This window comes from Arachis stenosperma, chromosome 3, assembly GCF_014773155.1.
Source record: "Arachis stenosperma cultivar V10309 chromosome 3, arast.V10309.gnm1.PFL2, whole genome shotgun sequence".
Lineage (NCBI taxonomy): Eukaryota > Viridiplantae > Streptophyta > Magnoliopsida > Fabales > Fabaceae > Arachis > Arachis stenosperma.
The window spans coordinates 47964260-48036348 of record NC_080379.1 but is presented as its reverse complement, the minus strand read 5'-3'; the positions used below and the strand labels follow the sequence as shown (position 1 = coordinate 48036348).

At 34.3% G+C, this 72089-nt stretch overlaps 3 protein-coding genes and 1 non-coding gene across 5 annotated transcripts; 1 reads left to right on the top strand and 3 right to left on the bottom strand.

Moving 5' to 3' along the window:
• Positions 1–14412: 14412 nt before the first annotated feature.
• On the top strand, positions 14413–20964 carry LOC130968989 (casein kinase 1-like protein 1). The gene is made up of 15 exons (XM_057894530.1): positions 14413–14997; positions 15090–15187; positions 15332–15372; positions 16755–16824; positions 16944–17092; positions 17359–17454; positions 17540–17610; positions 18647–18708; positions 18813–18876; positions 18959–19043; positions 19125–19251; positions 19387–19469; positions 19553–19619; positions 19955–20094; positions 20259–20964. The coding sequence occupies exons 2-15, from the start codon at positions 15112–15114 to the stop codon at positions 20544–20546; spliced, it is 1419 nt and encodes a 472-aa protein (XP_057750513.1). The 5' UTR covers positions 14413–14997; positions 15090–15111; the 3' UTR covers positions 20547–20964.
• Positions 20965–39543: 18579 nt separating this feature from the next.
• On the bottom strand, positions 39544–47603 carry LOC130968939 (diacylglycerol O-acyltransferase 1A-like). Of its 2 annotated transcripts, XR_009081754.1 has the most exons (17): positions 47126–47603; positions 46336–46416; positions 46095–46168; positions 45915–45990; positions 45665–45732; positions 45069–45192; positions 44467–44565; positions 43326–43427; positions 43105–43241; positions 42332–42413; positions 42192–42212; positions 41883–41945; positions 41190–41237; positions 40630–40692; positions 40415–40468; positions 40095–40320; positions 39544–39914 (listed from the first exon to the last, which is right to left on the bottom strand). XR_009081754.1 is itself a non-coding variant. In XM_057894458.1 (16 exons), the coding sequence occupies exons 1-16, from the start codon at positions 47507–47509 to the stop codon at positions 40216–40218; spliced, it is 1581 nt and encodes a 526-aa protein (XP_057750441.1). In that variant the 5' UTR covers positions 47510–47603; the 3' UTR covers positions 39545–40215. The 2 variants fall into 2 exon arrangements, 1 of the variants encoding a protein (XP_057750441.1); XM_057894458.1 differs by having other exon boundaries at positions 39545–40320.
• A 5523-nt stretch (positions 47604–53126) lies between these two features.
• Positions 53127–56636, bottom strand: LOC130966062 (secreted RxLR effector protein 78-like). Its single transcript, XM_057890823.1, has 2 exons — positions 56601–56636; positions 53127–53456 (listed from the first exon to the last, which is right to left on the bottom strand). Exons 1-2 carry the CDS (start codon positions 56634–56636, stop codon positions 53127–53129), a joined length of 366 nt encoding a protein of 121 aa, XP_057746806.1.
• Positions 56637–65170: 8534 nt separating this feature from the next.
• LOC130970974 (small nucleolar RNA R71) lies at positions 65171–65274 on the bottom strand. The gene has a single exon (XR_009082215.1). It is a non-coding gene; the product is annotated as a small nucleolar RNA R71 (small nucleolar RNA).
• Positions 65275–72089: the final 6815 nt, after the last annotated feature.

The window sequence follows — 72089 nt, the reverse complement described above, 5'->3', positions numbered from 1 at the left end:
GTGGAATAGGGTTGGCATAATCAAACTACTTTTCAAAAGAAATAGCAAACAAGAACTTCAAGATAAACTATGAAAGAACAAGTCACATGACTCCAACAGAATTTCAAGAAACATAACTGAGTAACCTCGAGAAATAGTTTCTATCGTTCCCAAAACCCACGATAAACGTTACCTATTATTCGTATCTCGTCTATGATAACCCATTAGTGCTTCCATATACATAATCCACAAGTTTTAAGCCAGCCAAACTTAATACCAGGAAGTATGCAATGCAAGGCTAACAACATTAATCAATAGACCGTCATGTGCATAAAACTCTAATTCTCGTTATTTGAACAAGACTACTACATTACAGATGCTCGGAATATACAATTGACGCATAGTCAGTCCATTTCTCATGTTCTGCAAGAAAGACTGCTCTGATACCACAAATGTAACACCCTCAGTATCAGAATATCATGCTTCTAGCTGCGCCACTCTGATAGCTTGGATATTACGACGACTCTAATCATATTTAATATTAAAATTGCAGCCTGTTTAAAACTTAAAATGTGTAATCTTTCAATACAAACTTTTTAGGTTAAAAAACATAAATACGTACATACATACTAGATACAATACTTAAAATTATATATATACATAGTAATAACTTACAAACATTCATATCACAAATTCCTATCCCTCTCAAAAAATTGGTAAAGATAAAGGCCAGGGAAAAATAATAATAACTAATATAATACAAAGATATCAAAAAAACCTAAAATGAAATAAACTCCTCTAAAACTTCGTCGCCCATATCCTGAAAAGAAAAAACCTGTAGGGGAGTGAGAACATCATCTTCGCTGGTTCTCACTATAGGGTTACAGAAATTTCTATAATAAGATATGTAAAATAAAACTATTTTTAAAGCACAATAATCATTGCTCGTCTTATGTGCCTTTTCAAAAACCAAAGGTTCACTTTCAAAAATCAAAAAATCCTTTTTAAAGAGAACTTGGTTAATTCCTCAAAATTCAAAATCATTTTTCCTTTTTTGTAAAATCTTAAAATTTTTTCTAGGTTCATTAAGTCTATGCTGAACAAGTTTGATTTTTCATACCTTACTAGACCATAAACATAAAGGAGGTTACCTAAACTGTATAAATGATCATCCTGTTCCAAGCATATCTTCATTAAGTCTATGCTAAACCAGTCAGATATTTTATACAGAACTAGACCTCAAACACATACCAGCCACGGCCTCAGGCCCATCACATAATCAAACACGGCCTCAGGTCCAAACAACTCAATCAACATCTAAATCACCACAATCCAAACAATTTTAGTCACAAAATCAAGTAAAGAGATTCAAACACAATCAAAGTAATTACATCAAGTATAGCAATTAACAGTTAAATATAATTATTCACATAGACAAACCAATTACAATACGCACAGCCAAACAATGTCACATAGATGCATATAATGAATGTCTGTCCTACTGGCTGTGATATCACATTGTCGGTTCAACTAGCAACCCGATACATTCCCATGGGAACGTCGCCTTTCGGTCATGAATAAACGGGAACCCCCCATGGATATAGTGTCGGGCACACTACCCACGGATATAGTGCCGGGCAAACTCTTATGATTTGAAAGGATGTGAGTGGGATAATCTGCCTCCGACCTCACAAAACCCACGGATATAGTACCGAGCACACTCTTGTGATAGAAAAATTTGCCACGCCAGGGATATAGTGTCCTGCACACTCTTGCGATAGAAAATCTGCCACGCCAAGGATATAGTGCCTTGCACACTCTCTATATCCAACAAGTTCATCGTTCCTTACCAAGTTCCAAACTCGTCATCAGTTTCCAATTTCTCAAATCAATTTTCTTTAAAACCAGAATCCATTTATTTGACAACATTTTTCGAAAACTCCAAACACTTCAAAATCATATCAATTGTAAATCTCTTCTAAAATTCATCAAAAATCATTCATTCTAAATCAGAATTTGGTGATAAAATTCCTCAGTAGAGTCTCAAGGCTTTAGGGAAGAATAACCTATCTCATTTTCTTAAATTCATTGAAAATCTCTAAAACCTTAGCTTCTTGATTTGAATAAATAAAAATAGAATTTAAACCAAAACCAAGTTATTTAAACCGAAAACCAAATTTTCAATCTCATTCTTAAATCTGAAGTTTTTCCAAAGGCTCGAAAATTGTTTTAGTTTTGCTAAATCAGAATTTAAAGAATACTTTAAACTTTTCCTAAAACGTTGTAAAGTGAGATTTGTCAATCGAAATTCAAGTTCTTTCAAAGCCACTAAAACTCCTCCAAATGTGCTTATTTAAATCAAATTTCAAAACATAAGTATTTTTATCTTTAAATCGACTTTAAAATATAATTCTTTTCTTAAATAAATTACACTCAAAATATAATAATTTCTTAATAAAATAAATTCAAACTTAATTCTTTTATCAATAATTCAATTCAAAGCATAATTCATTATTTCCTAACTAACGTTTTAAACAAGTCTCCGTTTTTATAGAAATTTCGGCAGCACCCCCCCCCCCCAAAACTTGGACTTTGCCATCCTTTTCGGGTTCAAACCAAACCAATCATTAACCCTTTCCAATGGGTTCAAAACCAAATCAGTTTCCAACAAAATAAAATTCATACTTTCAAATATTAAAATCATTTCAAAATCAAACCAATTTCAGCAACCTCCATTTTAACAAAATCAGGCAATAATTCAATCAATAAACAAGCATATTCATCCAAGACAAACCAGACAATTCATAAAACTTACATAATCACTAAAAATACTTTTTGCACATCCATATCAATTTATAACAATTTCAATTACAAAAGTAAGTTTTTAGAAAAAGCCCCTACCTTGATAAGCGAACCCGTAAACCAAACGCATCACAGAAAAACTTTTCTCTCAGTTCGAGGTTAGTGGAAGCCGCAACCTCAGCTCAAACCATTTTTGCAGTAACCACAACAACATTAAAGTGATATGCAACATTTAGAGCACGACCCTACATTACCAGAACCTCAAAGTTTATAACCAAACATAACAGAAAACTCTTATATGCTAGCGATGAGGGTTTCAGAACAGAGATACATACTGCAACAAGGAAGAACAGCTAAACTGAATGGTAGCGACTCTTAGTAGAGGTGACAGTAGCGGGTGGTGACTTTAATGGTGACGTACAACAGAAAACTCGCGGTGACCATAAACCTAGCACAAACAACCTCATCAACATGCTCACGGTAATAATGGACGTAACAAACAGGGAGATTTAGAAGCAAAGTTAGAGCTTACCAAGCAAACATAGGCTTTAGTGACGGTTTTTGGCGACAGCAGCGACGGCATAGAGCTCTGGCGACACAGCAGCAATGCGAGCGTAACGACGGCGAGCCCAGCGACGCGGCGGCGACGACAGCTCTACGACGGCTCCCTCTTACGCGTCCTCTGTTTGCGACTCCAATGGCTGCAGCAACAGGCATAAACATCGGCAGACTGGTCGGTGAGGGTGGCTTCCGTCCAGTAGCGATGGTGCGACGCAAACGACCTCCCTCTCCCCACAAACTCTCTCTCTCCCCACAGGTCTGCTTCGACGGCAGCTCTAGTGGCGACAGCGACGAGGCTCGGCAACAGTGACGCGATGGTGGCGGCACGAACAGCTCTTCCCCCTCCACTGGCGCCCTCTCCCCTTTTGGATCTCCGTTCTCCCTTCCCCCTTTCTTTCTTTCTCCTGCGGCTCCCCTAACCTTTCTTCCCTTTTCTTCTTTCTTTCCTTCATTCTTTTTCTTTCTTTCTTTCTTTTGACCATAGGTATGTGGCTAGGTTTGGGTTGGGAAGTTTGTGTGTGGGAGTGTTGTGTTGTGTTAGGGTTAGGGTTTCAATTTGGAAATTTTGAATTTAATTAGAATAGGATAATTTTAATAAAATTAGGGTGGCCCGTTTATTTTTTTTACATTCTTTTCAAAAAAGTAATACTGTTAGCCGATATTTCTCCCGATCTGACCCGAAAATCCGACCCATCAACTAAAAAATATATTATTTTTAAAAGATTTTTTTTTATCTAAAAGTGGTATTTTTTGTCAAAATATTTTTCAAAAAATAAAATAAAATGATAAACGAGCTGCCCCATTTAACCCATCGGACTGACCATAAACGGTCTGGACTAGAAAATTTTAGCCCGCGAATAAAGCGGGTTTAAACGGGCCTACCCATTTAACCTACGGGCTTAGTGGGACGGACTTAAATGGACTGGCTAGCCCATTTGACAGCCCTATTTCCGGGTTACCCCACATGCCTAGGATAGCATTCTTGCTAGCTTTGAATATAATCTCTTTCTCAGTCAAGATTTTTCCAACCAAATTTAGACAATTTAGAACATATCCTATACTCTTGCTAGGTTGAATGCTGATAATTTTACCCTTAATGGGTTCTATTCCATAGTTGGCCATGATTTAAAATGTGTGTTTAACTAGGATTTATATTTTAGAACTGATGAAGGTGTTGGTGTTGTATGGTGATTCTATTGAGTTGTGTTTGACAAGATGGATACTTCTTTTTTCTCTAACAACATACAAATTTATGTACTATTGGTAGGTGTGATTATTTAAAGAATCTAAGAGATGAAAGAGGGTGAGGGTGTATGTGCTGAGTATGTTCAAGGTAGTGACGCAAAAGTTTGAATACCACAAACTAACCGGCAAGTACACCAGGTCGTACCAAGTAATAACTCAGGTGAGTAAGTATCGATCTCATGAGGATTAATAGATTAAGCAACAATAGTTGGGTGATTAGGCTAGTTAGACAAGCTAAAGTGAGTGGTTTTAAGTTCAAATAGCATAAAACACTAAATCAAAAAGGGCAAGAAAACAAACAGTGAATGATTGGTGAAAATAATATGAGAAAATAGTTAAGGCTTTGGAGATGTTTAAATTTTCGGATTAACAATTCTTGTCAACTACTTTGATCATGCAAAGATCTAATTCAAAGCAAACCTTAAGTGATTAAACCTTAATTCCTTAGTAATTTAATCTCTTCTAAACCAATCAACCGCCAATTCCTTGGTTACTTAATTTAAATTAGAAGGTTAAGTCTGATTCTAGTTTATGAGTCGCACAAATCCTAAGTACCCAAAAATGAGGCGATTATATGTCACGTATCGCATTAAATCTAGATAATTAGAGAGTTGTAAGAAATTAATTTCAAGCTGTAATTCTAGTGATATAAATTCTTCAAAATCCAACAAGAATTCAAATAAAAAAAGAGTTATCTTCCAATATACTCTAATTCCTAGGATGAAAAACGAAATTAATCCTTGAATCTAAATCAATGCATTGGTTAAGAGTAGAATGACAATAGTATTAATCCATTAAAATAAATAGAGCTTCTAACCTTAACAATTAACGTTTAGTTGCTCATGACTCAGAGAAAAGCCTAGAGTTATAAAAAGTGTAAAAGTGCAGAATGAGGCCGAAGAAGCGAAAAGAACCAGAAGGGCTGAATCTTTTCTCCTTTTATAGCTAATCCTAATCGATACAAAATTAAAATTCTAAAACCTAATGATATCTTTTCTTAATTCAAAAATTAATTTTAAAAACTAAAGAGCCTTTCGTGGAACTTAATGACACGGGCCTGGCGCTAAACGCCGAGTAGTGGCATTTAGCGCCACTAAGCAAAATGTCTTTCACACTTTTCAAGGCACCTGGCACTAAACGTCGAGTAGTGGCATTTAGCGCCACCTTTGTTGAGTTGTTACACGCTTTACGAGGCCTTCGATGCTAAACACCTGAATTTTAGCAACAATTTGATCCATTTTCTTCTGCACGAACTCTGTCAAACTCGTCCAAATTATTACCTGTAATCAACAAGATGGCAATACAACTCAAAGTAGCATTCATGATGGTCTAAAACACTAAAATCTCATAATAATTCATCGAATCCACATCTAAATTACTAGAAAAAGATAGGAAAGATGATCACGCATCACAATACCAAACTTAAATTGTTACTTGTCCTGAAGCAACTGAAAACAATGGATACCTGAGATATAGGTTTTCCTAAGAGTCAAGTTTTCAATTAAGCACCTGTCTATCTTCTGGATGGGGTTTATGACACTGTGATTATGAATAGTTTTAGCATCTCACTGTTCCTTGGAAACTCAGGAACGCCAATATCATTCAAAACTAGAATTTGGATAATGTCATGAATTCTCTCTCTTTTAACATCCAATTAATCCTTGAACACGGCATTCTCTTTTCTTTTCTTTGGTACTTTGTACCTTGAGCCTAGTCGTGACTCTAAATATTTTGTCTCAAGCTTTACTTGACACAAAAATACCACAAACACTTAATTGGGGAACCCTTTGAGCACTGATTTTTCTATTAATTCTTTCTAGTCAAAGGTGCTTAGAGCCTTTAGCTTCTCTTTATTTGTACTTGGCTTTGACTTTAGGTGCTCTATCTCAAAAGTTTCTTGACACATTCACGCCACAAGCCTATAGCTAAGAAAATAACTCTTTGAGCTTTGATTATCTTTTTTAACCTTCCTAGCCATTGATGCTCAGAGTTTTGGGTCTTATTTTTTTATTTCTTTTTTTCTTGTTGTTTCTTTTGTTTCAGGGATCAACTTCTTGTCTAATTTTAGAGAATTCATAATATTGCTCTAAATTCCTATTCTTCATGAATTAACATCCTTTGTTCCAAGATCAAATACGCAATGTTCTTTTTCATGCATTCAAAATCACAAATAAATACCATCACATTTAATTAAATAGGACAATTCTAAATATAAACTCAACTGCTCATGTATTACACCATTTTTTTCTTCTTCTATTTTTTTAAATATATTTTAAGCTCAGTGAGCTATACATGAGACATCTTTTTAAAATAAAAATAAAAATAACTAAAATAAACTAAACAAATTGAAAACACTAAAGATCATGCAAAGGGTAGAAAAAATTAACAGAAAATAGGAAAATAACAAAATAAGAACGGAAAGGGAAACAAAATGAAAGGAAGCTCAACTACCTCAGTCATCCTGGTGGCCATCTCCATCCTCAGGTTTTGATCCTCTGTGAGAAAAGATTCACCTCCCTTTGGTGCTATTGATGATAAGGTAAACAGAGAGAACAGAGAGCTCGCTTGACCCAACAACAAACTTAAAAGTTTGTTTGTTCCCAAGCAAAAGAAAACTGAAAATGAATAGGGACATAAAAAAAAGCGCACGGATGAGGAATTGAAAAAGAAGAGGGAAGTGAGATAAGAAAAACAAAATAAATTTTTTTTTTCACGAGACCCTGGCGTTAAATGCCCAGGGCCTGTGCCAAACGCCACCAAGTCAGTAGCTAAATAAAAAATTGGAACACTCCTAGCGCTAAACACCAAATACCGGTGTTTAACGCTATTAAGACAGTAGCATATCCTTAAAGTAAGTAGCTTTATCTTGAAATACTTGCCTTTTGATGCCAAATGCTAGGTCACGGCGTTTAGCACAGAGGCACCTGAATTGAGACTCTTCCAAAATGTTCTGAACTCCTTTCTAATTGCACCTGTTCCTATTATAAACACTTTGTATGACTCAGATACATGTAAAAAGAAGGAAAACTAGGGACAACTAAATAAAATAACGAAAAATAAAAAACAAATAAAAATCAAAGGATACTAAATATTGGGTTACCTCCTAACAAGCACTTCTTTAACGTTACTAGCTTGACGGTTGATTGTTACTAAAGTGAAGGTTGATCATAATGCCCTTCCTTCTCACTGTGAATCTTCTCCATGTGTTCTCATGGAGTAACTCAATATACTCATGAGAAAGAATTTTGTTTACTGTATATGGCAATGAAGGATTGTGAGTCAGCACCACTTTCAACCCTGGTGAGAAAGCTTCAGTGGAGATCTTTTTGTTTCTCCATCCCCTGGGTACTTTTTTCTTACATGCCTCCTCCTTTCTTGATATTACATTCCCAACACCAAACTTAGATTTGATGTCAAAAAGATTTTGTTGATTGTCACTAAAGGAGGCTTGAGCTGTAGACACGGTTGTGCATCATCAGAGGATTCTTGAAGGTTCGGATCAATAAACTCAGTCTGCATGCACCTCTCCTCTTCACCTGACGAATGCATACTTTTGATGACATGAAAGACCAGTTGATCCTCATGCACTCTAAGCACTATTTCACCCTCTTCTACATCAATTAGAGCTCTCCCAGTAGCTAAAAATGGTCTTTCTAGGATTATGGAGGCGTTGTCATCCTCTCCCATGTCAAGAATAATAAAGTCGGTTGAGATGAAAAACTTATCTACTTTGACCAAGAGATTCTTCACTATTCCATGTGCATATTTCAAAGATTTGTCTACCATTTGTAATGCTATCCTTGTTGGTTGTGTCTCTTTGATTTGCAGCTTCTTCATCACAGACAAGGGCATTAAATTGATGCTTGCTCCTAGATCACACAAGACTTTTTCAAAGGTTGTGCTCCCGATGGTACATGGTATTTGAAAGCTTCCCGGATCCTGCATCTTTCTTGGCAAATTACTCTGAATGATGGTACTACATTCCTTGGTCATGATCACTGTCTCATCTTCTTTTAAAATCCTCTTCTTGGATAGCAATTCCTTCATGAATTTAACATAGAGAGGCATTTGCTCCAAGATCTCAGTGAAAGGAATGTTAATTTGTAACTTCTTGAAAACTTCCAAGAACTTTGAAAACTGCTTGTCCTTGATTTTCTTTTGAAGCCTCTGACGATAAGAAATTTTGGGCTTGTACTCAGGCACTGGAGACTTTACCTTGTACTATTCAACATCATCCAGAAAAGGGTTGTTAGGATGCCTTTTAGGGACGTGCTTCTCCTTGGCTTGTAACTCCTTCAGAGCTTCTTTTTCAACCGGCTCCTCAGTAATCTGTGTCTCCGTACCTACCACTTGTCCATTTACCAAGGTGATAGCCTTGCATTCCTCTCTTGGATTTGGAATTGTGTTACTAGGAAAGGTACTGGCGGACCTCTTTTCAATTTTAGTAACTTGTGTGGCTAATTGACCCATTTGAACCTCCAAGTTTCTAATTAAAACTCTGATTTTCTGCATAAAACTATTTGTATTCTTGAAAAGTTCAGCAACTAAGATTCCAAGTAAGGGTCTTCTGAGAAACAGAGGGTGGATTGTGTTGTTGAGGAGACTAAAACAGGCAGTTATTGTTGTTGGAATTATGCTAATTGAGATTGCCCTAATGAGAGTTGTTGTTGTTGTTGAAATTTGGTTGTCTCTGTGGTTGATTTCTCCATCTAAAATTTAAGTGATTCCTCCACCCCAGATTTTAAGTCTTAGAGAAAGGATCATTGTAGGGGGGTCTGGAGGAATTGTCCATGTAATTAACCTGTTCAGTGGAAAATTGACCATAATCAAAATTCTCACTTTGAAGGGTTCCACCACTCATGTCATAAGGAACATCTTGGGTATTAACAGCTGAAACTTGAAGTCCTTCCAAGTGTTGAGTGATAGCATTTATTTGTTGAGACTTGGTCTTATTCTGAGCAAGAATGGCATCTAAAGCATCTAGTTCCATGACTCTTTTTCTCGTGGTGGTTCTCTCAAAAAAGTATAAATATTGGTTATTGGAAACCATCTCAATCAACTCTAAAGTCTCTTAAGTGGTTTTCTTCATGTGAAGAGATCCTCCTGTAGGATTATCCAAAGAAGTCCCGGCGGTCTGAGTAATCCCATCATAAAAAATTTGAAATTGTATCCAATCTGAAAATATGTCTGGAGGGTACTTCTGAGCATACCCTTATATCTCTTCTAAGTTTCATAGAGAGATTCACCCTCTTGTTACCTGAAAGTCTGAACAGTAGTCCTTAGCTTGGTCAGTCTTTAAGGTGAAAAGAATTTAGTCAAGAATCTGTTGACCATATTGACCCATGTATCCAGGCTCACCTTGGGTTGTGTATCAAGCCATTGCTTGGCTCGATCCCGTATAACAAATGGAAAAAGAAACAACCGATAAACATCAGGATGGACTCTATTAGTCTTGACTGTATCACAAATCTGTAGGAAATTAGAGATAAACAAGTTTGGGTCTTCCTGCAGGAGTCTATGAAACTTACAATTTTGTTGCACCAAAGTGATAGGTTGAGACTTCAATTTAAAGTCATTAACAGCCGCAGGAGGCACAACAATGCTACTACCATAGAAAGTAGGATTTAGAGCAGTGTAAGAACCAAGAGATTTTCTAGGTTGCTCAGGAGAATTAGGAGCAACGACATTGTTGTTGTTAGGCTCCATAGTGATGTCTTCAATTTCCTTGTCAGAATCGTCCTTGAGACTTTCAGCAGATCTATAAGCTCTGGCCTGCTGTTGGCATCTTCTAACAGTCTTTTCAATCTCAGGATCGAAATTAAGAAGAGGTTCATTGTCTCTATTTCTACTCATAAACAAATAGAAAACAATAAAAAGTGGGAATCTCTACGTCAGAATGAAGAGAATTCTTAGTGAGGTAAACAGACAAAAGAAATAAAATTAACTAATTAAATAAAAAGAGGTGTGCAAAAATTAAAGAAAAAATTTTCAAAAAAAAGTAGCTAAGGAAATCAAAATTTACGAAAGAAAAATAAATAATTTTTTTCGAAAATTAAAAGAAAAATAAAAAAGTAATTAAAAAATTGAAATTAAGAAAGGAAAATTGAGAAATTTAAATGAAGAAAACGTCTAATCTAGGTAATCAAACAACGGGTAGTTGTCAATCATAATTAATCCTCGGCAACGGTGTCATAAACTGATACGGAATTTTGAATGCCACAAACTAACCGGCAAGTGCACCGGCTCGTACCAAATAATAACTCATGTGAGTGAGTGTCAATCTCATGAGAATTAATGGATTAAGTAACAATAGTTGAGTGATTAGGCTAGTTAGACAAGCTAAAGTGAGAGGTTTCAAGTTCAAATAACATAAAACAGTAAATCAGAGAGTGCAAGAAAGCAAACAGTGAATGGTTGGTAAAAATAATATGAGAAAATAGTTAAGACTTTGGAGATGTTTAAATTTTCGGATTAACAATTCTTATCAACTACTTTAATCATGCAAAGATCCAATTCATAGCAAACCTTAAGTAATTAAACACTAATTCCTTAGTAATTTAATCTCCTCTAACCCAATCAACCACTAATTCCTTGGTTACTTAATTTAAATTAGAAGGTTAAGTCCAATTCTAGTTTATGAGCCACACAAACCTTAAGTACCAAAAAATGAGGCGATTATATATCACGTATCGCGTTAAATCCAGATAATTAGAGAGTTGTGAGGAATTGATTTCAAGCTGTAATTCTAGTGATATAACTTTTCCAAGATTCAACAAGAATTCAAATAAAAAAAGAGTTATCTTCCAATATACTCTAATTCCTAGGATGTAGAACGAAATCAATCATTTGAATTTAAATATGTGCATTGATTAAGAGTAGAATGGCAATAGTATTAATCCATTAAAATAAATAGAGCTCCTAACCTTAATCACGGAAGTTTTGTTGCTCATGGCTTAGAGAAAAATCTAGAGTCGTAAAAAGTGTAAAAGTGTGGAATGAGGCCAATGAAGCGAAAAGAGCCCGAATGGCTGAATCTTTTCTCCTTTTATAGATAATCCTAATTGATACAAAATTAAAATTCTAAAACCTAATGATATATTTTCTTAATTAAAAAATTAATTTTAAAAACTAAAGAACCTTCCGTGGAACTTGATGACACGGGCCTAGTGGCGTTTAGCGCCACCAAACAGAATACTTTTCATACTTTTCAAGGCACCTGGTGCTAAACGCCGAGTAATGGCATTTAGAGCCACCTCTGTCGAGTTGTTGCATACTTTACGAGGCCTTCGACGCAAAATGCCAAGTTGTGCTGTTTAGCGCTAGCTTGATAGCAACAATTTGATCTCTTTTTTTCTGTACGAACTCTGTCAAATTAGTCCAAATTTTACATGTAATCAATAAGATGGTAATACAATTCAAAATAACATTCATGATGGTCTAAAATACCAAAATCTCATAATAATTCATCAAATCTACGTCTAAATTACTCAGAAAAGATAGAAAAGATGTTCACGCATAAGATAACTTATGCAGAATGAGATGAGGGAGGTTACTGTTATATTGGGTGAATAAGTTGATCACTAATGAAATAAGCCCGACACAAGCTCATGAGGGCATGACTTGTTGTAAAACTAGAGCTTCTCCTAGCAAGTTAGAACCACTGTTCTCTATTGCTCCCCAGTGGAAGAAAGTTTTCTCCTCGAGAGAGCCTTAGACGAAAGTAATAGCGTTTGTTAGAGTCACAGTGATGGACCTAGAAAAATTTTGTAGTAAGGGCAAAAATATAATAAAATTTAGGTATAGATATATTTTTTTTGGCTTCCTACAATACCCAACATGTTAAGAATTATTCCATTATGAATTTGAATTTCATTTAAGAGTTTGCAATTGGCTAATGAGTTACTACACATACAAGATGGAATTCGAACTCTCAACACTTACTTAAGCGGACGACGACTAAGTTGATCACTCGACCAACCCAAATTGGTTTAGATATATTTAAAATTTTAAATTATAACTATCTATATATATTGATAAAAACTAAAAATATACACGCAATCACTTATTATAACATTTAAAATAATAAAAAATAATTTCACACCCACAATATAATATTTAGAATAATAAAAACAATAATTATAATGACTTTCTTTTTATTTTTAATATGATAATATTATTTTTCTATATATTTTCTTAAAAAATATTTTATTTTTTATTATCTCATATTTAAGTATTTAATTGTTAGGTCTATTTATTATAATTTTTATAGTATAAATAAATTTTTTAACTAAAGTAATTACTATAATCAAGACTAAAATAATAAATATTAATACAGTATATTAATATATAGATAATATATTTTTTATCTTAAATAATCTTGTAAAAAATAACTAATAATTTAAGTTGTATTTAATTAAAAAATTAAATTTTAATTTAATTATCAACTAATTAACTAATATAATAAAATTAATTATCATTATTTTTTGAGTTTATTTATTTATTTTTTATTGTTATACTAACTCAAATTTAATAATATAATTATTATTATACTTAACAAAAAAATTAACATAAAATAAAAGAAAATTATTTATATTTTCTTTTGGAGTAAACATAATACATATATATATATATATATATATATATATATATATATATATATATATATATATAAGTATTATTTTTTTTTTATTTTGTGGAAACAAATTTCTCCTCTACATTGCATGTAGGTCCGTCCTTGGTTAGAGAGATAAAGATTGAAAGATTGAAATTGAGAGATAAAAATTCAGAGATAGAGATTGAAATAAATTTTAATATTTTGTTTAGTGTAAAATGGAAGATAAAAATTGAAATAAGAATAAAATTCTAATTTAATTTGTACAAAGAATAAATTAAAATTAATTAATTAAAATGAGGATATTTTAAATATAAAATATTATTAAAATTTTAGTCTTTATCTCTAAAAATTTCAATCTCATGTATTCTTATTTTTTAAAAATACTAAAATACTAAAATTTTAAAAACAAAAACAAAAATTTTAATATCACTGAACTAACAAATATGATATTAAATTTTAATTTTTTTTAATTTCTATCCGAAGAGTACCAACAAACACTACCAAGAAAAAATGTGTTGCTTTTAATCGAATGGCATAGCACGCGTTACTTCTATCGATATTACGAAGAGTAAACTAGACTTTATACTTAGCGTATGTATGCCTATTTTAGTTGGCAGTTGACAAAAAGCAATATTTTGTTAGTAAAATATTATTTTCTTATATTATATTATACTTATATTTAATATCTCTTTGATTTAATTTTTATTTTGTAATATTTATTTGATTTAATTTCTGTTTTATTTTTATCATATATTATACTTATGTTTAAAATATTAATATAAATAAATTATAATACATATAATTTAAAATAAATATATATTAGAAGATATATTTGTGTTTTAAAAAAATAACTTTGGAATGAACAAAAATTTTAATTCTGAATAAATTTAATCTGAATTAAATTATTGTAAACTCTCAAAATATTATACTCAAATAATTATAATCATAATATAATACTAATATAGAATTTTTAGTCATTTCAATTAGATTATAATTAAATTGATTAAATTTCTAAATCAATACATCTATAACTAAAAGAGTTTAATAATCATTTGGATTTTCAAAACCTTGGATAGCAATCATAAATTCATAATAATGTCAATATCAATAAAATTAGCAATAACATAACATAATGGATAAAAGTCACGTGATGAGTACCTGACCACACCACTGACACAGCCGCGAAACCTTCCTTCTCTTTCTCCCTCTCTCCCCATTTACCCACATTCACGTAACGCATCGCACATCGGCACATATGCTTCTCCATCCTTCGTTACGCTACAAATTCATTAGTTAATTACTTACTTAATTAATTAATAATATTATTCTACCAACCAAAAAAAAAAATTCAAAATCCTTGCATGAATGTTCATGCTTCCAATCCACTGTATCTTCTTCTTCATCATCGAAAAAGAAAAAGAACCAAAACCAAAAGCAAGCGCCCATAACAATAACATTAATGCAACTCAACACAGAGAAAAACAAAGAGAGAGAATAACCTAATTCCTCTCTTCTATCGTAATTACGAATCCCATTTTTTTTCTCCTATTTGTAATCACCATTTTATCTTATCTTCTTTGACCCCACACTAACATTGCCTAGATCTCACACCTAAGGGAGAAAAGAAAATTCAATTCATTCTTTTGTTTTTGGAAAACACTAATTATCTTAAATATTTGTGTTTTCATATTCTTCCGTTATTTCGAGTTCCTTTTTTTCTTTTTCTTTTTCTTTTTTTTTTTAAATCCGATCTGTGAATACTGGTTCCTGAAATTAGACGCTGGGATTAGCTTTAGGTTAGCTTAGGGTTCCAAAAGAAAACCTCAATTCTTCATTTTATTTATTTGTTTTTGCCTTTTTTAAGAATTCTTTTTTTTTTTTTGTAAAGAGTTTTTGTGTGTTGAACTTTAATGGAACCTCGCGTTGCGAATAAGTTTCGGCTTGGCAGGAAGATCGGTGCCGGTTCTTTCGGCGAGATTTATTTAGGTTCATATCTTTTTCTCTCTTTCATTTCTTTTTATTTTCTTAACTCATATTCGTAATTTCAGTATATATGTTGTTTCTGTTGTTGATGACGATGATACATTGATGATGTTGATGATCGTTTTTGTTATTTATTTATCTTTTCAGGTACTAATGTTCAAACTAACGAGGAAGTTGCAATTAAGCTTGTAAGTTATGCTACTTACCAATTGGTGTGTATATATATATATTGGATGAATTTGAGTAACTTTTTTTTTGTTGTTGTTTGTTTATTGGTCAGCTTTGTATTGTCAATTGACAATTTTTGAGCCATGAAAAATATAAAACTAGTTTTGGGAGAGACATGGTTTCATGTGAAGTCAGTTTCTTGCTGCTATGTATTGGGGGGTTTGTGAAATTTGGGTTTGGGACTAATTTGCTCTTGCTACCCTGCATTCTTAATGTCAATCATGAGGGAGCTTTTGTGCAACTGTAACGTGCCTGCTAGGTCACAGGTTTGAATCCTAGAAATAACCCTTTTGCTTGTGGAGGTATGTCTTCATATATCTACTTGCTGCGAACCCCAGCAGTTGGGAGCCTTATGCATTGGATCCAACCTTTTTTCTTGAAGTCATCGTCTGTGACTGCATCTATGCTGAGATTTTTGGGAAGGTGACAGGATGGACACTTAAAGGCATTTTTCTACTGCAGACCTTTTAATTTAAGCCTTCAATGAACAATTTAGGACCATCAGTATCTTTTTATCCTTCATAAGAGTTTAGCCTTCAACAACGGATGCTTCTAGTTTAAAACATTATTATGGTGGCAGTGAGAATTTTTCTGGTATGCACTATGCAGTAGGTTTATTAGTTATCAAGTGATTCAACTGCTAAAGCACAGCTAAAACGGTGTAGTGTGTTGTCCTGCTTGTTATAATTTAACATATCAGGACTACTTAGAGTCCATATTCAACTCATGTGGAAAAAGAGAGGACTACACATTCTACTAAAAAAAGGATAGGACTATGCTAAAATTTTTAATATAGTAATGAAGATGCTTTTTGTTGGTGCAACATTTGGAGCATGTGCTTATTATAAAAAAGATAACATATAGAGTGTTTGTTTATGAACATTGCATTATATTCAAACTAGGAAATTGACTTTTATTCTAGGGAAATAACTTTATTCTATATCTGCATATTACATGTGAAATAACTTTGGCATTTTAGTTTGGATCCATTAAGATCCCATGATTTGTATGTCTACACTTTCTGTCCCCTTGATAAGATCTAAATTTGGACAATCTTGAATGAGGAAATGATGTTAGGATGAAAGTGAGAGCAAAGGATTTGAACTAGATGGGAAGAATTGTATAGAGTCTTGGTTGGTGACAGAGTGTGATTCTTTTAGTAGTCTCTATTAAGGCATTTCCTCCTTTTCTTCTCTGTTCTGTAATCTGCACTACTCGTCTCTCACTTGAACTACGCTTGGCACTGTTGACATGTTTATGTTGAATATATATGAGTGCTGCCGATATGTTTCTCTTGGTCTTTTATATATGTTACTTGTTGCTCTATGCCCTTCTAAATCAGGAAAATGTCAACACAAGACATCCTCAGTTGCTGTATGAGTCCAAGTTGTACAGGATTCTCCAGGGAGGAAGTAAGGAATGCTGTCTTACATCTTTATTTCATTAGTGCATTTTTCTGAGCCTCTCTCTTTTATTAACTATTTTTACTTGTAATTTGTAAATGGTTCTAAAAAACATTTTGTCTTGGCAGCTGGTATTCCTAATATCAAATGGTTTGGAGTAGAGGGAGAATACAATGTTCTAGTGATGGATCTCCTTGGACCTAGTCTAGAAGATCTATTCAACTTCTGTAGTAGAAAGCTCTCGCTAAAGACAGTTCTCATGCTTGCTGATCAAATGGTAGGGCCCTATTTGGTGACAATGATTCTCCTATGTTTGAGTCAAGAAAACTTCATTGAACTATTTCATCCAAGTGATACAATAAGCAAATTATGCATCTAGGACTTCTAGATCCTATTTTTACATTGGTAACTAATGAGCTGATTGTAATTGCTAACCATTTAAATTCCTATAACATGGATGAGTGGTTGATATTTTGTTAAAATGCTGTATTGATAAATATTCTTATCAAATCCTATTTGTCCTTGTCTTTTGTTTTATGCCAGATCAACCGTGTTGAGTTTATTCATTCTAAATCATTTCTACATCGGGATCTCAAACCAGATAATTTCCTCATGGGATTGGGAAGGCGGGCTAACCAGGTAGCTTAATGTTGATTACATGTGGACTTTTAATGTAGTGCATGCTCAATTCTTAAAATCTTCGATGCACATTCATCTTATGTAGGTTTACTGTATTGATTTTGGATTGGCAAAGAAATACAGAGATAGTACAACTCACCAACACATTCCTTACAGGTAAGGATTCAGTTGGTTTTAGTGAATGTGATAGTAATATAGGTTACTGGTATTGTTAAGCCTTGATGACATGTGGAGTTTATATGATTTAATTTTAACTGCTAATTAATGGCACATGTAAATTGCCGGTTTTCATATATGATTCATCTTCGTATGAGGAAAAGATTAGGGCATGCATATAAATATGGATGTAAAAGCTGATTTGTTCAACTCTCAGCAAGAATTATGTTTTCTGCTATCTTGACTTTCCTATCAAATACAACCGCTGTCAAATTTGTTTGAATCACCAATGCAAACCCTCTTATGCCTTGTTATTATTACGCATTGTGAGTGAAAATTACAGGTCTTCCTTGGTAAGACCCTATAAAGAGAGCTAGAAATAGTCTATGACTACTGTATGGCTGTAAGCACCAACACACAATAAGTGTAAATAGTAATTTCAAATTAAGAATAAAACAAAATCAAGATTGGGTATGGCAGGTCTAAATGGCTCACCTGAAAGGGATCTACTCTGTATTTGTGTTTAACTTGACTATGAATCGTATCTGTTTCTGTTCTGAAAGGTAATGCTAAGCCTTTTTCCCCTTTTTGGCTAGGACCAGTACACATATGGTAAGAGTTGGTAATTAATCTCTGCTACTAAAGGGTACCCCCCCCCCCCCCCCCCACCACAAAAACAAAAAAAACCACACACAACAATAGAATGATTAGTTGGAATTCTGCGACCATAAAAAGTAGGTGCATGGCCTATGCTGGAAATATTATTCTTGCTTCATGAGCTGAATATCAGGTTTCTGAAGTTTGGATTGTATAATGTATGTATCCCTGTTCTTGCTTAAACAGTAAATTTGCATAGAAGCATTTATTTTGCATTTATAACATTGTTTGATTTTTTATTCTTAGAAGTAATTTATTAACCTGGTGGGGAGTGATTAGATTTAACATTGCTTTGTTACCTATACTAGACCAGGCTGGTACTGATGATATTGATGTATTGTGGTTGTGTCGTGTAATCTATTTGATCATTATACTGTAGGGAAAACAAGAATTTGACCGGAACAGCAAGATATGCTAGCATGAATACTCACCTTGGCATTGGTATGTATGGTCATTTTATTCTTCCATGGCATTTGTTTAATATGTGGCAAGGTTTTACCTAACAGACATTGTTGCTTGTTACTTCTTGGGTGATTGATGGATAGAGCAAAGTCGAAGAGATGATTTAGAATCTCTTGGTTTTGTCTTGATGTACTTCCTGAGAGGAAGGTGATTATTGTGCTCTGTCCTACCTTGTTATCTTTCAGTATTGTGTAGAAAGCCTTTCGCTTGATTTTCATTTTCTGTGTAGTCTCCCTTGGCAAGGACTTAGAGCAGGAACCAAGAAACAGAAGTATGAGAAAATCAGTGAAAAAAAAGTCACTACCTCAATAGAGGTGTGTTTACTTTTTACTAGCCTCCTTCAAAGCATGTCCATTATCTCGTGAATTGCTGTGATAGTTTATTGGTTATTCCAGGCCTTGTGTCGAGGTTATCCAACAGAATTTGCATCATACTTCCATTACTGCCGCTCTTTAAGGTTTGATGATAGGCCAGATTATGCTTACCTGAAGAGAATATTCCGTGACCTGTTTATTCGTGAAGGTTTGAAATTTTCATTTTGCAAGCATTACTTTTGTTATGCTTGTTATGTTTATCTTGAGGGTCTAATACAATTCGCCATTTCAATATAAGGACAATATTGTGTATTAATTTTCTTATATCTCGGCATTTTAACAGGATTTCAGTTTGATTATGTGTTTGACTGGACCATCTTGAAGTATCAGCAATCACAACTAGCCACTCCACCAGCGCGTGCTTCTGTAAGTAGTTTTTCTTTGTCATATTTTTCTTTGGGATATTTTTCATCATCAACAGATTAAACTTTGATATGCTGCTTTTTAAGGCTCCTAATGCTGGAACTAGTTCTGGAATGCCTCCGCCTGTGACCAGCACTGCTGATAGGCAGACAGGTAGCCTTTGAAATTCTCTTTAGGGTTTGAATGATCTCTCTGACTCTCACTTTTGTTTATGTTTCTTTTTGACATTCGATTTCAGATAGTATTTCATAAGTATTTGTCTTTTGTAACATATTCAGGTGATCAAATTTTTAGAAGCTAGACCTAGCTTACTGTTTACTGTTTTCAACTTACATAAATTTATTTAATTGTTCTCTAAAAATTGATATACTTTAGCTATCTCCTTATTATTAAGGGTTTTGAAATAGCTTCTCTGTCTTATTTCTCCAAGCTCAACTTATTTGCTTGCTTTCTGTTTTCTATTGGATTTGTGTGTTTGGGTCTCACAGGAGGGGAAGAAGGAAGACCCCCTGGCCTGGTTTCTGTGGATTCAAGGCGAATAATATCAGGGCCCATTTTAAATTCTGTAACTTCTTTAAAGCAGAAAAATGCGGTCATCCCTGATTCTGCTGTTAGTAAGGATGCTATGGTGAGTGTTTCACATTCATGGTTTCATTCGGATTACTTTTCAATAATTAGATCTTTTTCCTTTTGTAACTCACTTATTATGAACGTCATTTGTGACATCAAAATGCAGAACCACCCCTTGTTTTGTTCCTGTAAACTTAATATTTATCATCTGTGATCATGCAGTTATCTAGCACCAATATCTTGGGCCAGTCAAGTGGATCAAGGCGAGTTGCTGCTGGCAGCCGTGAGACTTTTGCTGGTGTCGAATTGGATCCTCGTACGCGAATGGCAGAGGCTAGCCCCGGAGCAGCAAACAGAGTTTCAAGTGTGCGAAAAAGTTCACCTATTAGGTCTTTAGACCCCAAGAAAGTAGTATCATCAGCTAAAGGTGCTTCCCATGTCAAGAATTATGAAAGTACAGTTAAGGGTATGGAGCGTTTGCAGTTAGAAGATGATGAGAGGGCCCCTTAATTTCTCACATTTTTCACAATTGTGTAAATGTAAAATTGAGTTTAACAGGTATAAAGCAACAGTTACTTATGTCGGCAAGGTGAGCTGTGAAGAGGTTGTAGGTCTGAACTCAGAAATATGACTTTTTCACTGTTATTTCATCTTATAACGATAAAGCTGAGATGAAAGAGTTTCAGCTAAAGCAGGGATCGTTCTTGCTATAAAGCTTAGGTCCTGGCACTTATGTTCTAGTGGGAAACCCATAAATTTTGTAACCTTTTCCTGTAAGATTTTTTGATTTACCATATATGCTTACAGCTTACTGTCGTGGGTCACATGGTTCAAACTATTAATTACCAACCAAAACCAGTGTAATTAGCCATTGTACTTAAGTTTTGGATGAGAGTTGATGTTTCTAAATTTTAAGGGTTCATGGAGATTACCGTGCGACGTCTCTACCTGACATTAGTCATTTCATATTTTCATTTGTCTTTTTCCTTACTCATTAGTATCTCTTTGTTGTGATAAGATCAAAATGGTCAAAGTGGCTGTCTATTAATATAGGCGGCTGTTTTGGTTTTCGATACTAAATTACTCATCTTCTCAGGGCAAACCAAAGTTAATGAAATTAAAAATGTAAAACTTCCTTTGCCTATAAACAGAGAAGTAATCTTCTCAAGGCAAACCAAAGTTAATAAAATTAAAAATGTAAAACTTATTTTGTCTATAAATAGAGAAGCAATTGAGAAGCAAGACATAATAAAATATAAAAACATTTTTTCTTTCTCTACGTGTAATATATAAAAAGTTCTTTTTTCTCTTTTCTCTTCATATACTATAACATATAATATTAGTAAATATATTAATCATCCTTGTTAATAATGAGATAGTAATCGTGGTGAATATTATTATTAGAGCTATCTAATTAGATTTCATTATTTTATATTATTACCTTTTCCTTATTTATTTATTTTACAACACGTTATCAGCACGAGACTCTAATCAAATTTTAGAAAGATTCCATGTAATAAATTTTTATTATGTCAAAACTTTCTCATCTTGAATTTAATGCTCTTAATATATCTGGAAACAACTATTTATCATGGATACTAAATGCTAAAATCCATCTTGATTCAATGGATTTTTGAGATAACATTAAGGGTGAAAATAATACATCCCAGAAGGATAAAGTCAAAGCTATGATTTTCCTTCGTCGTCATCTTGACGAAGGATTGAAAAATGAATATCTCACATTAAAAGATCTTGCAGCTATGTGGAAAGACCTTAAGAAAGGTACAATCATCAAAAGACGATGATACTTCTACAAGCCCGATATGTTAGAGAAAACTTTCTCGACCTTCCAAGCCTCAAATGTGCTCCTGTAGCAGCAGTATCGAGAAAAATGATTTAAAAAATATTCTTAGTTAATTTTTTGTCTTCTTGTTGCTGAACGCAACAATGAGTTACTTTTAAGAAATCATGAAGCGCGCCCAGCTGGTGCCGCCCCATTTCCTGAAGTAAATGCGGCAAATCATTACCCCAGAAGAGGTAAATGGCAAGATTTTAGTAGCAAGAAAAATTATGGAAGGAAGAAGAATTATGTTCACAAGAAAGGATCTCACTAGAAGTGGGATAAAGAAAGAAACAATGGGCAAAATAAATCAATTGAGGATAAAGAAAGAAACAAAGGGTCATTGGTCGCATACTTGTCGTACCACAAGGCACCTAGTCGATCTTTATCAAGCATCTTTGAAAAAAGACGACAAAGAAAAGGAAACAAATTTTGTTGTAAATGATGCTGAAAATTACACCACTCATTATGATGTATCTGATTTCTTCGAGGATCCTGAAGGAAATATTGGTCATTTGATCAATGATGGAATAGTTTAATATGTGAGATTGTTAAGTATTTATGTAAATAAATAATGTAAAGAGCTCCTTGTCAAGTTTTATTTTTTATACATCTGAATTTCAAATATAATGTATAAAAATGTTTAATAAAATATTTATAAATTTCAAATTATTGAATGTGTCAAGATAATAACAATAAAATTTTTAGTATATACTATACTTCTTAGAAAAATATTTTCAGTCAAGGAAATAATTTTACTGTGTAAATATTCTACTCATTTTATTATTATTTGTCTTTGAAGAGAATGGAAACGACATATAGTAAAGATGTTTGCCTTGTGGATAATGCAATTTCGCACACCATTCTCAAAAGTAATATATATATATATATATATATATATATATATATATATATATATATATATATATATATATATATATATATATATTACCCATCTTGTGTCAAAAGAAGAATATGTTAATACTAATATTGGCTTAGGCAATGTGATAGAAGGCTCCAGAAGAGCTATAATTTTGTTTCCTGGAGGAACAAAATTCATAATTAGTAATGCACTATTATCTACCAAGTCTATGAGGAACTTATTGAGTTTCAAATATATTCGCCGAAATGGATATCATATTGAAACAATGAATGAGGGAAATCATAAGTACTTATGTATCACAGCTCATGATTTAAATAAAAAAGTTATATTAGAAAAGTTACCCTCACTCTTATCTGGATTATTATACTAAGATTAGTACAATTGAATCACATGTCATTGTAAACCAGAAGTTTACTAGCCCAAATGAATTCATAATTTGACATGACCGATTGGGTCATCTGGAAACAACCATGATGTGGAGAATTATTCAAAACTCCCATGGACATTCACTAAAGAACTAGAAGATTCTTAAATCTAGTGAATTTTATTGTGCTGCATGTTCTCAGGGAAAGTTAATTTTAAAATCATCGGCAGTAAAGGTTAGATTTGAATCTCCTGAATTCTTAAAAAGGAATCAAGGCGATATATGTGGACCTATTCATCCACCATGTGAATCTTTTAGATATTTTATGGTCCTAATAGACGCATTTTTGAGATGGTCACATGTGTACTTATTGTCTTCTCGCAACTTGGCATTTGCGATATTACTTGCTCAAATTATTCGATTAAAAACACAATTTTCAAAAGATCTAATCAAATCAATTCGTCTTGATAATGCTGGTGAATTTATTTTCCAAGCCTTTGATGCTTATTGTATGGTTAATGGAATAAGTGTTGAACATCCAGTAGCTTATGTTCACACACAAAATGGGTTAGCATAATCACTTATTAAACGACTTCAATTAATTGCTAGACCCTTATTTATGAGAACAAATCTCCCAACTTCAGCTTGGGGCATGCTATTTTACATGCCGCAGAACTTATTCGTTTGAGGCCAACGAATTACCATTAATTCTCTCCTGTGCAATTAGCTTTTGGCCAGCAGCCAAATATTTTCCATTTAAGAATATTCGAGTGTGTGATATATGTTCCCATTGTCTCACCTTCTTGCACCAAAATGGGACCCCAAACAAAATTGGGGATATATGTTGGATATGATTCTCCCTCTATAGTGAGGTATCTAGAGATACAAACTAGAGATGTATTTAAAGCCCGGTTTGCGGATTGTCATTTTGATGAATCAAAATTTCCAACATTAGAAGGAGGGAATAATCTTCCTGAAAAGGAACTTTGGATCCTCGATTAGGGCAATGTGAACTAGAAGTTCAAAAGATTATACATTTGCAAAGAATAGCAAATGAATTGCCTGATGCATTTTTTGATACAAAGAGGACAACCAAATCCTTTGTACCAGCTAAAAATGCTCCAATTCGAATTGATGTCCCAGTCGGACAAATTGCCACCAAAGCAAATTCACACCAGAAGCGTGGCAGGCCTGTCGGTTCCAAAGACAAAAATTTTCAAAAAAGAAAAAGAGGTAAATACTATTCCTGTTGAAAAAGACATAGTAAAGACACCTGCAGTTGTCTAAAATTATGATATAATTTTAACGCCAGAAAATGTTAAGGTACCTGAAAATTATGAAAATGATGAGATCTCGATAAATTATGTTTTTACAGGAGAGAAATGGGACCCTAATAAGACAATTTTCAATGAAATATTTGCATATAATGTGGCATTAAATATCATGCATGAAAGTAAGGATCTTGAGCCAAGATCAGTCGAAGAATATCGACAAAGAAATGATTGGCCAAAATGGGAAGAAGCCATGAAGGCTAAGTTAGACTCACTTGCAAAACGTGAAGTCTTTGGACTTGTAGTCCGTACACCAAAAGATGTAAAACCTATTGGATACAGATGGGTATTTGTGAGAAAATAAAATGAGAAAAATAAAGTTTTATGCTACAAAGCTCGACTTGTAGCACAAGGATTTTCACAAAGGCCCAATATAGATTATGAAGAAACATATTCCCCTGTAGTGGATGCAATAACGTTGGGTTATTTGGTCAGTTTATCCGCATATCATAAACTACATATGTATTTAATGGATGTGGTAACAGCCTACTTATATGGCTCATTAGATCGTGATATCTATATAAAAGTCCCTGAAGGACTAAAGATATTTAAACCATCCAATGATTATTCGCAAGGATTATACATAGTTAAATTGCAAAGATCTTTATATGGTCTAAAGCAATATGGACGAATGTGGTATAATCGTATTACTGAGTATCTGGCCAAAAATGGATTCAAGAATGATGATATCTGCCCGTGTGTTTTCATAAAGAAATCTGCATTTGGATTCATTATAATTGCTGTGTACGTTGATGATTTAAATATCATTGGAACTCCTAAAGAGATTCCAACAATTATAAAAACTCTAAAAGAAGAGTTTGAGATGAAAAATCTTGGAAAGACTAAATTTTGTCTCGACCTGCAGATCAAGCATAAAAAAATGGGATCTTTATTCATCAAACAACATACACAGAAAAGATCTTAAAAAGATTTTATATGGATAAGTCACATCCATTAAGTACCCCAATGATCGTAAGATCTTTGGATGTGAAAAATGATCAATTCCGTCCTAAGAAAGAAAATGAAGATATCCTTGGTTCTGAAGTACCATATCTTAGTGCCATTGGAGCGTTAATGTATCTTGCTAATAATACAAGACTCGATATATCATTTGCTGTGAAATTACTAGCAAGATATAGTTCCTCTCCAACCAAAAGATATTAGAATGGAATCAAACAAATTTTTTGATATCCTCATGGAACGGTTGATATGAGATTGTTTTATCCCTATGGATCCATGTCACAACTAGTTGGCTATGCAGATGAAGGATACTTGTCTGATCCACACAAAGGGAGATCTCAAATAGGATACCTGTTTACATATGGTGGTACAACTAAATGATGGAGGTCCACAAAACAGATAAAAGCAGTAACCTCCTCTACTCATGCTAAAATACTAGTGATTCATGAAGCAAGTCACGAGTGTTTTTGCCTCAGAAGTTTGATCCAATATATTTTGTCATCATGTGGACTAATTGATCATAAGATAGCTCCAACTATCCTGTTTGAAGATAATACAGCATGCATTGCTCAACTTAAGGGTGGATACATCAAAGGTGACAGAACAAAGCATATTTCTCTCAAATTCTTTTTCACTCATGATCTTCAAAATCAAGGGATAATTGATATCCAACAGATCCACTCAAGTGATAATCTGGCAGATTTATTCACAAATTCACTTCCAAAATCCTCCTTTGAAAGATTGATACATGAGATTGGGATGCGCCGATTTCGAGACATTAAATGATGTCGACAAGAGGGGGAGACTGTACTTTTTTTTCCTTGGTCAGATTTTTTTCCATTGGATTTTTCTTGACAAAGTTTTTAATGAGGCAGTCCCATCAAAGGATATTGGACTCTTTTTCCTTCACTAAAGTTTTTTCCCATTGGGTTTCTTTAGTAAAGTTTTAACGAGGCATAATCCTAATGGGTATCCAAGGGGGAGTGCTGTGATAAGATCAAAATGCCTGATTTGGTTCTCGATACTAAATTACTCATCTTCTCAAGGCAAACCAAAGTTAATAAAATTGAAAATGTAAAACTTCCTTTGTCTATAAATAGAGAAGTAACTGAGGAACAAAACACACAATAAAATACAAAAACATTTTCTCTCTCTCTCTACGTGCAATATATAAAGTTCTTCTTTCTCTTTTCTCTTCATATACTACAACATATAATATTAGTAAATATATTAATCATCATTATTATATTGAGAAAGTAATCGTGGTGAATATTATTATTAGAGCTATCTAATTATATTTCGTTATTTTATATTATTACCTCTTCCTTATTTATTTATTTTACAACACATTTTTTTAATACTCTATTATATATTACTAGTTTTACAACTAAAATGTGTCACATTACTTTTTTCATTGAAATTAAAAACAAATTTTTGCCTTTAAAATTAGGGTTTTCTTCTCTCTCTCTCTCTTTTTCTATCTTTTTTATTTTTTACTCACTCTATTTTTCTTATATATCATTATCAATTATTAATTATAAATTTGACAATTAAAATATATTAACATGATATTTTTAAATAACAATTAAATTAAAATTAAAATTAAAATTAAAATTTTAAAATTGAAATATAGCTATATTATATTACTAATTTAATAACCAAAATATGTTACATGACAGTCTCTTATTAAAATTGAGATGAAATATTTTTCAAAATTAATAAACTTTCTTCCTTCATCTTTTTATCTACTCTCTTCCCTTCTCTATTTTTCTTTAACTTTCCTCTCTATATATAACTTATAAGTTATACTATTAATTTGACAAACTAAAATGTTATCAGATATTCCTTTATTACAATTAAAATAATTTTTTTCTCTCTCCTTTGTCTTTTCTCTTTCATTCTTTATCTCTCTTTATCTTTCTATTCTATAGAAAATAAAATTAGTAAAATAATATATTTAAAAAAATTCATAAAATTATAAGGAATACATTAAATTTATAATTAAATATAACTAAAAAATAATTCTATAATATTATTCACAAAAAATATATTATTATTATTATATATATATTTTTTTAGCTTTTTTATTTAGTTTCAAATTTTCACCGCTTATCTTTCTAATTTATATTTTTACCTCTTTTTGTAACACCCTACCACATAGAGCTTTATGCTTAAGTCGTAAAACAAAGGTAGTTTGGTGCTATGACACAAATTTGAGATATAAATACTTATGTATAGAAGAATATATTAAACTAGAAGCCTGTAAGAGGATTTAAACCTCGGATATAAGACATTTCGCAAGTTGTTTACACTCGATAGATGCATAAGCGCATCAGAAAAAAGGTAGATAATTAAAAAACATAAAGGAAGAATATGAGTAAATATGCTAGTCTCACCCTGTGAAGATTAAGACGTTAGAGTTACAACAGTAAAACAATTTGATATACATAACCTATCTCTCCAGAAATACATTAGCAGCCTCTAAAGGCAAGTCTTTAAAAAACAAGTACATCATATAAGTTTTTCCAAAAGAATGAGAGAGTCTAGAATCAAAATAGAATAAAAGGTCTTCTTCGCTGTCTTTCAGATAAACCTTCTGCTCACTGAGGAGAGCCAGGACCTGCATCTGAAAAGTAATACTTTTCACAACGGGTGAGAACATCATCCTTTACAAGGTTCTCAGTAGGATAATAATTCCAAATAGAGACTATGTAAAACTATATGAACCCGTTAGGCAATCCTAATCTCTAATCCCACAAGGTTTAAGTCTAGAGTTCATACTAACCAGAACATGGCAACTTATCTAAGGGATTTTAATCTATCTCTTTATCTCAATTTCACACAAACCTATAATCACCACATCTCATCTGGAACAACCCTCAGCGTCACCATCGTCAGCATAAGTGATCTCTCAATTATGCAAACATATACAAAATAATACAAAGAATACACAAATAGAGAGAACAAATAAAGCAATTAGATCAAATAGCAGGTGGATACAATCATTAAGGCAAACCAAATACAAGATGCACATCCAAATAATACATACAAATGCAAATGATGCATGTCTTCCCTATGGTCAATGAGCTCATCTGTCGGTTATATAGGCAAAACCAGACATGTTTAGTAGCGAACCCTGGACAGTCCCTTAGCTTGGTGTGCGCAACCCCAAAGGGAATTCACTTTTCTTGGAGGAATTATCCAGAAAGGTCTAAGTGTCCGGTCACATCTTGTGATGGAGGGTCAACAAATACCAACCCGGAGCAAGCGAGACAAAACCACAATCCTTACGTCTACCCAAGAAGCTCAATCTCAATTCGTAGCAAGTGAGGCAAACCACTACATATATTCAGGGAGCTCAAATCTTCTCAACCCGGAGCATGTGGCGTGAACCACACCCTTGCATCTACCCAAGGAGCTCAAATCATCTCAATCAAACTCATCATTATCATCTAATCATACCAACTCATCCTCTTCAATCACTTTCAATTCATTCCAATCTCAACCCATAACAAGTGGGGCGAACCACTACATCCATTCGAGGAGCTCAAACACATATCAATTGATTTTTAATCACAATTCATCATAATTATTATCGCTCTCAATCATATCTCGATATCTCAAGTATTCATAGATATACATATATACATAATCTTCGTCATCATCATCTCATTTCAATCATATCAACTCATCATTGGTATAAATCCTCCATTCCACAATCTCCAATATCAATTTAACTCATTTAATGTGCTCGCACTCATTTCAAAGCCTAAGAACTAGCAATCAAACCTTAATTGAGGTTTAAGAGGGTTAAAAGTGGATTGGATAGGCTAAAATAGTTAAAAATACATTTTTCTGAAAACAGAGTGGTCGTGCGTACGCATGCTTCATGCGTACACATGCATTCACTTTTACGCGTACGCATGGTACTCGCACAGTACTCGCATGAAATCTTTAAATTTTTGAAATTCCCATCATGCGTATACATGGGTACGCATGACCTCAAAATTTTGCAACTTCGGCAAAATTCAATTTTGAAACCAGATTTTCAAATGTTCATAACTTTTTCGTTAAAAATCATTTTTCGTCCGTTCTTCGAATGTCACAAAATAGACAAACCAAATTTTATTTGAAACAAGTTTCACAAAATATAGAGGTCTGAGGGTCAAGCCATGACCCGTCGAATTTCATCAAAAATCCATTTTCACCTAAACATTTCTGCATAATAATTTTCACCAATTCCAATTTCAATTCAGCTCAAAAACTATTTCACTATCACTTCTAAGCTCCCTCAACATACGTTTATCAATTCTCTAGCAGTGGCAAAGCAGGCCGGCCCACCCCAACCTGCCCCACCCCGTTTAGGCCCGCATCATAAACGAGGCGGGCCAACCCATTCCGCCAACAAAAGTGGGTTCAAAATAGTAGCCCGTCTCACTTTATGACGGATTAGCGGCTGGCGGACTAGCCCGCTTGACTTTTTTTTTTGAAAAATAAAATTTATTAAAATAAACCAAAAAATAATAATTAAAAAATTAAATACAAATAAGAAATAGTCAAATTATAATATATTTTTTTCACTATCTTTTTTTAATTTTTAACTTCAATAAAATTGTTCAAAATAATATTTGTTAGTAGAACCATCTTTATTTTAAAAAATAAATCACATAATTTGAGCATATATACAAAATTGTAAAATAAAATAAATAAAGTTAATAACTAAAAGAAGAATAAAAATAAAAAATAAAAAAGTGTGTAAAAATTATATAATTATTAATTTTGTAGTAGTAATCACTCTTTTATTTAATAAAAAAATCTTTGACCCGGCCAGCTGGCCCCGCCAAAATTCACAAATTTTGTGGTGCGAGTTTGGCAGTTTTTTTTAATTTGGTGGGTTCCAAATCCTAGCCCAACCTGCCATTTTTAGCGAGTTCGGCGGGTCGGTCCGACGGGTTCGACCCGTTTTGTCACCCCTACAATTCTCTACCCTTTCTAATCATTCAACACCCATTTAATCAATTTCTCAAGACAACCTCAACATACACACTCATACAAACAAATTTCACAACCAATCATCATCAAATATCTCATTCTCATACAACATTTCATACCACTTATCTCAATTTGCCACAGAGAATTCATCACCCTATCACGGCCTCCGACCCAATTCCACATCCATCACCATTATAAAAATTCAAACCACATTTTATTTCAACACAATTTTAATCATACCAACATATATTACAATGTCCAATTGCAACAACAATATATAACACTTCTCAATTCATCCCAAAATTCATTATTACCATTCTCAATTTCATACCAAAACACATCAATCAACACAACACTCATACTAATCATTATTCAAACATATCAACAACGAAATTCCATTCAATCTATCCTAGGGGCAAGTAATCTAGGTCTTCACATAACCTTACATAATACCTCCTCGAAACTACAACTCATACCTTAATATCGCAATTACAAGCTTCCAAGCTTTTCTTTTCAAAGTTTCACCAAGCCTCAATTTGCTCACACTAGTGTCCAAGTTTAAGTTCCACAATTTCACCAAGCTAAGATCCCAAATACTCAATCTAACACTAATTCATACAATTTGGTACAATATCAAAAACTAGGGTTTACATAAATTGATTAATCAAGAGAAAAAAATAAATCTTTATCTTTTTCACTAAAATTGGTTATGAAAACCACCAAGAACACAAGTTAGAGAACTCCTATAACATCAAAATTACCAAAAATCCTCAATATCCAAACTCAAACATTAAATTATCTTTGAATAGAAAACTGGAGCTGTGATTTTGAGCTCCTCACCAAACTATTTAGATAGAATTGAAAAGGGTTTCGAGACAAACACATGGCCACAAACGACTCGTCAATCAGAACTCCAGATAAAAGTTATGAGTGATTGAAGTTAGAGGGGAATAGTGAGTTAGGGTTTTTGCTCTCTTCTCTCTTCTCTCTTCTCTCTTCTCTCTTCCTATCCATGGAACATGCTAAGAAGGGGGTGGGGAGGGTTTGAGTGCTGAAACTTGGCTAAGTTAGGGAGTTATACATGTGGTCTTGGGCCCGGTTCACTTGTTTAGTCCATTAGCCTAATTTTAGACCAAAATCTTTAAGATTCGCGTTTTAATTCGTATCCTAATTATTTTTACTCTCCAAATTATAAATTTTAGTTTCTTAACCTTCCTCACTCATAATTAATTATCTCACTCGCAGTACGAGTCTGTTTTAAGCTGGTATAGTTATTTTAACGCTGGTACGCATTTTTTTTCCAAAATCATTATATCTTCGTGCTCAATTTAACTTTCTTAATTCAAATTTTACCTTTAAATCTTTAAATTATAGATTCTAATATTTTTACATATTTCGGGCGTTTTAATCCCAATTAACGTAATTTTAATTAATTAATTTACTTAATCTAATTTTTTCGGATTTTACATTCTTCCTTCAAATATTTATTACATATAATTTGAAGAAAAAACTAATGTTGTGATTAGTAATTAGAATCAAGATTCAATTATTTCAAAAAATAATTGATTTTGAGCTAATTTCATAGCTATTAATATCATTTTTTATACTAATATCTAATTATTATTATTATTATTATTAGAGAGAGAGAGAGATAGATAGATATTATTTTCAAATAACAAACATGAAAATTAATTTTTTTTAACTTGTATAACAGACCTAACACCTAATCAAATATAAAAATATACACATTAAATTCTTTCAAGTTTTAGATAAGAGAAAGTATGAGGAGACAATGAATTTAGTGTATAATGTATGCAATAGAGATAAAATTGAAATTATAATAATTTAATAATTAATTTAATTAGTTCCTAATAATTTTAAATTTTAAATTTTAAAAATATAAGAATTTGGTTATAGGAAAGTTACATATTCTCCCATTTTACGTGTATGAAGAACGTGCTACAGTTTCTTCCTCTCCGGCAGTCTCTTCCATTCTCTCTAAACTAGCGCCACAAAGATCACCACCGTCCGCCGCCCAAGAGAAAAACTAAATCCGAAAGAGCTGTGATCTTCATCTACTAACACTCTTGAATCTGGTTTAAGTAAATGATGGCGATGCAAGTGTATTCGGTGTGGGCATTTTCACCGCTTGACGTGGTGGCAAGGTTAGGGAACCTCATGGTGGGACTTCGATCAAAGTCCAGTGGTCCGCATTTCGAGCCGCACATCATGGTGGTCGGCGCCATCAGATTGACCGCCGATGAGGCTCAGAACAAGCTCCGATCGGCATGTGAAGGATTAGAGGCCTACAATGGCACCGTTAACCGTTGTACTTTGCTTCGAGTGGGTTGAAGAGTGACGAATTTAGATACTGGATGTTCAATTTACTAGGTATGTAGATGGTTATTTTAATTCTTAATTGGATGGTTATTTTGTTTGATTCAATTTAAGTATATACAATTAACAAATAGTAGATGGTCATTTCACTAGGTAGTCGGATGATTATTTTAATAACTATGTGGATGGTTGTTTGATGGCCGGTAAGGGAGCTTCTAACGCCGGAGAGGTGAGATAATTGATGAGGATGGGATTACAAACGGTTGTGGGGGTGGAAGAGGGTGTTTGGGTAAATTTCATTGGTAAATTAGGATTGGGATAGTTAATTTTTTGAAATAACTGTTTGAGTTTTTTTTCCTTATATTGGATCAAATTAAAAACCCATTGTATACATTGTCAAGATTTCTCATTGTCTCCCTAGCAGACTGAATGTTAAAATTAATTATTAGTAAAAAAATAACCTCTTTCACATGAAAATAATAACTAAAAGACTTATTATTGATTTTTTTTATTTATAGAGACATTGATTTTCTTAGCCAATGGAGACTTTTGTCTCCTATGATCTTTTTGTAAAAGTAATTTGATATTTTTTTTGCCATAATCTATAATGTCAGGACAAAGACGACGTAGTTTTAAAAAATCTATATTCCTGTAATGTTATAAACTACTAGTTTCATTTCAATCTATAAAAGTATCGGAAATTGAATTGATCTTGTACTCATGTCCGGAACTGTAAGATATGCTTTGAAACATTACATATTTCATCTCAAAATGTATTCATTCACCTCACAACGTCTCTGTAACTCGGATATAATATAACGATTTGAATTTCATTGTCATGTAAATATTGTAAACTCTGAACTAAGTACTAAAATAAGTGTGATTTCTTGAACCTATGACCCAAAAAGCTGGTTAAGCAACTCCTGCCATGTAAAGGATGTCCTTCAGAGTTCAGACACTCCAAGCTCTACCATTAAATCTTTCATTTTGGTCAGATGGGGAAGTTAAGTATGATTGAACTTTTTACTGCTGATGTTGAATTGTGGTAGGTGTCCTCTAAAACGAGAAAGGTATTTATTATAAGAATTTACATAACTAATATCCTATTTGTTAAGGTTACCATTTGTCACTATCCTTAATTTCTAGTATGATATATAGAAAACTATTGTGATAAAATAGCCTGAGGTGATGCCCATTTTCCACAAGGCTCAAGTTTTCAAGAAGAATCTTATTTAATGTAGTTTTAAAAACTACTATCATATAAGCATATAAATAGAGGCTTTTGGCTCTGAGAAAAACACAACAAGCAATAAAACAATTCTCTCTCCTTCCTTACGTTACAAATATTCCTCTCTCTCTCTCTCTCTCTCTCTCTCTCTCTCTCTCTCTCTCTCATCTCTGTGTGATTTTAAACTACAATCATTATAATATTTATACATATATAGATTACTTATATTATAGTGAGATAAGAACATATTTATATTTCTCTATTTTATATTTATCTTCCTTATTTATTTTACAACACGTTATCAGTACGATGCTCTAATCAAATTTTTACGAAGACTCAGGTAACAAATTTTCATTATGTCGAAACTCTCTCATCTTGAATTCAATGCTCTTGATATATCTGGAAACAATTATTTATCATGGATATTAGATGCTGAAATCCATCTTGATTCAATGGATCTTGGAGATACCATTAAGACTGAAAATAATGCATCCCAGAAGGATAAAGCCAAAGTTGTAATTTTTCTTCGTCGTCATCTTGATGAAGGATTGAAAAATGAATATCTCACATTAAAAGATCCTGCAGATCTTTGGAAAGACCTCGAAAAAAGTTACAATCATAAAAAAAATGGTGATACTTCCTCAAGCCCGATATGAATGGACGCACTTGCGTCTACAGGATTTTAAATCCATAAATGAATATAATTCGACAATGTTTCGAATCACCTCACGAATGAAATTATGTGGGAAAAAGATATCTGATAATGATATGTTAGATAAAAATTTCTCGACCTTCCATGCCCCGAATGTGCTTATGCAGCAGTAGTATCGAGAAAAAGGATTTAAAAAATATTCTGAGTTAATTTCTTTCCTTCTTGTTGCTGAATGCAACAATGAATTACTTTTAAAGAATCATGAAGTGCGCCCAGCTAGCGCCGTCCCATTTCCTGAAGTAAATACCGCAAATCATTACCCCAGAAGAGGTAAATAGCAAGGTTTTAATAATAAGAAAAATTATGGAAGAAAAAGGAATTATGTTCAAAAGAGAGGATCTCACTAGAAGTGGGATAAAGAAAGAAATATTGGGCAAAATAAATCAACATAGGATATGTGTTTCCGTTGTGGTGGAAAGGCCCATTGGTCGCATACCTGTCGTTCACCAAGGCACCTAGTCGATCTTTATTAAGCATCTTTGAAAAAAGATGACAAAGGAAAGGAGACGAATTTCGTTTCAAATGATGTTGTTAAAAATTCCACCACTCATTATGATGTATCTGATTTCTTTGAGGACTCTGAAGGAAATATTGGTCTTTTGATTAATGATGGAATAGTTTAATATGTGATATTGTTAAGCATCCATGTTAATAAATAATGTAAGAAACTTATTGTAAAGTTTTATTTCCTATGTATTTAAAGTTCCAAATGTGATGTATATAAATAATGCAATATTAATGTTTATGCTTTGAAATCATTAAATGTGTCAAGTTTTAAAATAAAATTCTAGTATATGACATTATGTACAGTGTTTCTTAGAAAAATAATTCCGATTAAGTATTCAATTTAACTGTGCATACTACTCATTTTATTATTATTATTTGTCTTTGAAGAAAATGGCAAGAATATATAATGAAGATGTATGCCTTGCGGATAGTGCAAATTCACACACCATTCTAAAAAGTGATATATATTTTACCCATCTTGTGCCAAAAGAAGAATATATTAATACTATTATTGGCTCAAGCAATGTGATTGAAGGCTCCGCAAGAGCTATAATTTTGTTTTTCGGAGGAACAAAATTCATAATAAATATACACTATTACCTATCAAGTCTCTAAAAAACTTGTTGAGTTTTAAAGATATTCGCCGAAATGGATATCATATTGAAACTATGAATGAGAAAAATCATGAGTACTTATGTATCACAACTCATGATTCAAATAAGAAAGTTATATTAGAAAAATTACCCTCACTTTTATCTGGGTTATATTATTCCAAGATTAGTGCAATTGAATCACATGCTATTGTAAACCAGAAGTTTATTAGCGCAAATGAGTTCATAACTTGGCACGACTGATTGGGTCATCCGGGAACAACCATGATGCAGAGAATTATTGAAAACTCTCATGGACATTCACTAAAAAACCAGAAGATTCTTAAATCTAGTAAATTTTGTTGTGCTGCATGTTCTCAAGGAAAGTTAATTTTAAAGCCATCACCAATAAAGATTGGATTTGAGTCCCCTGAATTTCTAGAAAGGATTCAAGGTGATATATGTAGACCTATTCATCTACCATGTGGATCTTTTAGATATTTTATGATCCTAATAGACGCATCTTTGAGATGGTCACATGTGTGCTTATTGTCTTCTCGCAACCTGGTGTTTGCGAGATTACTGGCTCAAATTATTCGATTAAAAGCACAATTTCCAGAAAATCCAATCAAAGCAATTCATCTTGATAATGCTGGTGAATTTACTTCCTAAGCTTTTGATGCTTATCATATGGCTAATGGAATAAGTGTTGAACATCCAGTAGCTTATGTTCACACACAAAATGGGTTAGCAGAATCACTTATTAAATGCCTCCAATTAATTGCTAAACCCTTACTTATAGAACAACTATCCCAACCTTGGTTTGGGGGTATGCTATTTTACATTCTGTAGCACTTATTCGTTTGAGGCCAACGAGTTACCATCAATTCTCTCCTATGCAATTAGCTTTTGGCCAGTAGCCAAATGTTTCCCATTTAAGAATATTTAGATGTGCAATATATGTTCCCATTGCACCATCTAATCGCACCAAATGGGACCCCAAAGAAAATTGGGAATATATGTTGGATATGATTCTCCCACTATAGTGAGGTATCTTGAGATACAAACCGGAGATGTATTTAAATCCTGGTTTGCATATTGTCATTTTGATGAATCAAAATTTTCAACATTAGGGAGAGAGAATAAGCTTCCTGAAAAAGAACTTAATTGAAATGCATCATCCTTTATGCATTTAAATCCTTGATCAGGGCAATATGAACTAGAAATTCAAAAGATTATACATTTACAAAGAATAGCAAATGAATTGCCTAATGCATTTTTCAATACAAAGAGGATAACCAAATCTTATATACCAGCGAAAAATGCTCCAATTTGAATTGATGTCCCAGTTAGACAAATTGCCACCAAAGCAAATACACGCCAGAAGCTTGGCAGGCCTGTCGGTTCCAAAGACAAAAATCCTCGAAAGAGAAAAGAGGTAAATACTATTCCTGTTGAAAAAGACATATTAAAGACATCTGCAGTTGTCCAAAATTATGATGTAATTTTAACGCCAGAAGACGTTCAGGTACTTGAAAATTATGAAAATAACGAGATTTTGATAAATTATGTCTTTACAGGAGAGAAATAGGACCGAAATAAGATAATTATCAATGAAATATTTGCATATAATGTGGCATTAAATATCATGCATGAAAATAAGGATCTTAAGCCAAGATCAGTCGAAGAATGTCGACAAAGAAATTATTAGCCAAAATGGGAAGAAGCCATGAAGGATAAATTAGACTCACTTGCAAAACATGAAGTCTTTAGACCTGTAGTCCGTACACCTGAAGATGTAAAACCTGTTGGATACCGATGGGTATTTTTGAGAAAACGAAATGAGAAAAATGAAGTTGTGTGCTACAAAGCCCGACTTGTGACACAAGGTTTTTCACAAAGGCCTGGTATAGATTATGAAGAAACGTATTCCCCTGTAGTGGATGCGATAACATTGCATTATTCGGTCAGTTTATCTGCATATCATAAACTGCATATGCATTTAATGGATGTGGTAACAGCCTATTTATACGGCTCATTAGATCGGGATATCTATATGAAAGTCCCTGAAGGACTAAAGATATCTAAACCATCCAATGAATACTCGCAAGGGTTATACTCAGTCAAATTACAAAGATTTTTATATGGTCTGAAGCAATCTGGACGAATGTGGTATAATCGTCTTACTGAGTATCTGGCCAAAAATGGATTCAAGAATGATGATATCTGTCCACGTGTTTTCATAAAAAAATCTGCATTTAGATTTATTATAATTGTTGTGTACGTTAATGATTTAAATATCATTGGAACTCCTGAAGAGATTCCAACAATTATAAAAACTCTAAAAGAAGAGTTTGAGATGAAAGATCTTGAAATGACTAAATTTTGTCTCGGCCTGCAGATCGAGCATATAAAAAATGGGATATTTATTCATCAAACAACATATACAGAGAAGATCTTGAAGAGATTTTATATGGATAAGTCACATCCCTTGAGTACTCCAATGATCCTAAGATCTTTGGATTTGGAAAATGATCAATACCGTCCTGAAGAAGAGAATGAAGATATCCTTGGTCCTGAAGTATCATATCTTAGTGCTATTGGAGCGCTAATGTATCTTGCTAATAATACACGACATGATATATCATTTGCTGTGAATTTACTAGCAAGATATAGTTTCTCTCCAACCAGAAGACATTGGAGTGGATTCAAACAAATTTTTCGATATCTTCATGGAACGGTTGATATGGGAATGTTTTATCCCTATGGATCCAAGTCACAACTGGTTGGTTATGCAGATGCTGGCTATTGTCTGATCTACATAAAGGGAGATCTCAAACAGGATACCTGTTTACATATGGTGGAACAGCTATATCATGGAGATCCACGAAACAGACGATTGCTACAACATCCTCTAATCATGCCAAAATACTAGCGATTCATGAAGCAAGTCGCGAGTGTTTTTGGCTCAAGAGTTTGATCCAATATATTCTGTCATCATGTGGACTGATTGATCATAAGATAGCCCCAACTGTCTTGTTTGAAGATAATACAGCATATATTGCTCAACTTAAAGGTGGATACATTAAAGGTGATAGAACAAATCATATTTCTCCCAAATTCTTCTTCACTCATGATCTTCAAAATCAAGGGACTATTGATGTCCAACAGATCCGCTCAAGTGATAATCTGGCAGATTTATTTATAAAGTCACTCACAAAATCCTCCTTTGAAAGATTGGTACATGAGATTGGGATGCACCGATTTTGAGACATCAACTGATGTTGACAAAAGCGGAAGACTATACTCTTTTTTCCTTGGTCAAGTTTTTTTCTCATTGGATTTTTCTTGACAAGGTTTTTAATGAGGCAGTCTCCATCACAAAGGACATTGTACTCTTTTTCCTTCACTAAGATTTTTTTCTACTGGATTTTTTTTAATGAGGTTTTAATGAAGCATAATTCTAAATGGTCATCCAATGGAGAATGTTGTGATAAGATAGCCTGAAGTGAATGCCCATTTTTCACAAGGCTCAAGTTTTCAAGGAGAATCTTATTTAATGTAGTTTGAAAAACTACTATCATATAAGCATATAAATAGAGACCTTTACTTCTGAAAAAAACACAACAAGCAATAAAACAATTCTCTCTCCTTCCTTACGTTAGAAATATTCCTCTCTCTCTTATCTCTGTGTGGTTTTAAACTACAATAATTATAATATTTATATATATATAGATTACTTATATTATAGTAAGATAAGAGCATATTTATATTTCTCTATTTTATATTTATCTTCTTTATTTATTTTACAACAAAAACTGCTATTTGTATCAACACTTTCGGTGTCTATATAAATAAATAACAAATAAATTAGTTCTTCTCGTTTCCTTTTTTCTTTCCACTCTGTTCTATTTGGTCATCATCAAAAGCAATGACTAATTCTTATTGGTTCATAAACACCTCGATGGGTGGGACAATTGGCTTGGAGTATGTGCCCCAAAGGAATTAAGTGTTGACATTCCCTACTGGCCTGATTCACCCCATTTCATGTTTCAAGAGTCAGCAACAACAAATTGTAATCTTGCTCTAACTGTTGTTAGTAACGTAAGCAACAAGGTACTCTGGTCCAACTTCCTAAAGAAAATCACAGTTGAAATTAGCATCTTGTCGCAGTAACATAAGTTTCATACTGAATACAGTGTTCGTTAGCACTTGGGATGTTAGTGCTAGCTTTCAAAATTGCTTGCATATTGATATCACTACCCAATATAGTTATTCAAGATTTCAAGTAGAGAGATCAAGATGAACGAACACCTCATAGGACTACTGTGAAGGTACAATTCCCACATGAAACAGCCAGGAACATATCTACACCAAATTTACGCCAAAAATGGGGAGGATGACTCCTAAGAACGGCTAATGATGCAACTCTAGTTTAGTTATGTTCCCTGTGCCTGTTCATCCAGTCATGGTAGTATAGTAGTACGCACATAGGCTGACCCAGAATACAAAATGTGAACCAAAACACCATGTTTCCAACCTGGAATGAAAAAACTAACAATTAAAAACCAATAGATAAAACCAATTTGAAGACAACTAAGCTAATTTTTAAATATGACACATGAGAGACATACCATTGAGCTTTTGCATTTCTCGTGTAGGAAGTTAGTGACAATGGATAGAGGAACCTAGAAAAAAGGGAAGACAATCATCATCAAATTTGGCCCAGCGGGTGGGGGGACTGAAATTTTTTTTTTATTATTATTTTGTTGGGGTTTGGGAGAAGGGTTCGGCAAAGTGTGAATAATATACTGAAATAGCCAAAGCCAGATGGAAAATAAGTCCTTACCTGAAACATAATTCCAATAAAAGCCCACAACTTGAACTTGTGGCAGGGAACAGCAATGCAAAGCTACATTCAGACGAATGAGAATTATAAACAAAGGTGTTAACTTCAGGCAACTTTGGCAATTAACTTGAAAAGCTGTTGTCTCCGTATCCTATTTTTACTACGGAGAAACAAATGAAAGGCTTTATTGAAGACATAGTTCAGATGCCACAGATGGTTTCTAATTTCAGCTCCGTCACAATGAAAACACTTGTTGGAAATTAGTAAGCAGAACATTATTTGTTTGTGTGTCACATGAGAATTCATTTAGAAACTGCCAGGTACTTGAGATTCTTGGTAACTAGAAACCTAGAAGTCAGTCACAAATTTGTGTCTTATATATCAATCCTTCCCCAATAGTCACACCACTTGTTAAGGGTAAAACGAAAAATAATACTTCAGAGGTAATGACTACGACTGGGGCAACATCACCTTCCTTCAACTTCTCAAACCAGAGAAAAGAAAATAACGCAAGCTTCTTTCATTAGATAAAATAGCATTAGAGAGAGAGAGACACACACCTCATGGAACACGGCAGAAATCAGGAAAGCAATTAATACAGCAGCATTCTGTATGAAATTGTGAAGATCAAACACAGAAATGTGCAACTAAGAAATCAATATATCCATCTTTAATTAAAGAAGTTTCAATCCACATAGCAGTGAAGGAGAAACAACTAAGTTGACAACAAACAGCTGAAATGAAGGACAACAAGGATTATTATTTCCTGTAACATTCTTTTTAATTATGTCAGTTGACATGTAGATATATGCCTGTACTATGCAAAAGAGAAATACTAAGTGACAAGAGAAAATGATGTGTTTGAGTAATATCTATCATTTGAAAACCTTCCACCAATATTAGTCTTTAATTTTTGTGGTGGTAAAACTCAGCAGAGATAAATGTCATATTTTCCAGAGATAAAGAAGTCAGGAATGTTTACAATTTACTTGATCAATATTAAAAAGATGTCCAAACGTGTTATTTCTTAATGGAAACATATGAAAACATACCAATAGTGCAAGTATAAATGCTTCATTTATTTTTATACCAATTATGTAGCATTTATTTTTTTAATATTATTATACTATAGACTACACATCAAAGAAAAATTACAATACTACACTAATATCCTAAAGGCAAAATATTCTTAAGACAGTTTCCATCATCTGCATATAAAATGTTCTTTTATATATAGCAAGAGGGAACTTTACCTTAGACATACCATGCCTAATGCATGGAAAATATATATGACGAACCATCCATTTGTGCACGGGCTGCATTATGAAAGAATCAATCCAGCAGTATATTAATGGATTACAAAAAAGATACGAAGTAATAAACAATGGCTGGTGTGTTCTAGCATAAGATATATTCAGTAATGGTGAAAGGTAGACCGCCAAAAAAAAAAAAAAACAACACAAGTTCTTTTTCTTTCTAGTCCTTCTCCGTAAGCATATATCCAGACACCTTTGTAGCCTATGTATATGTGTGTGGGGGGGAAGGCTAAAAAGGAAACATACCATATTCCAGTTTCTCCAATACTGTTTACAGCAGCAGCAGCAGCAGGAATGCATTCAACAAAGAAAAGTCACAAGTTCTATTCATAAAAGAATTATAACTAATTACAACGACCTATGAATCTGCAAGCACAAAGACCTACCTCATCAACAGTTTTAGCATTCCACCAATCCTTGTAGAACTCACGATCACCAAACTGAACAAGTTCTGCAAGTATATTTAACCTACATTGCAGCAATGGCTCTAAGGATAAGCTACCTCTTTCAGTAAGAAACAAAGCGAAAATAAGGCAGTTCAGCACTCTGTATTTAACCAATTCTGCATGAGAACATGGAAAACATGGATTTACTTTTTTAAAAAGATAAGAACTCCACTGAAGTGAAAAAAACAGGGAAAGAGTAAGAGAACAATAAGGGTGCATTTGGTTTGCTTTTTCATTTTCTGTTTTCATTTTCAATATTTCCTTTTTTCATGATATTGTGATTTGTGAAGAGAAAAGTGACAACAGAAAGTGAAAACGGAAAACAAGATTTTTGTCAAGCTATCCGCTCTGTCACATAAATCCCTATAATCCTGTCGCATATCTTTAGATAAGACTCACATAAGATGGCCCAAGAGCAACAACAGTAATAAAACTAACTTTACATCTTATAGAGCCTATACTTCAAAAGTAAAACAAAAAGATTATCCGCATTTAGACATCTTTAAATCAGCTACCAAAAATGCTGCAATTGCTTTCAAGTGTATAAAGGTGGACACCAATGAATAACAAAAGACATATAACCAATCATCATGAGAATATTGCTAGTGAGCAAAGACTATCATGCCACTTTTTAAGTGGGGAAAGGGCATAAAAAAAAGTAAATACTTTGAAGTTTGAACAAAAAAGAAAGAAGAAAAAAGAAAAATACGCACCAAAGGTGAAAGAAGCAATAGAACATGCAAAGCCACACATATACATTGGGAACAGAAAGCTTTAGAGTTCTCTCGAAGCCATATAGAAGGTTTCCCTTAAAAGGATGTTGTGAATTTTGGACAATAGGATGCATATACTGCAAATTACCAGCAAAATGTCAGACTATGGGAAAATAAAGATAGACACTAGTTTTAGTGTTTTACTAAGAGTTACTGCTTACTTGTTCTATTATAAATCCCATAAGTCCAGTAAATATTACCAACTTGATAAGTTGACGAAACACCCAGCCCTTACGAACGGAAGGTGTGCGAGGATAGCTTGGCTATAACAGCAGTTACAAAGGAAATGTAAGTGGCAAAATAAAATCAAGCATAAACAATGTCAGAACTATAACTCAGAACAAATATTCACAAATACAAAAGTACAAAACAAGCGACCTGCATAGCAACCCAGGAAGATTTTGCACATTAGTATCCATTATCCAATCATGATTAACGTAATACAATTGCTTTCTTCTTTCCCTGTGCCTTTTGTTTAAGTCCTGAATGTCAACAACTAATTTACATGGAAGGACAATATGATAGAAGATGGTGAACTCAACCCAGAACGCTCATTAAATGCAAAAAGCCAAAAGGTGTATGCTAAACTATATTTTCAAGCCACTGACTGCTGTAATACTATGTCCTCTAGAAGACCTTCATCAACTATGTGCAAAAAATGAGAAACAACCAGATGGATCCAATACAACCAATCAAATAGTCCGGGTTTAACCCCTTCAAACTTAGTGAGATAGTGCATTGAGGACGATGCAACTACAATAATTTGGATTAGAAACTAGCACAATACAATGAGGTTGTATGTTGGGGATTTAGTACAAATAGAAGGTACAAGGGAACCGAGAGAGTGAATTCTGGAAGTTATTTTACAGATATTACACGTTTCTCAATGATGAACTGTTGCAGTCTAATTAAGTAATGTACAATAGAATGAGCGAAAAAGGATTGAATCTGAAAAGAATGAAGTCGACTAGCCAATTTTGGTGACAAAAAGGGGAAAAGTAGGATCAGAAATGAATGAATTCTCCAAAAAGTACGGCACCTAAAAATGACAGCGACAAGATAATCCATGGACAAATCCCTCTGCCTTTGATCTAGCAATCAAGGCAATATTCTTATTAATGAGAGTTGACTTCTTAGTTGTGTAAATGTGTTGCACAAATTATGAATTCAACATCGAGTGATTAAATCAAGGGCAAAAAAGTGCACTCAGTAAAAGAGAATTTAAATAAGGAAACAATGAAAAAAAAATAAAAAAATAAAAAACAAACAAACAAACAAATGGTTTACTAACAGTGCTGCAACCTGGTAACATAATGTAGGAGCAACCATGAAGTATGCCATACTCCTGAAGCTCACTCTGTAAGGGTGCTCCATGTTCAAATTATTGGGCAATGTTTCTCCCTGTAACATAGGGAACATGATTGAAGAGGGGTAGAAAATAGAACTTTCATATAACATTATTTGAATAGATTTTTTAGAAGATAGGCATTTGGAGGAAAGGAAGGAATGGGCAAATAAGTAGGATAGATATTGTTTTAATGAAGATGAAACCCAAGACTGTATTTTTCCATGTAACTAATAGAACCTATTCTTGTAAGACGACTAGGAACAACCCTCTGAAACCGTGGTCTACACATTTAAAATTGATAGTAATGATATTTGTACATCCATGTTGGTGTCTATTTCAGACCAACTTAAATCCAACAGTAGAGAAAACTGAATAAGTAAAAGTGAGTGGGGATTACAATCTAATCAAGGGTTGTGGATTGAGTATCCACAAATAGAACACCAATTTGGATGTCCAAGTGGAAGTTTTCCAAAATGGTTCTAGATTGAGTGTCTAAAAATAGGATAGCAATTTGGATGTCAAAGCAAAGTTTTTCCAAATTGAAAATAAACATCACCTTTTCAATTGACAAGCTAAGTGATCTCAGATCATGACTTGTATGTGCATATGACACCAATTTTAACCATATAATGCATGCAACCATCATCAATGTGAGGCCTGATAAAAACGTAGAATCACAGCTGGACAAAAAAGCAACATATCCGTAAGATACAATTGGAATATCAATATCTATGAAATGACACTTACCTGAGTTAGTTTATGCACCAAGTATATTTCTCTATCATATCACTTCTAAGAGAAACTACTATCACAAATCTGGTAAACCTTTCTCATTAAAACAGGGAATTTACCATAATCTTATATTCGGTTAAGGCTTGTATCGGTTACATTGAATAGTTAAATGCGTGATAGCTAAACTTCAACATTATCTGAATCAAAACTTAAGATGATGCTCAGCAGAAGAATTTTAAAACGCATCTCAAATAAAGCCCAAATTATTACATAATCTCATAGCTAAAACATCTTTATCAACTTAAACTCAAGCACACGAACTTTCACACACATAAATCCATAGAAACTTTCATGATTGCAGTGTCACGAGAGTTTGTATTGGAAGACCCAGAAACAATTTTGAATTAACTCTATACTGACCTGAGAATTACTAGAACTGGGAACAAAATTTCTCCTGTCATAATGATTGTATGAAGTAGAAAAATGACCTGCAACATTCAAGTCAACACTACCAATTATTCAAATGTGGAAGATTTCCTAACTGAAAATATGACACCACAAATAACCATACTCTGAAACTACTATTATTCTTATGACAATCAAAAAATTCATAAGATTAACAAACATTTTTCTCCGTGACAATAAAAGCTTACCTGGGAGGATCACTTACCGGTTCACTAATGCGCTTTTTCTGTGCCAACTTTTCCACCATAAAAGCAGCAAGTGGAAATAAATTAAGACTAATACTGCAAGAGAATCATTAATATTGTTAAGCAATGTCTTAAGAACAAACCCTCGAAAAAGCTACACCAAATCAGTCTATTCTTCAAGGATTCTCCAAGCTCATTACCAACACATTAAGAGGGGCCAATCTCTCAACGATTTTGAACTAAACCAAAAGCCAGAATTTATCAACCAGCCATACTGCAAAAACATAATACAGGAAAGAGATTTTAGAAAGGGAAAAGATTTTACTGGCAAATCAAAGACCACAGAATTAAAGCTGTGTGTCTTGCAGATGAATGCACATTCATATGTTGGAATTTCAAATCCTACAAGATAGACACTGAGAATAAATGGAAGTGGAAAACCTTCATTATATTCTCAATGATAAGTCTGCTATTCACCGCAATAAGCACTACTACACAGAGATTGAACAATCCTGCATGGCTCTGCAATTCAATTGAACTACACTTGTTAGTAACCAAAAGAAAAACTTACACGAGACAGCAAAAGGAGAAACAAACAAGTTAAGCAAAACAATAAGTTTGAAAAACCTGTTTCTCTCATTTATTTAATTAAACACACAAATAGGTTTTTGCTTGCAACAAATACCCATAGGCTGAGATGAGGATGCTTTAGTGGTGGATGAGTGGCCATAGTCGAATGGACAAAATAAAGAACGAGGACATGAGAGATAAAGTTTGAGTGGTGCCTACCGTTGAAAATACTGAGGAATCTCACCTTAAATGGTCTAGACATGTTGGGGGAAAACCGGAACATCCGGCCAGGAGGGTAGATTACATGTGTGAGATAGCCCAATGATTAGCAATAGAAGGAGAGTGGCAGAAGAATTGTTGTTATAGCAATACGTATTCACAAAGAGACGAGTAGCATGCAAAACTTCAAAATATGAAGAAATTTAAATTTCACCATTTATGAAATTATATCCTGATGGCACGATCTTCTCAACTGCTAAACTTTAGTGAAAATTTTTGTCACCATTACAATGCGACGTGTTACCATTACAATTACTGAACACATTCCAATTTTTTTGTTCCTATTCTTCTTATGTCAATTCACTGGATCAAGAGTAACAGAACTTCACATGCAGAACATAGATAAACCAAATCAGCGCCAAAAAAATGAAAAAGTAAAAACCTGTTTGAAAATGTTGCGGGAACTGAGCGGGCTGTCCTTGATTCTCCGGTGAACCGGAACTGAAGCCCGGTAAGTGAAGTTATCTCCGGCGGCAGCTCGTTCACCGTCTTGGACCTCATTTCGGGAAGCATGATCCGGCGGCTTCCGGTCCTCCTCCTTCTGCTTCTGCTTCTCCTTCACCTTCTCCTCCCTGGCGGCACCTATCTTCTCGTTCAGCGAATCGTCGGACCCCGACGAAGCTATCATCACAGCCTCAGCGGAAGCCTCAGCTTCGTCGAACATGTTGCCGCCGCTGGAAGCTACGCGGCTGTGCCTCCGCCGCAGAGAAGAGTGGTTGGCTCCGTCGCCGGCGACAGAAGTCTCATGCACATCGGAAATCGCCATCCGAAGGGACTAACCGCTTTGTTTCTTCACTGTTTCAGCGAAATACAATACTCGCCGAAACGGTGCGCGAAAAACAACTTATTCTTCAGATGCAGAAGACTGCGATTTTGCTTTATTTGTTTATTCGAATTTATACAAATCACTTTTATTTACGTAATTCTTTAGAAAATTTATTCTTGAATTGGAAAGTTAATTCAAAATCGTTTATTATCATTTACATATGACAATTAGCAAGTCACAAAAAAAATGACAATTAGCACAATATGTCAATATGTATATGTATATTTGTTTAAAATATACATAAATAAAAAGTTTTTCAATTATATATTTATTCATGTCTTATTTTAATAAAATTTAGTAATTATTTATACAATTAATATAAAAAATAGTTATTTTTATTAATATATTATTATATAATTAAATATACATATAAATTTAATAATACATCAAAATTAAATTCATAAATATATTATTACATCCCATTATAAATAATTAATTAGTATCCGCGTAAGTGTATACAAATTTATCATTTATTATTATAGATTATAGATAGTCAGTATCATATAATGATCAAATATAATAATTCCTACCAAAATAATTATAACAATAATCGTGTGTAGAAAGGGCAGGAATCGGAATCAATTAAGGAAAGGATTATTCGACTCAGAGGGAAACTTCGTGGCTTACCTAGGTTCCTAACATTTTCCGTATAATAAATAATACAATAAAATTCTATTTTCAAGTTATTTAATCAATTAAATCCAATCAAATTATTATAATTTAATTCAGTTTTACACACTATTATCTATCTATCTCTAAAAATGATAATCTATACTCTACTTACAGATATTCAATCCAAACCAACTCATTCAATTAGAGTTGTCTACTCTATCCACTGCGAGTAGAATAGAGTGCGGTACAAATTCACCTGCGAGTAGGATAGGATACGGATTCAACGTATATCCTATCCTATCCTACCCTACCCGCACTTCTAATATTATATATATATAGTGAAAAAAGTGAGTGTTGAACCCACACCTTAAAATAATCATTAAACTAATTGATATATATATATATATATATATATATATATTTTGAAAAAAGTGAGTGTTGAACCCACACCTTAAAATAATCATTAAACTAATTGATAATTATATTATTTGTAATTTTATGTTAGATTTCTTAAAAATTGTATTATTCTTAATTTTAATTTGAACTTAGTTTTTTATTTTCTATTTTATTCATATGTATGAAATTTGGAATGGTTGAATTTTATATTTGTTTGAAATTTTTTTATTTTTCTGCGAATAGAAAAGGGTTTAGAACTTTAGAATGCGGGTAGGGTTAGGGTTGAGAAATTCTCAACCCGGAAGTAGAGTTAGGATATAGTCTAAACCCTACTCTACCCTATCCATTGTCACCCTTATCTATCTCTAACCTTTTGACTTAATACGTAACTATATATAACTATCTTTTTTATACAGATTTTTTTTTATTTTTTCATCTTTTTCTGCGTTTTCTTCTTTTTCTACATTCTCTTATTTCTCTATGTTTTTTTTGTTCACGATCAATATTCTTTGATCTGATTTAAAAATTTGGATCAATTATTTTTAAATTAAGCTGTGAAATCAGATTTGAACAGGTATTTCGTTTTCGAAGGCCATGAATAATGCAAGTTCACACTATGAGTTGAATCATAACGAATTAAATTATTGTTTTAAAATGAATCAAATGGATGAGGCTTGGTTCGAACCTCGTTAATGTAGTTAGTTAGTATTTGATGCTCTGATAGTTGGATAATTTCGTTTTTGTTTGTGAAAATTGGTATTCATGGTTGAAGGTTTGAATTTGAATGTAATGTAGGACTTTTTATAATTTTTTTCATTGAATCTGTATTTGTTCCTAATTTCGGTGCATTCTGGATTTAATTTCGGTGCTTCTGAATTTAATTTTGGTGCATTCTGGTATGAGCTTGTTTTAAACTGAATTTGTTTGTGTGTCGTCATCATTAAGGAATTTCGGTGCATTCTAGATTTAAACAATGTGTACACAATTCAAAACTCTTCTTCCTCCTCCTTCTCTGGTGTTCTTTTTTATCTTTCTTTTTCTTCATTTTCTCCTTCTTATTTTATTTTCTCATAATTATTCTTGTTTTACTTTTTTGAGAGGAATAAAACCAAGAAAAAGAGAAAAAAAAAAGAAGAATAATCAATTTCGGTCTATTTCTACTAAGAATTTAATCCAATAAGTGTGAATCTACATTCATTCAACTAAATAATATTGTAATATAGTACAAATATATTCATTCAAGTCTAATATGAGAAGTAGTGTTACTAAAAGAAGAAATAAGAGCAACAAAAAAGAAAAAAAAAGAAGAATAAAAAGAAGAAAAAATGCAGCATTAAAAAAAAATTTATGCTTTTTAACAAATTTTTAGTGCAAAAACAAGACATTTATGTGTTATTATTAAGGAATTTTAGAATTATCTTTTGATAAATTATGACAATTTTCGGTGTCTTCTACTTCATTTTTTTCTTCTTTTACGACTTTTTTCTTCATTTTCTCCTTATTATTTTATTTTTCATAATTCTTCTTGTTTTACTCTTTTGAGAGAAATAAAACCAAAAAATAAAAAAAATAAATAAATAACTGCAATAACATGAAAAAGAGGAGGAGAAGAAGAAACAAAAATAAAATGCAACAACGTAACAACAGCACCAATAAAAGAAAGAGGAGAAGATGCATGAAGATAAGAACAGTTTTCATATTCTTTGAGCATGGCATACAAAACGTTAGTGAAGCAGGCGTTTCGTTTGTGTTACTGAAGCATGTATGTACATGTTGCGTATAATGAAAGTGATTTTTGTTAAAGGTGAGCATGTGTCGAGTTGGTTCGAGTGAAATTAGAACCAAACCAATTGAATTGTAATTGGTTCAGTTTAGTTCGAATTTTTTTTTTGTGTGTGTACCCTAACCAAACCAAACCGATTAAAAACGGATTGGTTCGGTTCTGTAAGTATAATAAGGGTTTGTTTGGGTGAGCTTCTAAGAAAATATCTTTTTTTAAGTTATCTTTTTTTAAAAGATCTTATGGAAAAGTAAAAGTAATTTTATATTTGGATATCTCATGCAAAAATATCTTTTTATCTATCAATTATGTTTGGACATAATAATTAAAAGTACTTTTTTGTTTATTTATTATATGAAAAAATATCTTTTTTTAAGAAAAAATATATTTTTAAAAAAGATGTAAATTACAGCTTCTCAAAAAAGTTTTTTTAATTTTTCTTGTACTTTTACTTTTACTACTAGAAATTTGTCAAACACGCTAAAAAATTAAAAAAAAAAAGATCTTTTTTCATTGAAAAAATGTATCTTTTTTTTATCAAAATAATAGCACCCAAACAAGCACTAAACATATAACATTAATAGAAATAATCCAAACATATTAAACACCAAATACATTAAAAACTAAACACATTAAAATTCAAACATATTAAACACTAAAGACATTAAAATTTAAACATATTAAAAGGCATATATATTTTAAATTTTTTTATTTTATTTAATTAATATATGATCGGGTCTACAAGTTGGTTTGGGTTCTGTCCCCAGAACCATTACCCGAATTAATTACTAGAGAGAGTCATTGATTTGGTTCGAGTTGGACCTGATTACTCATTGGTTCGATTCGTATTTGGACGGGTAATCGGATACCCGCGACCTGTACTTTTCCTTAATTTTTGTTGAGTTTAGACCAACTTTATTGGATTTAGTTACCAAAAAGACTTGGATGTGTAATGAGAGACTATAAATAATAATAAAAGTTTATTGAGACATTTATCCAAACAATTTTTTTTAACAAAAAGTTCAACACGGTAAAGTGGAGCATTTAGAAAGTCCAGAGTTATAATACAAACACTAAACAAGAAATCGTAGTTATCTCCGGCATTGCCATTAACAACTAGACGGAATAAAGCCAACCCACTCTTTGTAGCTCCTAGTCGACTTGGTAATAACTTTCGCAACGCCTATTTCTTGATTCTTGGAAATTTTGGCATTCCTTTCCAACCACGTATTCCAAATGATAGCAAAAAAGCCAATCAGTCACCTGTTACATTCGTCTTTCTTTTTTACGGGAGCTCCTGTCCAGCTCTCAAAGTGTTGCTTAATGGTTCCTGGAATAGGTCAGAGTTTATTAAAGGCGTATAACCAAGCACACCATACCTGCCACATGAACTCACGGCCAATGAATAAGTCGAAATCATTCTCAATTTCTTTTTTACATAAACACAAATCATATTCCTATGATCAATAATGCCCAATCTAATCAATCTTTTCTTAGTATTGACCCTACCAACTAACACAAATCAGGTGAATAGCTCAATTCTTGGTGGTACTAGTCCTCTCCATATAAATCTAGTGAAATTATAACTCGTAATGTCCTCTGGAAGAGTCTCCGCCTACAAAGCCTGCACAAATGAGTTAGTAGAGTAAACTCCTGATTTATCAAATTTTCATACTATTCTGTCCTCCCTCTCACTTGTTAACCTGACAGATTGTAGAACTCCATGAAGTTGGTTAACTAATTCTAACTCCCATTGGAATAGTACCCTTTTCCAATGAAAGTTTCATATCCACTCCAACCCATCCCAAAACCCACAGTCCCCTATTACAGATCCGACTTGGTTTGAAATCGAGAAAAGCCTTGAAAATACATCCTGCAACACACCACATGGTAGCCAATTATCTTTCCAAAAACGAATTCTTCTATCATCTCCTAACTCTAATGATAACCCTCTGACCATCTTATCTCTCGCTTGTTATTCTCTTATCTGCAACTGACAAATGTCCCTCCACGAACCCTTTGTTTTAGGAACCGGATGACAAGAAAGAAGGACATTTGGATTCAAGTCATTGCAGGAGCACACAATTTTCTTCCATAATGGGCAATCCTCCTTTGAAAACCCCACCACCACTTGAACAAAAATGCTATATTCTGGAGCACTGCATCGCCCACGCCCAAACCCCCGAAGTATTTTGGAACTTGCACAATATCTCACCTTAACAAAGGTACCCCATCCCTTCTGTCCTCATTACTCCACAAGAACCTCCTCTGCAAAGATATCAACTTATCTGCTGCTGTTTTGAGCATCTTATATAAGTTAAGGTAGTAAACTAGTCCCGACAAACTAGTAAGCACATATTTGATGAGTACCAGCTTATCAGCTTTATTAATCATTTTGGCTTTTCACATATTGAGTTTCTCTTCTACTTTGTCTATAATAAGTTTTCATGTCTTGACCAATTTCGAATTCGCTTCCAAAGAAATACCAAGATATTTGACTAGCAACGTTGCTTCCTTACACCCCAACAAGCTACACATCCTTTGTGGCCACTCTCGCTCGCAATTAACTGAAACAAGCTAGATTTATCAAAGTTAATACTCAAACCAGACATCATCTCAAAACACCGTAGAAGTCGCTTATAATTGCAAATAGTCTCCTCCTCCGGGGGCAAAAAAGTATTGTGTCATCCACAAATTACAAGTGAGACAACTCAATATTGTCTTTTTCAACCAACAAAAGAGAAATTCTTCCATGTCTTACTGCCTTTCCTACCATCCTATGAAGGACCTCAACACAAGAACAAAGAGAAACGGAGAAAGTGGATCCCCTTGTCGTAAGCCCCATTCCATTTTAACAGATTTAGAAGGCGAGCCATTTATCAAAAACAACATAGACGCTGTGCACACACATTCCTTTATCCATCCTCGACATCTTTGGCCAAAGCCCATTTTCTGAAGTACAATATCCACAAACTTCCACTTGATTCTATCGTAAGCTTTTTGAAAGTCCGGTTTGATTATTGCTAATTTCTTCTTTCTTTGCTTCAACCATTGCACAATTTCACACGCAATCAAAGCCCCATCATGAATCTTCCTCCCCTACACAAATAAATTGTTTATTATTTATAATATAGTACTAGTTAGATACCTATATAAAATATAATCATGTTTCATGTGCATAAAAATTATGGATTTGTTTAAATAAATAAAAAATATTTTATTTACCAAAATATATAATTTGTAGTATTTTTACGAAAATTTATCTTATCTCTTATCTCATTGTCATGGAGTCAAAACAGACGAAACCAAAAAATTCTATTTTTCATCAATGTTAGCGATTTATACTCCACCCTTTTCGATCTTTTTTTTTCCGCTACCACCAATGCTACTCAATATCAGACTCTTCAGTCTTCAGCTCAGACATAGAACTTACTCGCCGAGTGTGAAATAGAATAGAATTATCACAATCAAATATCACTCCAGTGCACTGTTTCTCATATGGCAATTGGGATACACACTTACAACCACATATCTACTATTACTAGACATTTTGGCTTATTTTTTAGAAAAAAAATAAAAGAGAAGAAAAAGTGAAACGTTTGTATTGTGAAAAATACAAAGGATTACACATCCTTTTATAATTGTTGAAAATTTGTTGTAATGATCTTATTTATAGTGTAAATGTCATAATTTATTAAGTATCTCGTTTACAGTATAATTGAAATAAGAATACGCGTATCTCATTTACATTATAAATAAAATATACACGTTTACTATCATATATTGCCTTATCTCGTTTACAGTGTAAACAAGATATGTGCATTCTTATTTTGTTTACTGTAAACAAGATAAGAAATAAGTTGAGTTTTTATAAAAATGATATAAATTATTGGATATTTTAGTAAATAAAATATTTTTTATTTATTTAAAAAATCAAAAATTAAGTCATCCGCCAACTATTATATAGAAATATATATTATGTATTATTCTAACTATAAATGATGAGTTTTTGTGTTTATAAAATATTTTTACATAATATACTTTAATATCAATGTATAGACATTAAATAATAATAATAATAATAATAATAATAATAATAATAATAATAATATGCGAGTTTAGACTCAAAAATAAAAAATTTTAAGGGAAATAAGAAGTGAGGAAGATATGAGACTCATTACTGCAAAGGGCAAATGCTGTGGGAATGATATTTTGGATTTTGTAAGTTATTTTACTAATTTTGGTGTAAACAGTATGTATATTTTAGGGGGTTTTGTGACGTCAGACGTGTGTGGTATAATGTGGGTGCTCGGTTATATTGATATGAAGAAAAAGAAAGGATATAAAGAAGAGGTTGAGATGAGCGGATGAAAAAATAAATGTGATATGTAATTAATATAGAATTTAAAAATATTATATATATTAAAATTATTTATATATATATATAATTTAATTTATTTTTAATATTATTTTATATTAATAATTAATTTTAATAACTAATTTTAATTTTGATATCCATATAATATAGTATTAAATTATATTGCATGGCGCAGAGAAAAGGTTCCATTCCCACTCGAGATGAAATTACGCGGGAGCCAACGTTTTACTTTTTGTGACCAAACACAGACGTAGACGTACACATACCGTAACTGCGGGCTTTATTTCGTCAGCGCACGACAACACCAACAATGCCTTTAATAACTTTGACCCGCTCAGAGCTTGTTAAGTATAGAAATTTTTGTTAAAAAATATAAAAATTTAATGATATAATATAAATTTTTTTTTTGTATATAACACATAAATTTTTTACATAAACATAAACTTATCGATATAATATAAAATTTTTATATATAATATAAAAAATTTTTGTATATAACAGATTTTTTACCGTAAATATATTATATTAATTGAATAAGTCAATATTTTAATATATAGTTATTTAAAAATTTTTGTATTATACACTACAATTTTTATATTATATATATTTTGTTAGTTGGATCTCGATATCTTAACGTATAATTTTTTAAAATTTTGTATTATGTACCAAAATTTTTTATATTATATACCAAAATTTATTTGTTATACATATTTTATTGGTTAAATGTTAATATTATAACATGTGATCTTTTAAAAATTTAGTTGATGTGCACTAAAATTTTTGTACTGTACACCAAAATTTTTATGTTGTACATCAAAATTTCTGCACTCAATAGTGTGCTTAGCTTAGTAATTTTGCTTATCATATATACGAAAAAAACATGAGAAAGAAAATAAAAAAAAAGGACGATGATGACAATAAAAGAAGAGAAAATCCAAAAAAGAGAAAAATAATACAACATTAAAAAAGACGACGATAACGTTATTAAAAAAGTAACAAAAAAAACGAGGAAAAAAAATGATGACAACGACTTTAAAAAAGTGTGCACGTACAATAAATAGATCTTAGTCATATTTAATTTAAAAATTACTTGACCATTTAATTTTATTACAAAAAAAAAATAAGTAACTTTTTTTCCATTCATTTTCATATTCTCATAAAACTCTAAAAAGATTCAACTTGTTGAATTTTATAAAAACTCCCATATATAATTTTTTTTCAAAACGCATATTGCTATCTTATTTTCATTCTCTTATTAGTATTTGTTGTTTTTGTTTCAGGAAACTAAATCATTAATTTTTTTTTAAAAAGAATTTATCTGTAAACATATGATTTACTTAATCTTCCTATATATTTAGAAGCTTCAAATGGAATTGTTCATATCCTGACCCAACACTAAGGTCTAAGTCCAAATAAACCAAAAAGGCCCAATCCAAAGATTGGCCTTCGCTACCAACCGACCTCCTCATAAGAGGTCGGATTGAATACAGACTCCACTCCAAAGAAGTCGGGATCAAAGGATAGCTGGCAGATAACACTTATTCAAATAAATAACTGCCTCTAAAATCTCTCAACACACTTTCAGGAGCCATATCTCAACTTCTCTAAGATAAAGAGACGGTTACCCACCTTAAAAGGTGGAACTACTCCAACGGTGGTTATTGGTTCACCACTATAAATACACTGACACCCCTCAGATATCTCTAAGTTCCAATACTCTAAAAACCAGCTAAACCCTTTGCTGACTTAGGCATTGGAGTGTCTTTGCAGGTACCACCCCCCATTCTTTCATACGTACAAGTCGGACGGCGGCTCCCAGACGCAAACCAAGTAGGAGACCATCTCTTTCTGATGTTTGGGCTAACCTTACAAGTCCAGCCCATTAATCTCTGGTTACCCATTGTAACATTAGCACCGTTGTCAGAAAACTGAGAGATCGATCAATGATGGCGGAGGATATGAACGAGGATGGAAACACAGCGTCTGATTCTGAGCAAGAGAATCAGGACGCTGGTAACAATGACAGAGTTATAGTCACCCATCAAGGGATGACTAATCAGCACAGAGAAGGAACCTCAGGGGTAAAGGACCCAAAGGAAACCTCTTCTGAGGGGAGAGAACCAGGAAAGAAAGGACAACCCCATGTAGCTGACTTCATGGGATTGTTCCATGGCCATCAGGGATGGCTGGAACAGCTTGAGCAAGAATTGGAGTGGCAGCGAGAGGCGGAGAGAAGCCTAAGAAGTGAGATCGAGCGACGAAAAGAGCTTAAAGAAAAGCTCTCGAGGCTAGAATCCACTCTCCAAGGTTGAAACTCTCACAGCGACCGAGAAGACTATCCCTTGGGAGGGGAAGATCCCTTCAGTGAGGACATAATGAGGGCAAAAGTTCCAAGGAACTTCAAAAGCCCTGATATGGACTTATATGACTAGATTACCGACCCAAAGCATCATTTGAGCAACTTCAAAAGTCAGATGTACCTGGTCGACGCCTCTGGTGCTACTCACTGTAAGGCCTTTCCGACGACCTTGACGAAAGCAACGATGAAGTGGTTTGATAGCCTCCCCCCAAGGTCGGTTTCCAGCTTCAACGACCTCTCCCGTAAGTTTTTCATGCAATTTTTGTTCCAGAAAGATAAAGTAAAGCACGCACCAAGTCTCCTGGGAGTAAAGGAGGAGGTTGGAAAACCTTTGAGGGACTACATGGAAAGGTTCAACAAAGCATGTTTAGAAATTCAAGACCTGCCCACGAAGGCAGTGATTTTGGGCCTAGTAAATGGACTCCAAGAAGGTCCCTTCTCCCAGTCCATCTCGAAAAGGCACCCGACTTCATTAAGTGATGTACAGGAAAGAGCCGAGAAGTACATCAAAATGGAAGAAAACGCCAGGCTAAGAGAACCAAGCTGACGACCTGGGCACTCTCACTCATCAAAAGAGAAAGAGAGAGAGAGAGAGAGAGAGAGAGAGAGAGAGAGAGAGAGCCCAAGAAAAAAGAGGAAGTCGGCCCTGAAAGGCCCAGAAGATATCACTCTTATACTCCTCTACGAGTTTCCCCAGTTGATGTCTACAGGGAAATTTGTCATACTGAAAGGCTATCTCCCCTGAGACCCATCAAGAACAAAAAGGGGGAAAGTCGTAGCGACTACTGTGAGTACCATAAATTATATATTCACTCAAAAAATGATTGTTATGACCTAAAAAATGTGATAGAAAAGCTAGCCAGAGAAGGTCGGCTTAACAGATATCTCGTGGAAAGGTCAGACCATCATGGTAAGAGAAAGCGAGATGAGGACCGAAGAGACCCACCACCGTAGACTCCAGTGAGATACACACACATGACCTCTGGAGGGTTTGCTAGAGGCGGTCTCACAAAGTCATCTCATAAAAGACACCTGAACAAAGTCTACCAGGTCGGGAGTGAAGCTCCCGACCTCCCTACTATCTCTTTCACTAAAGAAGATGGGCAAGTTATAGATCCCAGACATGATGATCCGGTGGTGATCACTATGATCCTTGCCAATGCCCATCTACACAGAACCCTGGCAGACCAGGGAAGCTCAGCCGACATCCTGTTCAAGCCAGTGTTTGATAAGTTGGGATTGGACGAAAAGGAATTAAGAGTTTACCCTGATACCTTATATGGGTTGGGGGATACACCAATAAATCCACTAGGATTTATACCCCTACACACAACTTTTGGAAAAGGGGAGAAGTCCAAAACTCTGAGCATCGACTTTATAGTCGTCGATGTGGGTTCAGCCTACAATACTCTAATAGGCATAGCAACCCTAAATCGGCTTGGAGCAGTGGTGTCCGTGACAAACCCCAATTTGACGGTTTATTTTGTATTGATTTTAAGAGATTTTATGACCTTTTACCCACATTTATCCATTAAAATAGCATGGTTTTATAACTTCTCCTTTAATTGTGCTTAAGAGTGAAAACATGCTTTTTAGGTCTTAAAATAGCTAAATATAATTCTCCTTGATTCCATTAGATGCCTTGATATGTTTGTTAAGTGATTCAAGGTTTAGGAGGCAAAGATTGGATCAAGGAAATGAAGAAAGAAGCATGAAAAGTTGGAGAACTCATGAAGAAATGAAAGAACCGGAAAGCTGTCAAGCCGACCTCTTCGTACTTAAACGACCATAACTTGAGCTACAGAGGTTCAAATGATGCGGTTCCAGTTGGGTTAGAAAGCTAACATCCGGGGCTTCGAAACGATATAAGATTTGCCATAGTTGCTACACGTATGGTGGCGCGCACGCGCAAAGTATGCGCACGCGCCGTTGCTGCCACCTGGTTCACTTAAAGCAAAACGTGGCTAGTGAATTCTAAAGCCTTGTGGGCCCAATCCAACTCATTTCTGGTACTATTTAACCCAAGGAGTGAAGAGGGAAACATATGTTAGTTACCATTAGTCATAGTTTAGTTCTAGAAGTTAGTTTCTAGAGAGAGAAGCTCTCTCTTCTCTCTAGAATTAGGATTAGGATTAGGTTTAGTTCTTAGATCTAGATTTTAATCTTTGCTTTCTTCTACTTCTACATCTCAATTCCTTGTAGTTACATTCATTCTTCTTCCATTCTTTTATTGCAATTTCCTTTATGTTGTTCTTGTATTTTGTTGTAGATCTAGTATTGTTCCTTCTACATTCTTCCAATTCAATAAGAGGTAATTCATAATAAATGTGTCTTCTTTGCTTTTCTATTGTTGATCTCTTATTTTTGTAGTTGTAGATTCCTTTAATTCTTGCATTTAATAATGTTTACTTCTATTGCACTCTATGTGTTTGTTGAAATGCCTCTTCTAGATATAGTATAGATTTTTGTTCCTCTTGGCCTAGGTAGAGTAATTAGTGACACTTGAGTTATCTAATTCCTTTGTTGATTGATAATTGGAGAGATTGCTAATTGGTTTGGAGTGCACTAAAGCTAGTCTTTCTTTGGGAGTTGGCTAGGACTTGTGGCTCAAGTCAATTCATCCACTTGACTTTCCTTTCTTTAGTAAGGGTTAACTAAGTGGTAGCAATGAACAATTCTCATCACAATTGAGAAGGATAACTAGGATAGAACTTCTAATTTTCATACCTTGCCAAGAGCCTTTTATAGTTGTTAGTTTACTTTCTTGCCATTTATCTTTCATGCTTCATATCAAAACCCCAAAATAACTCACAACCAATAACAAGACACTCTATTGTAATTCCTAGGGAGAACGACCCGAGGTTTTAATACTTCGGTTTATAAATTTAGGGGTTTATTACTTGTGACAAACAATCTTTTGTATGAAAGGATTATTGTTTGGTTTAGAAACTATACTTTACAACGAGATTTCATTTGGAAAATTCTAAACCGTCAAAAATCCGTTCATCAGTCCGCCCCCACCTTTTCATGAAATTCCCAACACCAGAGGGAATTACAACCATCAGGGAAGACCAGAAATTGGCAAGAAAGTGTTACAATGAAAGCTTGAACCTGAGAGGAAAAGGTGCACACATTTGAGCTCAGAAGAGTCAAAGCTAAAGAAGAGTTGCAACCACAACTTGGGGGAAGACTGAAGAGGTGCAAGTCAGAGTAGAGGAAGGAAAAAATACCAACATAAGAGCCAACCTAAAAGAGGATTTGAAGAAGAAACTTATAAGGCTCCTACAAGAGAATTCCGACCTCTTCGTTTGGAAAGCCTCCGACATGCCAGGAATAAATCCCGAACTCATGTCGCATAAACTATCAGTATACCTTGGGTCACGACCGGTTCAGCAAAGAAGACGGAAGCTCGGACCCGAATGGGCCCAAGTGGTGGAAGAACAAGTACAAGCCCTCCTAGAGGCAGGTTTCATCAAAGAGATCAAATATCCGGTATGGCTGGCAAATGTGGTACTGGTCAAAAAGCAAAACGGCAAGTGGAGAATGTGTGTCGATTACACTGACCTGAACAAGGCGTGTCCCAAAGACCCATATCCACTTCCAAATATTGATACCTTAGTAGACTCCAGCTCGGGGTATCAATACTTGTCATTCATGGACGCGTACTCGGGATATAATTAAATTCCGATGTACAAGCCGAATCAAGAAAATACATCTTTCATCACGCCAAGAGCAAATTATTGCTATGTGGTCATGCCTTATGGGCTAGAAAATGCAAGAGCCACATATCAATGGCTGATGAATAAAGTGTTTGCACCTCACTGGTGCACGAAAATTACACTTACACTATGTAATTCTGCACAACTAACCAGCAAGTGCACTGGGTCATCCAAGTAATACCTTACGTGAGTAAGGGTCGAATCCCACAGAGATTGTTGGCTTGAAGCAAGCTATGGTTATCGTATTATTCTTAGTCAGGATACCAATAGGGTTCTTTAGTTTCAATTGTAAAAAAAGTGAAAGGGCATAAAATAAGTACTTGTTATGCAATAATGGAGAATATGTTGGAGTTTTGGAGATGCTTTGTCTTCTGAATCCCTGTAACATAATGCTTTCTCACTTTCAAACATGCAAGGCTCCTTCCATGGCAAGCTGTATGTAGGGCATCACTGTTGTCAATGGCTACTTCCCATCCACTCAGTGAAAATGGTCCAAATGCTCTGTTACAGTGATGAGCGGATAATTTATACGCTTTTTGGCAATGTTTTTAGGTAGTTTTTAGTATGATCTAGTTACTTTTAGGGATGTTTTCATTTGTTTTTATGTTAAATTCACATTTCTGGACTTTACTATGAGTTTGTGTGTTTCTCTGTGATTTTAGATAATTTCTGGCTGAAATTGAGGGACTTGAGCAAAACTCTGAAAAAGGCTGACAAAAGGACTGCTGATGCTGTTGGAATCTGACCTCCCTGCACTCAAAATGGATTTTTTGGAACTACAGAACTCCAAATGGCGCGCTCTCAATGGAGTTGGAAAGTAGACATCCAGAGCTTTCCAGCAATATATAATAGTCTATACTTTATTTGGAAATTGACGACGTAAAGCGGCGCTCAAAGCCAAGTACATGCTGCTGTCTGGAGTCAAACGCCAGAAACACGTCACAACCCGAAGTTGAACGCCAGAAACACGCTATAACTCAGCGTTCAACTCCAATAAGCTCAGCCCAAGTACACACCAAGTGGGCCCCGGAAGTGAATTTATGCATCAATTACTTACCTCTGTAAACCCTAGTAGCTAGTTTAGTATAAATAAGACTTTTTACTAATGTATTAGTCGTCTTTTGACCATTCGGTCCATTGATCACGTTTTGGGGGGCTGGCCATTCGGCCATGCCTGAACCTTTCACTTATGTATTTTCAACGGTGGAGTTTCTACACACCATAGATTAAGGGTGTGGAGCTCTGCTGTACCTCAAGTTTCAATACAATTACTATTATTTTCTATTCAATTCTCTTTTATTCTTATTCCAAGATATACGTTGCACTTCAACTTGATGAATGTGATGATCCGTGACACTCATCATCATTCTCACCTATGAACACGCGTGACTGACAACCACTTCCGTTCTACCTTAGGCCGGGCGCATATCTCTTAGATTCCCCAACAGAATCTTCGTGGTAGAAGCTAGATAGATGGCGGCATTCATGGGAATCCGAAAAGTCTAACCTTGTCTGTGGTATTCTGAGTAGGATTCTGAGAATCCAGAAAGTCTAACCTTGTCTGTGGTATTCCGAGTAGGATTCCGGTATTGAATGACTGTGACAAGCTTCAAACTCTTGAAGGCTGGGCGTTAGTGACAGACGCAAAAGAATCAAGGGATTCTATTCCAACCTGATTGAGAACCAACAGATGATTAGCCGTGCTGTGACAGAGCATTTGGACCATTTTCACTGAGAGGATGGGATGTAGCCATCGACAAGGGTGATGCCTCCAGACGATTAGCCATGCAGTGACAGCGCATAGGACCATTTTCCCGAGAGGATGAAAAGTAGCCATTGACGACGGTGATGCCCTACATATAGCTTGCCATGGAAAGGAGTAAGAAGGATTGGATGAATGTAATAAGAAAGTAGAGATTCAAGAGGAGCACAGCATCTCCATACGCCTATCTGAAATTTCCACTATTGATTTACATAAGTATTTCTATCCTATTTTATTTTCTGTTTATTATTAATTTTCAAACCTATCATGAATCAATTTAATCTGCCTAACTGAGATTTACAAGGTGACCATAGCTTGCTTCATACCAACAATCTCTGTGGGATCGACCCTTACTCACGTAAGGTTTATTACTTGGACGACCCAGTACACTTGCTGGTTAGTTGAACGGAGTTGTGGAAAGAAAGTGCTGAGTTAATAAATGCACATACCAAAGAGCCAATATTGTTGATCACAATTTCGTCCACCAAGTTTTTGGCGCCGTTGCCGGGGATTATTCGAGTATGGACAACTGACGGTTCATCTTGTTGCTCAGATTAGGTAATTTTCTTTTCAAAAATCTTTTTCAAAATTTTTCTTTTCTTTTTCGTTTTTCCAAACTTGATTTTCAAAAAAATTAATAAAAATCCAAAAAAATTAGAAAATCATAAAAACCAAAAATATTTTGTGTTTCTTGTTTGAGTCTTGAGTCAATTTTTAAGTTTGGTGTGAATTGCATGTTTTTAAAATTTATGCATTATTTTTTCGAAAATATCATGCATTCATAGTGTTCTTCATGATCTTCAAGTTGTTCTTGACAAGTCTTCTTGTTTGATCTTGATGATTTCTTGTTTTGTGTTGTTTGTTGTTTTTCATATGCATTTTTCGTTTCTTAGAGTCCATGCATTAAAGATTTCTGAGTTTGGTGTCTTGCATGTTTTCTTTGCATTAAAAATTTTTCAAAAATATGTTCTTGATGTTCATCATGATCTTCAAAGTGTTCTTGGTGTTCATCTTGACATTCATAGTGTTCTTGCATGCATCTTGTGTTTTGATCCAAAATTTTCATGTTTTGGGTCATGTTTGTGTTTTTCTCTCTCATAATTAAAAATTCAAAAAATCAAAAATATATCTTTTCCTTTTTTTTCTCCAAATTTTCGAAATTTTGGGTTGACTTGGTCAAAAAATTTTTAAAATTAGTTGTTTCTTACAAGTCAAGTCAAATTTTCAATTTTAAAAAAATCTTATCTTTTCAAAATCTTTTTCAAAAATTATATCTTTTTCATTTTTTTCTAAAATTATATCTTTTCAAAAATTATATCTTTTTCAAAAATTATATCTTTTTCAAAAATTTCAAAAATCTTTTTCAAAATATTTTCAAAATTTTTTTCTTATCTTTATATCATATTTTCGAAAATTCACTAACAATTAATGTGATTGATTCAAAAATTTGAAGTTTGTTACTTTCTTAACAAGAAAGGTTCAATCTTTAAGTTCTAGAATCTTATCTTGTAGTTTCTTGTTAGTGAAGTAAGTAATTTTAAATTTTTGAATTAAATCTTTTTATCTTTTATCATATCTTTTTTCAAAAATTTTATCTTTTTCAAAATTTTGATTTCAAAATATCTTATCTAACTTCTTATCTTCTTATCTTTTCAAATTTGATTTTAATATCTTTTTCAACTAACTATTTGACTTTTTGTTTGTTTCTTATCTTTTTCAAAACCACCTAACTACTTTTCCCTCTTCAATTTTCGAAAATACCTCTCTCTTTTTCAAAAAATTCTTTTTAATTGTTTTAAACTTTAATTTTAATCATATCTTATCTTTAATTTTCAAAATTACTAACTCCTTTTCAAAAATTAATTTTCGAATTCTCCCTCTCTTTTCTTATTCTATTTAATTATTTATTTACTAACACTTCTCTTCACCTCTCTTCATTTAAAAATCTGAACCCATTCTTCTTCACTCTTCTCCCCTTTCTTCTTCTACTAACATAAAGGAATCTCTATACTGTGACATAGAGGATTCCTCTTCTTTTCTTGTTTTCTCCTCTTTCATATGAGCAGGAACAAGGAAAAAGGCACTCTTGTTGAAATTGATCCCGAACCTGAAAGGACTCTGAAGAGGAAACTAAGAGAAGCTAAATTACAACAATCTAAAGGTAACCTTTCAGAAATATTAGAACAAGAGAAGGAGATGGCAGCCGAACCCAACAATAATAATGCAAGGAGAATACTTGGTGACTTCACAAAACCAACGTCCAAATTTGATGGAAGAAGCATCTCCATTCCTGCCATTGGAGCCAATAATTTTGAGCTTAAGCCTCAACTAGTTGCTTTAATGCAACAGAACTGCAAGTTTTATGGACTTCCATCTGAAGATCCTTACCAGTTTTTAACTGAGTTCTTGCAGATTTGTGAGATTGTTAAGACGAATGGAGTTGATCCTGAAGTCTACATACTCATGCTTTTCCCTTTTGCTGTAAGAGATAGAGCTAGAATATGGTTGGATTCACAACCTAAGGATAGCCTGGACTCCTGGGATAAGCTGGTCACGACTTTCTTGGATAAATTCTTTCCACCTCAAAAGCTGAGCAAGCTTAGAGTGGATGTTCAGAACTTTAAACAAAAAGATGGTGAATCCCTCTATGAAGCTTGGGAAAGATACAAACAGTTGACCAAAAGGTGTCCATCTGACATGTTTTCAGAATGGACCATATTAGATATATTCTATTATGGTCTATCTGAGTTTTCGAAAATGTCAATGGACCATTCTGTAGGTGGATCCATTCACCTAAAGAAAACACCTGCAGAAGCTCAAGAACTCATTGACATGGTTGCAAATAACCAATTCATGTACACTTCTGAGAGGAATTCCGTGAATAATGGGACACCTCAGAGGAAGGGAGTTCTTGAAATTGATGCTCTGAATGCCATATTGGCTCAGAACAAAGTGTTGACTCAGCAAGTTAACATGATCTCTCAAAGTCTGAATGGATGGCAAAATGCATCCAACAGTACTAAAGAGACAGCTTCAGAAGAAGCTTATGATCCTGAGAACCCTGCAATGGCAGAGGTTAATTACATGGGTGAACCTTATGGAAACACCTATAACTCATCATGGAGAAATCACCCAAATTTATCATGGAAGGATCAACAAAAGCCTCAACAAGGCTTTAATAATGGTGGACGCAATAGGCTGAGCAATAGCAAGCCTTTTCCATCATCTTCTCAGCAACAGACAGAGAATTCTGAACAAAACACTTCTAATTTAGCCAATCTAGTCTCTGATCTGTCAAAAGCCACTTTTAGTTTCATGAGTGAAACAAGATCCTCCATCAGAAATCTGGAGGCACAAGTGGGCCAGCTGAGTAAGAAAGTCATTGAAGCTCCTCCCAGTATTCTCTCAAGCAATACAGAAGAGAATCCAAAAGGAGAGTGCAAGGCCATTGATATAATCAATATGGCCGAATGCACAAGGGAGGAGAAGGACGAAAATCCTAGTGAGGAAGACCTCCTGGGACGTCTCTCAAGCAAGAAGGAGTTTCCTATTAAGGATCCAAAGGAATCTGAGGCTCATATAGAGACCATAGAGATTCCATTAAATCTCCTTCTGCCGTTCATGAGCTCTGAAGACTATTCTTCCTCTGAAGAAGATGAAGATGTGACTGGAGAGCAAGTTGCTCAATATTTAGGAGCTATCATGAAGCTGAATGCCAAGTTGTTTGGTAATGAGACTTGGGAAAGTGAACCTCCCTTGCTCATTAATGAACTAGATACCTGGATTCAGCAAATTTTACCTCAAAAGAGACAAGATCCTGGCAAGTTTTTAATACCTTGTACCATAGGCACCATGACCTTTGAAAAAGCTCTATGTGATCTGGGGTCAGGGATAAATCTTATGCCACTCTCTGTAATGGAGAAGCTGGGGATCATTGAGGTACAACCTGCCTTGTTCTCATTACAATTGGCAGACAAGTCAGTGAGACAAGCTTATGGAATAGTAGAGGACGTGTTAGTAAAGGTTGAAGGCCTTTACATCCCTGCTGATTTCATAATCTTAGACACTAGGAAGGAAGAGGATGAATGCATCATCCTTGGAAGACCTTTCCTAGCTACAGCAGGAGCTGTGATAGATGTCAACAGAGGTGAATTAGATCTTCAATTGAATGGGGACTACCTTGTGTTTAAGGCACATGGCCATCCCTCTGTGACAAAAGAGAGTAAGCATGAAGAGCTTCTCTTAGTTCAGAGTCAAGAAGAGCCCCCACAATCAAACTCTAAGTTTGGTGTTGGGACTATACAACATTGACCTGATCACCTTGTGGCTCCATGAGAGCCCACTGTCAAGCTAATGACATTAAAAGAGCGCTTGTTGGGAGGCAACCCAATTTTTATTTATCTAATTTTATTTTATTTTATTGTTATTTTGTGTTTTATTAGGTACATGATCATGGGGAGTCACGAAAAAAATATAAAAATTAAAAACAGAATAAAAAACAGCAGAAGAAAAATCACACCCTGGAGGAAGGACAGACTGGCATTCAACGCCAGTAAGGAGCATCTGGCTGGCGTTCAACGCCAGAACAGAGCATGAATCTGGCGCTGAACGCCAGAAACAAGCAACATTCTGGCGTTTGAACGCCAGGAATGTGCCTTGAGAAAAGCTGGCGCTGAATGCCAGTAACAAGCATGGAACTGGCGTTCAACGCCAGAAACATGCTACACATGGGCGTTGAACGCCCAGAACATGCTTCACATGGGCGTTGAACACCCAGAACGTGCATCACCTCGGTGTTTAAATGCCAGAATAGTATGCAAAGGCATTTTACATGCCTATTTGGTGCAGGGATGTAATTCCTTGACACCTCAGGATCTGTGGACCCCACAGGATCACCTCAGGATCTGTGGATCCCACAGGATCATCTCAGGATCTATGGACCCCACAGGATCCCCACCTAACATATTCCCACCCTACCTCCTAATCCTATAACACTCTTCCCCATGTCACACTTCCCAACAACTTCAATCTCTGAATCTCTTTTCCCAATAAACACTCTTTCCCAAAACCCTTTACCAATCACCTCAATCTCTCTTTCCCATCACCTCTTCACCACTCACATCCATCCACTCTTCCCCATAAACCCCACCTACCTTCAAAATTCAAAACACTTTCTCACCCAAACCCACCCTAAAATGGCCGAACCTACCCTCTCCCCTTTTCCTATATAAACCCTTCCATTCTACTTCATTTTCACCTAACACAACCCCCTCTTCTATCTCTTGGCCGAAACCTACACTCCCCCTTCTCCTCCATATTTTCTTCTTTTTCTTCTTCTCTTCTTTCTTCTCTTGCTCGAGGGCGAGCAATATTTTAAGTTTGGTGTGGTAAAAGCATAAGCTTTTTGTTTTTCTATTACCATCAATGGCACCTAAGGTCGGAGAATCCTCTAGAAAAGGAAAAGGGAAGACAAAAGCTTCCACCTCCGAGTCATGGTAGATGGAAAGATTCATCTCCAAAAGCCATCAAGACCACTTCTATGATGTTGTGGCAAAGAAGAAGGTGATCCTTGAGGTCCCTTTCAAGCTCAAGAAAAATGAGTATCCGGAGATCCGACATGAGATCCGAAGAAGAGGTTGGGAAGTCCTAACCAACCCCATGCAACAAGTCGGAATCTTAATGGTTCAAGAGTTCTATGACAATGCATGGATCACTAGAAACCATGATCAAAGTATGAACCCAAGTCCAAAAAATTATCTCACAATGGTTCGGGGGAAATACTTAGATTTTAGTCTAGAAAAAGTGAGGTTGGCGTTCCACTTGCCCATGATGCAAGGAGATGAACGCCCCTACACTAGAAGGGTCAACTTTAATCAAAGGTTGGACCAAGTCCTAATGGACATATGTGTGGAAGGAGCTCAATGGAAAAGAGACTCCAAAGGCAAGCCAGTTCAACTAAGAAGACTGGACCTCAAGCCTGTGGCTAGAGGATGGTTGGAGTTCACTCAACGCTCCATCATTCCCACTAGCAACCGATCTGAAGTTTCTGTGGATCGGGCCATCATGATTCATAGCATCATGATTGGAGAGGAAGTAGAAGTTCATGAAGTCATCGCCAATGAAATCTACAAAATAGCCGAAAAGCCCTCCACCATGGCAAGGCTAGCTTTTCCTCACCTTATTTTCCATCTATGTTACTCAGTTGGAGTTATCATAGAAGGAGACATCTCCATTGAAGAGGATAAGCCCATCACCAAGAAGAGGATGGAGCAAGCAAGAGAGACCCTCCACGGATCTCAAGAGATGCATGAGGAAGCTCATCATCAAGAAATTCCTGACATGCCTCAAGGGATGCACTTTCCTCCCAACAACTATTGGGAATAACTCAACACTTCCTTAGAAGATTTGAGCCACAATGTGGAACAATTAAGGGTGGAACATCATGAGCACTCCATCATTCTCCATGAAATAAGAGAAGATCAAAGAGCAATGAGGGAGGAGCACCAAAGGCAAGGAAGGGACATAGAAGAGCTTAAGGACATGGTTGGTCCTTCAAGAAGAAGACGCCACTAAGGTGAATTCATTCCTTGTTCTTATTTCTTTCTGCTTTTCGTTTTTTTATGTTGTGTTTATCTATATTTTGTGTTTCTACTTCATGATCAGTAGTAATTAGTAACCATGTCTTAAAGTTATGAATAATTCCATTAATCCTTCACCTCTCTTAAATGAAAAATGTTTTAATTCAAAAGAACAAGAAGTACATGAATTTTGAATTTATCCTTGAAATTAGTTTAATTATATTAATGTGGTGACAATACTTTTTGTTTTCTGAATGAATGCTTAAACAGTGCATATTTTTTTATCTTGTTGTTTATGAATGTTAAAACTGTTGGCTCTTGAAAGAATGATGAACAAAGAGAAATGTTATTGATGATCTAAAAAATCATGAAATTGATTCTTGAAGCAAGAAAAAGCAGTGAAAAAGCAAAAAGCTGGCGAAAAAAAAATAGAAAGAAAAAGAAAAAGCAAGCAGAAAAAGCCAATAGCCCTTAAAACCAAAAGGCAAGGGTAAAAAAGGATCCAAGGCTTTGAGCATCAATGGATAGGAGGGCCCAAGGAAATAAAATCCAGGCCTAAGCGGCTAAATCAAGCTGTCCCTAACCATGTGCTTGTGTCATGAAGGTCCAAGTGAAAAGCTTGAGACTGAGTGGTTAAAGTCGTGATCCAAAGCAAGAAGAGTATGCTTAAGAGCTCTGGACACCTCTAACTGGGGACTCTAGCAAAGCTGAGTCATAATCTGAAAAGGTTCACCCAGTCATGTGTCTGTGGCATTTATGTATCCGGTGGTAATACTGGAAAACAAAGTGCTTAGGGCCACAGCCAAGACTCATAAAAGTAGCTGTGTTCAAGAATCAACATACTTAACTAGGAGAATCAATTAACACCATCTGAACTCTGAGTTCCTAAAGAAGCCAATCATTCTGAACTTCAAAGGAAAAAGTGAGATGCCAAAACTGTTCAGAAGCAAAAAGCTACAAGTCCTGCTCATCTAATTAGAATTAATATTCATTGATATTTTGGAATTTATAAGTATATTCTCTTCTTTTTATCCTATTTTATTTTCAGTTGCTTGGGGACAAACAACAATTTAAGTTTGGTGTTGTGATGAGCGGATAATTTATACGCTTTTTGGCATTGTTTTTAGGTAGTTTTTAGTATGATCTAGTTACTTTTAGGGATATTTTCATTAGTTTTTATGTTAAATTCACATTTCTGGATTTTACTATGAGTTTGTGTGTTTCTCTGTGATTTCAGGTAATTTTTGGCTGAAATTGAGGGACTTGAGCAAAACTCTGAAAAAGGCTGACAAAAGGACTGCTGATGTTGTTGGAATCTGACCTCCCTGCACTCAAAATGGATTTTCTGGAGATACAGAATTCCAAATGGTGCGCTCTCAATGGCGTTGGAAAGTAGACATCCAGAGCTTTCCAGAAATATATAATAGTTCATACTTTACTCAGGAATTGACGATGTAAAGTGGCGCTCAATGCCAAGTACATGCTGCTGTCTGGAGTCAAACGCCAGAAACACGTCACAACCCGGAGTTGAATGCCAGAAACACGCTATAACTCGGCGTTCAACTCCAATAAAAGCCTCAGCTCGTGGATAGATCAAGCTCAGCCCAAGCACACACCAAGTGGGCCCCGGAAGTGAATTTATGCATCAATTACTTACCTCTGTAAACCCTAGTAGCTAGTTTAGTATAAATAAGACTTTTTACTAATGTATTAGTCGTCTTTTGACCATTCGGTCCATTGATCACGTTTTGGGGGGCTGGCCATTCGGCCATGCCTGAACCTTTCACTTATGTATTTTCAATGGTGGAGTTTCTACACACCATAGATTAAGGGTGTGGAGCTCTGCTGTACCTCAAGTTTCAATACAATTACTATTATTTTCTATTCAATTCTCTTTTATTCTTATTCCAAGATATACGTTGCACTTCAACTTGATGAATGTGATGATCCGTGACACTCATCATCATTCTCACCTATGAACGAGCGTGACTGACAACCACTTCCGTTCTACCTTAGGCCGGGCGCATATCTCTTAGATTCCCCAACAGAATCTTCGTGGTATAAGCTAGATAGATGGCGGCATTCATGGGAATCCGAAAAGTCTAACCTTGTATGTGGTATTCCGAGTAGGATTCTGGGAATCCAGAAAGTCTAACCTTGTATGTGGTATTCCGAGTAGGATTCCGGTATTGAATGACTATGACGAGCTTCAAACTCCTGAAGGCTGTGCGTTAGTGACAGACGCAAAAGAATCAAGGGATTCTATTCCAACCTGATTGAGAACCGACAGATGATTAACCGTGCTGTGACAGAGCATTTGGACCATTTTCACTGAGAGGATGGGATGTAGCCATCGACAAGGGTGATGCCTCCAGACGATTAGCCATGCAGTGACAGCGCATAGGACCATTTTCCCGAGAGGATGAAAAGTAGCCATTGACGACGGTGATGCCCTACATACAGCTTGCCGTGGAAAGGAGTAAGAAGGATTGGATGAATGTAATAAGAAAGTAGAGATTCAAGAGGAGCACATCATCTCTATACGCCTATCTGAAATTCCCACTATTGATTTACATAAGTATTTCTATCCTATTTTATTTTCTGTTTATTATTAATTTTCGAACCTATCATGAATCAATTTAATCTGCCTAACTGAGATTTACAAGGTGACCATAGCTTGCTTCATACCAACAATCTCTGTGGGATCGATCCTTACTCACGTAAGGTTTATTACTTGGACGACCCAGTACACTTGCTGGTTAGTTGAACGGAGTTGTGGAAAGAAAGTGCTGAGTTAATAAATGCACATACCAAAGAGCCAATATTGTTGATCACAATTTCGTCCACCACACAGCACGGCTAATCATCTGTCGGTTCTCGATCATGTCTGAATAGGATCCATTGATCCTTTTGCGTCTGTCACTATGCCCAATACT

What these genes read in the sequence shown, in the direction of transcription:
- LOC130966062 (XM_057890823.1), bottom strand. Translation starts at nt 56,636, where the DNA reads ATGGGTAACCAGAGATTAATGGGCTGGACTTGTAAG. An exon ending in TAATGGGCTGGACTTGTAAG is followed by an intron (nt 53,457 to 56,600) that starts GTTAGCCCAAAC and finishes TTATTTGTGTAG; the next exon opens with GGGAGGAAGATTCATGATGG.
- LOC130968939 (XM_057894458.1), bottom strand. Translation starts at nt 47,509, where the DNA reads ATGGCGATTTCCGATGTGCATGAGACTTCTGTCGCCGGCGACGGAGCC. An exon ending in TGGCCCCTCTTAATGTGTTG is followed by an intron (nt 45,991 to 46,094) that starts GTAATGAGCTTG and finishes ATTCTCTTGCAG; the next exon opens with TATTAGTCTTAATTTATTTC. An exon ending in ATTGGAGAAACTGGAATATG is followed by an intron (nt 41,946 to 42,191) that starts GTATGTTTCCTT and finishes TTCATAATGCAG; the next exon opens with CCCGTGCACAAATGGATGGT.
- LOC130968989 (XM_057894530.1), top strand. Translation starts at nt 15,112, where the DNA reads ATGGAACCTCGCGTTGCGAATAAGTTTCGGCTTGGCAGGAAGATCGGT. An exon ending in TTTCGGCGAGATTTATTTAG is followed by an intron (nt 15,188 to 15,331) that starts GTTCATATCTTT and finishes TTATCTTTTCAG; the next exon opens with GTACTAATGTTCAAACTAAC. An exon ending in CTCCACCAGCGCGTGCTTCT is followed by an intron (nt 19,470 to 19,552) that starts GTAAGTAGTTTT and finishes CTGCTTTTTAAG; the next exon opens with GCTCCTAATGCTGGAACTAG.